This window comes from Harpia harpyja, chromosome 1 (genome assembly GCF_026419915.1).
Source record: "Harpia harpyja isolate bHarHar1 chromosome 1, bHarHar1 primary haplotype, whole genome shotgun sequence".
In the NCBI taxonomy this organism is placed as follows: domain Eukaryota; kingdom Metazoa; phylum Chordata; class Aves; order Accipitriformes; family Accipitridae; genus Harpia; species Harpia harpyja.
Window position 1 is genome coordinate 41,698,884 of NC_068940.1, and position 72,089 is coordinate 41,770,972.

A 72,089-nucleotide genomic window follows, 5' to 3' on the forward strand; every position below is an offset into this window, starting at 1 on the left:
GCTTTCTCATCTCAGGAAGTGAATAAATTTCACTCCTTTCCTCGCTGTCACTAAGCCAGGGGCATGGAAGCACTCTGTGGACAAAAAGCATCTTTGTTAGCTTAGTTCACATGTCTCCAGAAAACAGTGCAACAATATTGACAAAAGAAATTCCCTTAAAACATGATGTATCTGTTCTCACTGGCAGAGTCATAATGGTAGAGAATCTGTAGAGAGAACAACTAAGGAGGACACACAACTTTCCTGCAGTGACAATTAGCAGTATCAAGATGAATTTACCAGGGCGTGACAGAGAGGAATATCATGATTTCCCCTTGACCTCGATCTTTTTGATGGGAAATACTTCCCCACACTTTGCTAAGTATTAGGCAAACCTCAGTTGAAGTTGTAGGGAGACCCAAGGGAGACAGAGCATGGAGTGCAGTGGGCAACACTGAGCTTCCCCTGTGTTGCGTGGCACCAAATGAGATCACAGAAACTACTGCTGGGATTCCTCACCATTGATAATGGTGTTCCCAGAGCACGTATTAACCCCTCTCAGAACAGACTATTGAACCAAATTTTATGGCGGGCTGCTATAATAAATGCAACCATTTTAATGCAGTGATTGGGAATGTTTAAAGGGTGTAATTCTTGGCTAAACAAAGAAGGCGTTTTTGGGAGGCCATGTGGCATGGGTCATTGCTTTGCTGAAAGATATAACGAGATAAGAGCTCTCACACTTCACCACAGACTTACTCTTTTCACTTTACATGACTGGAAGGGTCCAGGCTGACAGTACAAGGCAGCATTATTCCAAGTTCCCCCATATAATGCCATTACCTCCTCATTGTCTTCTCGGCTCCTGAATCATCTTCACTGACTTTGTCTTACAGCAGCACATAACTGCCTCATCCACAGGCCAAGGCTGCTGTGTGCTGTGCAGTTCCATGGTGCCTTAAAGACTGTCCTTCCAGCAGAGATGTGTATAGTGGTATCTGTATACACTGATAGTCTGATATCTCTAAAATTACATTTCCCAAGGCAAATATCTAAGTGCATTGTTTGTGCATTGACTGACAGAATATTTCCAAATACAGAGTCTTGACAGTATCTGTGTAGAAGTTCCTGGATTTATCTATCTCCAAGCTTAGATATTAGGAGGTCTTATTACCCGAAGTCAGATGTGAAGCTGCCTGGTCTCTAGGTTTGATATGTGCACAAACAGACTGTCCTTTTTAATCAAGCAATTAATATATGCTTTTGTATAAATGTGTATAATAATGTACATGGAAGTATGCATGCAAATAAATACAAACATGTACACACACATATGTGTAATGCATACTACCAGTTAAAGAGGAGAGGAAAAAACACATCAGGGCACTATTTTACATTACAAATTCACAGTATCTTGAAATGGACAGACAATATATTCTTTCTCTAGAATTATTCAATCTGTGTACCAAGTCAGTGGCTTTAAAAAGACCACCGGTTTGCTCAACAGAACTTACTAGTACCGCTTGGCACCTTTCCACTCTAGTTCTGTACTGGCCAAATAATCTGCCTAATGCATTTTAAGTCTTAATTAGATTTTTCTTACAAATTTTTTTGTTCTGTCTAAAGAGAAGATTAGTTCAAGGACCATGTATTTATAGCCCGCTTGGTGGTGTTCTGACACTGAAATGCCAATATTCCCACTACCAGGCTTAAAGATATACACATGTACACGTACGCACAAACAGGCACACACACGCCATATCCTTGAATGCTCTGTAATGCCAAGAGAGACTTGATGATTTGCCCTTATTTTAGCAGCAGCAAAGTGAAAGGAAAACGTGGCGTGGGACATTTTAATACCTTAAACATTTCTATTTACTTAAGTAATGTTGCTGGTTTATGAATTAGGATCTTTTAATACTCTTTTTTCGTCATCTATTTAATTTAACCACAACATATGTCTTCAAATTCTCACTAAAAATCCTTATCATCTGCTTTTATTTTATAGTTGATGGGGTCTGAGATCTCTACAGGATGGTGACATTTCTGATAAGAGTATCTGCAATTTTTTCTCCTTTAGAACAGGTGAACAAAAGGAGCACCAAAGCATTGCTTAAACTTTTTGCAAAGTTATAGACCTTTCTTTACATGGAGAAATTTGGATCAAGTCTCCATCTAATACAATAAATAATAGTGAATGACACTTGTAGAATCTTACAGGTAAAAAAAACCTACGTTTTTTTTTTTACCAAAGTTGTGAAGGACAGCAAACTGCAAATCACCCACTGGCTTCAGTGGAGTTGGGGTTTTACACTGTGTTTTCTGAAGGGCAATATATCCTTTGATTAGCTCAGTGATAGCAATATAGGTCTTGCTTGCACTTGATCTTCCCTAATTTCATTCATTACCTGCCAGCTGTTGGGGTACCTCTAAACTCAGTGTAGACACTGTCCTGTCAGCTAATCACCATCTTCATTGCCATCAGTGCTATTCACACAGCCAATATGAATTATGGCTCATGTTATGTAGCTTACCTCTACTGTAAGTAAAGAGAAGCTGCACCAGTATTAAATAATTTCAAATTTGTCCGCCCACGTTATGTAGATGTTGGTGTAAATGAGCATGTCAGGATCTGGTCCTCGCAAAACAAAAATAAAGTTCATTCAGCATCAGTTTGAGTTTTGAACCATGGCTCATCAGAATCTAGATGCAAACTGATTACTACCACTTTGCTTATTCCTTCATGCTAATAAAATCCCACTACACCAACACAAAGTCCTCAGAGTAGTCTTTAAAAGAAAAAGAAAAAAAAAAGCTAAATCAACTCTAATTCCCATGTAAACTGGGTTTAAGAGTGGAAAATTTCTTTTACCTATTCTTTGGGTGGTACAAAAATCTAAAATTCCTATAGCCCTGCTTCCCTGGGCCAAGTCAAACAAGGATATTGTCCTTTTAATGTCTTAAAGGCTCTGTTTTCTTGTAATGCCAAATGCAATATTTTTTTGAAAACACTACACCAGAAGTTTCCCAGCTGAGAAAACAGGCTGGTGAAAAATGGTTTCAGAAAATGAAATAAACCATGCAAAAGCTGTTCAGGGTGTGTGTATGAAATGAACATCTGGATTTGGCTTGTTAAACTGCCTCCTTTTTTCTCTCTCCCCCCCTTTTTCTTTTTCTCACAGCTGTTCGAAAGAGTCCTAAGGGTAAAGAGACAGGTCAATGGACTGGGTTACACCTTTTTTTCTTTTTCTTTTTTTCAAACCTCTTTGCACCTATGCAAGGAATCCAGGCCACATGTGTGTTTAATAAGTAGGCACAAACACAAGAGAGAAAAAAAAATATCTTAATTCCTGTTGGTTCTTAGGAGAGACACTGAAGGAAAAATAAACTCCGGATTTCAAATTTTCTCTTTCTCAAAAAAAAGAAACCTTATGGTTCCAATAAAATATTTCTGTAAAAACCCAATGGAATTTTTTTTTTTTTTTAATCAGGTTCTTTACAGAGTATATCTTTTTCTCTGTTCCTTTAGAGAGGAATAACAATGGGTTAATCCTTTACCTGCTGGAGCAAGAGGAAATTATAAAATGCCAATGGCCTGGGTTCACTGAACTCAGTTTTCCTATACCACAAAATAGATACACAGATTTATATTGAATAGGTTCATATTTAATTTCAGGCTGTAACTTCCCCAGTTTGAGCAGTCCAGAAACGGAACAGAGAACAAAAAGAACTGAGAAATTATTTTGGGACAATGTTTTCTGAGAAACAGATGATTTGTCTTTTCCTGCTGATGTTACATCCCCTGGCATTGCTAAAGTGATGGCCAACAGCAGAGCATCTTTCAGCTGCGACAGGCTTCAGCAACGTGCTCCTGGAAGAGCTGTAGGAAGTTCTCTCACCTGGCTCTTCTAGACGAGGTGTGAGGGCTGCGTTAGGTCTGACCCTAGTCTTGGATCATAGGTCAAAGGACCATGCTACATATTTCAGCCAGCAGTCAGGGCTGCTAAGATAGCTCTAGTCCGCTGACAGCTCGCTGCATGAAAATACTCCATTCCCTTTGAAATACACCCATGTGGCACTGTACCCTCGTATACAAACATGGAGACAACCAAGGACCAAGGCCACCAAACTTGAGCAGACACAGACAGTTACTATAAGCAAAACCATGCTCTTTATTTAAAGCTCTATTTTCTGCCCAGCTATTAACAATTTCTGTGCTCCCTGTGCTCATCTACACTTGATGCACAGATTTTCAGCTTAGACAGAAGTATTGCACTTGTGTTTACATCTATATAAATACACACCTGCTGCTGCTTAGAGGTTTTGCACACACAGGTGGAAGAGTTTGTGACCCTGGTAGTAGCAAACCTGAACCATGACTATTTACTCCACCTCCTTTTACTGTTGCTCTTCTAAGTTCTGCTTGGGGTTGGTCGCAATATTGCAGTCCAATAAGTAAAAAAATAAGTCCCCAAATCTTTGAGTTTATTTGGGCAATCTTACTTTGGCTAGAAAATTGATGTTGAAAATCAAATACCTGAGTAGAAGCCCTTTGCAAAACACAAGTCCTAGTGCCAGGAAAGAAGCTGTATTGCTTAACATTAATACTATAACTCAGGCAACACAGTGATATTTTCTGGGAAAAAGCCTTTGCACAGTAGCTTCCATCAAAAAGCCAGCTTTTGTCAATAGGTGCTGCACATACAGACCAGATGAAACACACAGCGACAGTGTTGAGTTTTGGGAAGGTCTTTCCATAGAGGAGAAGGCAGTGGTGTTTGTTGATGTGATGACCCTGGATTTGACCTACGTAAATACTACCAAGAAAAGAAAAGTTAACAACAAACAAAGGATACATAGAAAAAAATCCCATTCCAATCCCAGCATTTGCTTGCCTGTCTATCCTAGGTCTGTAATGGATCCAAGACAAGCAGACAAATCTAAATCTGAAATAGAAACTTACCTTGTGTTAAGTTGGCCCAATGATGGTTTTAGGGAACAACGTTTGGCCAGCGAGGAACTAATTTGCCCATATTTTCCAAGCTCATATCTGCTTCAATAGGACTGAAAGACAGAATCACCTCAAAATCAAGCTGAAGGTAAAGAAAATTCTCCTTCTCTTCTCTCCTCCCTCTCTTTTTATAAAAGACCATGAGAAGAGCACGGCAGTGAATATTATTTATGGAGCACCTAATAAAAATGCTATGGGGAAATAATTACTGGAAACATCTGACTGTGTGACTGTAAATGCCTAGGCCCCAGTGTGCTGATTTAATGGACCGCTGCTTTAGTCTGTTATGCCTTGTGCTACTGACTTCAAGTCCCCCTGCCCTCCTATTAAACCACTCGCATCTCTGTTAGATCAGGACTTTATTCTGCAAGCTTTGTGGCAACTTTCCAGAGAGGGATAATGTCAGCAGGGGTGACTCTGTGTTCACAGGGAGGCCTGGAGCCAGCCCTGGGGGAGACAGAGGGGTTCGTGAAGAAATCACAGTGAAAACCTGAAGGTTCTGTGGTTCTGGGACTGAGCAATGTTTCATAATCCAGAAGCCAGGTGCTTCAGGTATTTCTGAATGACATTGGTTAGATGTGAATTCTTCCCTCTATTTTTCTACTCGTTTATCATTCACAAACCACCAAGCTGTTCCTTATTTTTGGCTGGTTTTTTTCTATTTTAAATATCCCTCTATGATCTCCTGAACCCAGTGGTACAAACCCATGCAGCCTCCCTGCACAAAGGGCACTTCTCACCGAGGATTACTCACAGGCCCTCCACCTTTTCGCAGATAGATGCAAAATGTTAAAATTCACAAAACACCTTGTAAGTGATATGAAAAACACAAGGATTCGAAGTTCCTGCTTTCATTTGCAAAAACAGTCCTGAAGAAAGACCGGAGGGCTATCATTTAAGTACGGCTGCTGACTTGCTAAATGAAGAGCAGAAAGTAAAAGGCAGCTCACTGCTACGCTGACAGCAAGAACAAAATCATATCCACTCTTTCTGAACCCAGCAGTTAGCATGCTTTTTCTTTTTTTTTTTTTTTTATTGCTGGTTTTAATGTAATATTTAAGTTGGAACTAAAACAGACCATGGAACATTAAATCACTACCAAATGCAAATTTACCTATATATCTGAACTACATTTTCTCCTACATTTACAAAGCAAAATTCTACCATTTGAACTGTGAGCTCCTATTGCATTTAATGGGAGGCAGCAAACTCCAGACATTACTTGGAATATACATGCACTTATCTTGTTGTTACAGGTCTCCCTTGCAGAACTAAAAGAGAGCTTTAGTACCAGACAGTATCTCTCCGGGGTCATACCCAATGAATAGTGTTTTTTGAAAGGATTATTTCAAAGGAACTCTGAAAAAGAATCTAATGACTTGCAAGCTACTGGATTGCAGCATGGGAGGAAGTAGATAATGGAATATGACAGCAATGCATTTTTCATAAACCCAGTGATTTCTATCATAACGAGAAACCCATCTATAATTCGGAGAACTCCCCCCCAGAAGGAAACCTATGCCAGTGCAGAAAGTGCACTGAAGTACGAAATGAAACAATAATGATGATGATGTTACTGATGAGTCCCACAGCTCTGTCTTCCCTTCTGTCTCACTGAGGTTTCAGGCACGATTCAAGAGGAGCAGTTCCAATTCTTCTCTGCCTCGGCATCATTAACCAGGGAAGCTTGCAAGCATACATCAGAGACCTCATGATAGATGCGAAACCCTAGAGAAGAGGCTGCTCTTTATCTGCCGAAAGTTGAGGCCTGCATCTGCTCTCAATTAGCAGGCAATTAGGGGAGTTGAAAACAAACCTGTTTACATTGGCTATGAAGTCTAAAATAATTTGTGAGATGTCAGGACAGGATATTAAGATGTTAATGATGTTGTTTCTTTACTTTTTTGTGTGCAGTGTAGTATCGCATCTTCCTTTTGCAGCTCCATGTACGGTAACAGATTGATTGACTTCTGGCAGGGTAAGAAACCACTGGAGGCTGGTTTGGATGGGAGGAGAAGTCGTGTCTTACAAATAGTACGTATGGGAGACCTGAGGATGAAGACTTCTTTGCAAAAAAAGAAGGTCGTTGTTCATTTTTAATTGTGAAATAATGTCATGTTATGGATTATAGCATTCAGAGGTTTCAACCACAGTTCCCATAGTAAAGGCCCATCTGGAATGTCCTGTGAAAGTCAGAAACAGTGACCGAACAAATCCAAAAAAGACTGTCTGCAGCTCTTCGCTGAACTTGCTCTGGTAGAATGGTTCTGACCCCAGTTCTCCCTCCGCAAAAGCCAACACAGGCAAGTGACCATGGTACAGGGATGCTGTTTGCTCCCCGAGCAGGCACCCTGCATGAGACATCTAAGGAAAACTGTGATCTCTGAACTTCAGATTAACATCTGGGATAGGATCCTGCTTATTTCTGTGTTGCTTCCTTCCAAATAGCTATTCATAACACTAACTCTTTCAGAAGAAAATTTTCAGCAGTGACCTCTCAATTCAGCAGCATCTACCAGGGTGAGGTTGCTCAAGGTTCAGCTATCGCTTCTTGGTTTTGCTTGGGTCATTTCTGATCAGTCCCATGAAAAAGGCTTTGCAGAAACCCATGTCCTCCTTGAACAGAAAATGAAAAGCAGCATTAGTATCCTTTGCTTCTGAAATCACAGAACTAGTTTTCATTAGCACAATGTGGTACAAGAATAGTGCAATAGATGAGGAGAGCTGCAGAAAACACCTGCCTGGAACGTGAGTTTTGTACCTTATTTAATACAATAGGTACCTTTCCTACTGACTGCCCAGGTTAATTCTGTCAAACTTACAGTAGGGCTTATTGCCATATTAACCTTATATAATACAGTCATCACATCTTATCTTTGATCCTCAAAACTAACCAAAAAATAATTCTAGTAAACAATCCACTTCAAGTTGACAAAATTACATTTTTACAGTTCCAACTAATCAACCATGTTACCGTAATTATTTATGTCATGCAAACACCCTGCCCTCAACATTTCAAAAAGCCAGCAAACAAAAAGTGCACCACAGGTGCCACTGTGCCCTCTTGTGTTCTCCTTCGGGCCATCTCCTCTCTTGTCTTTTTTTTTTTTTTCCACCACACGATATGGATCCAGCTCTAATAAAAGCCAGGTGTTCGAGCCCCCAGGCTACAAAACTGCTTTAATTATAATATTAATAGCATTCTGCTAAATCAGAAAAAACCCAAATAGGTCAGTATTTGTGGTTATATTTTTCAATGTCCTGGTGTTTGTTTTCTTTCCAATTTTATATTTCTTACTGGCATTTATAATGCCTAAGAGACATTCCAGAGGCCAAAATACAGGCGATCTGATCTTTGCATGATACTCCTAACCTTCCACAAAAAGAAATACCAGGAGAAGATCAGATCTACATTATACCAGCCCCAGAGGTATACCCTTGAGTCTTGACCTCCTTTGATGAAAAGCAGAAGAGCTCAGTATTATTAGTATTTATTGTTATTATCTTAATTGCTACTATTATTAAGCAGGCCATGAAATATATTAATATAAATAACACAAACATAGACATTTGGAACACAAATTCCAGCACAAAGAAAAGACACCTCCTATTTACCAAATATTAAACCAAATTTATTTAATACTTTCCATTAATAACTCTTGCAGATGCATGCTGTATGAGTCAGTCAATAGTAAAGGTTAGGACGAACATGTACAGTATGGGAATGCCAGCTGGTCTCCTTGGTGGATACTTATTATTTAAAAGATTAAAAAAAGGGGGGGCTCTGTTAAAAGAAAAACATTATATTAATTTAGTTTCTGTCAATAACATTCAGATCAAGTCAGTTCAATTAAAAAGTTGAAAAAAATTAAGCTTTTGACAGTTCATTTGCTGGTGGAAGGAGCCTATCCTGAGGCAGGGGGACAGGGAGCTGCAGGGCGACAATTCTGTTTCACAACATCCAGGCTTAGAAAGACACTTCTGTTCTGCATGGTGCTGGAAACAAAACTTTTCATATACTTTCACAGAAGTGCAGTCGGTTCATTTCCATGGGCATCACGCAGCTCTCCTGACTACAGTCCCCCCAGTGCAGCCCCCTCCCCATGGGGTGCCAGGCAGGAATCCCCACTCACTGGCATCTTCGTCTGGCACAAACAAACCATTCCCTTTTGCTTAAATGACACTTGGCTCAACATCTGCTTGCCAAATCATGCCCCTTCTGCTGCTTACATCCCTCTTACCAAAAGTAAAACCAGGGTATGCACTAAGCCCGGTCATTCGGTTGGTAACACTCGATGCAGCGAGCCCAATTCATTCACTCCCAACTCTATTGACTCCTTGCAGCTGAGAGTAGTAAAACATGTTTTTGTCAGTAAACTACACTACTGTGACTCAGACATTGACACACAGGGTGCAGTTACCGTGTGTACAGTAACACAGTGCCATATTTAGAGTTTCTAACCATAACCACACTTGCAAAAACGGCATTCGATCAGCAGCCAGTTTCCCGGACTCTCACTCCTTGTTTCTGACTTCAGGAATTCAGATTATTTGTCTTGTACCAAATAAAGTTGCTTAGGAGATAAAACAGTAAGAAGGAAAAACAGAGGGGCCTAACAATTAGCTTTAATCTGTTCTGGCTTGAATAGATAATGCTTACAGTGGAAAACAGCAGATAGTAAAAAAAAAAAAAAAAGCAGCAAATTGAAACCTAACATGAAAATAAATCTTTTTCCTTTTTTTAAATTTTTTTTTAACTTTTCGTGTTATCCTTAGCGGCACATATATAATTTGCAGAAGCATTGGCCAATCTTCATTAACTACATTTGTCCTCATTAAGGCTGCTCGTGAATATCAGCATAGACAAAGCAAGAAGACGCACAGAGGAAGGTGTTTGAGTTCAGCACTGTGTGACTACTGCTGCTTGCTGCAGTTAGCCATCAGGAGGGAACATTTCAGCTGTCTTAGCTGAAGATTTTTTTTTCCATAAAGAGCAGGTCTGGTGCAGTGTAAAGGCTCTCTCACTTTCTTTTCTTTTTTTTTTAAAATAACAAGCCAGGTATTGCTGGTAGGATGAAGAAAGTTGAGAGATTCACACAATCATACAGGATATTTTGGGATTAGTGAGGATCAGAAGCTCACGCTTTCATTGCAAGAGAGACTGTTTAACAGTGAGGCCAGCCGAGATCAAAGATACCTGTCCTGGGAAAGGAAAGGCAGATAGACATCATGAGTTAGAGAAGGTGACGAGCGCAGGAAGAGGGGATCCGGGATATATCGGATAACTCTGACCCAAAACATCTACTGCCTGGTAAGGAAAAGGAGTCCTATACAGGTGTATTTATTATTTTGTCTATGCTGGTTTCTTTCCCATGCTATTTCAGAGAGAATCACTTTAGTACCGTAGGCAACACCTGCACACAGCTGCTCCCAGGGAATTACATGGGTAACGCCTGTGGGGTCGGGAGTCTAAGAAAACAGCATGGACTTCAAGTCCAAAAGGTCACGGCTGGTCCTGTGGTTTTAGGGCAGCTGCACCACAGAGCTTTGCTGCCTTGAGTATGCTACCAGGCACCGAAGGACAAAGCCTCCCAGCAGATGACACTTGGCACAGTGACTGGGGGATGTCCATTGTCTGGGAGAGCTGCTCCGGAGAGCAGGAACTGAAGCCCTTCCGGTGTCCACTCACTCGTCCACCTTTGTGGCCAGCTGGTACAGTACTAGCGCATCCCACTCAGTGTGGTACTAGGTGGCTTCTGCATAGCAGAAATTAATTTACTCCACTCTGAAGGCAAAATTGGGTTGGAAAACTGTTCAGCATATTTTATTCTTTATTTTTAGTCATTCTTTTAATGAGCATACATCGTTTGGGCAATGGGTGTTCTGGCTTTTTTTTTCTTTTTTCATTTTAATAGAAAGAAAACAAAGGACAACAGTAAAAATGATCATAAAAGGGAATCAGCTATTGCCCTGTTCAGATTACTTTAAGTGTTGAGCTCCGAAGAGCCCTCTTCTATCAATAGCACTTATATGTGCTACTGACCTGGTTCTTTTTGATCCATTATCAAGGCAGGGAAACAGTTGTGTCCAGTTATCCAGGATACAACTGAAACTAAAAAAAGAAATCAGAACTGTGAAAATTAAGGCACTTAGCAATATTGCTATTTTACAGTGGACCCCGGGAAGTCCCTTAGCTGGGATTCCTGTCCTTGGCACCCTCTTCTCCATTGCAAAAGGCTCAGAATTGCTCTGGGTCCATCCATCGCCTCTCTGGAGGCTGGCAGCTCCAGGAGAGGGGGCTGGCTGGCTCTGCACTTGCTGTTTATTTTCTGGGAAGTCAGGCTTGGTCAAGTGGAATGAATCTTGTGTTCATTTTAAGAAAGTTTATATTTGACTCTGGTAGGGCTGGGGAGGAGGTGAATGATAGGAAGAGGAGGGAAGGATCAGAGATCTTGTGGGGCTGCCCCCACAACACCACAAGCAGCCCCATTACCAAGGCAGCAAGAAGATGAAGCAAAGCACCAAAATCAAACACTCCTGTTGGTTTTGGTTTTTTTTTTCAAAGCTCAGAGATGACTCTAAATCTAAATCCATCTCTTACTCCATAGCTGACCTTGTGGCTCATGAAAAAATGTAAACTAAATCACCTACTTTTAAAAACTATCTTCTAAACTATGGAAAAACACTTCCTAACTTTGCAGCACAACCTGACTCATTCTGCAGCAACCATCTCTATTTGCTCTCCACATCTTGGGGGTTCAAAGTCTCATCAGCCACTGCTACCCTGCAAGGGAAAGTAAGGGGATGCTTTTTTGGTGCAGTTATTGGAGCCATTCTGCTGGGACAAGGCAGAGAAGTGGAAGTGGAGAAAGGATCTGAACCAGCCTGGAGTTTTGCACCAGCTTTGCACAGTTACATGAAGCACTTCTAATCTTTTGGGGCCATATCCTACCAGCAGGATAATGGGAACAGTTGATGCAAAGCAGTGGCTTTGCATCTTTTGCAGGGTAGGCATGACATTATTCCCTCCCCAGTAACTGTGCAGAGGGAGTGTAAGCAATCCTGCCTTGGCTGCATGCAGAGGAAGCAGTAAATGGAGATGCTCTGTGCAGACTTTGCATTCCCCCATGCGGTATAAACCAAAACCAGTTCCTGCAATTCTGTGCAATAATATAGAAAGCTTGCTGGATACTTCTCCCATCTGTCTCCTGTGGGTATAGACTCCTGGCCTCTGAGGAAACCAAGAATGCCATCCTTCTAGATTTATAATCACAGGGATTTATAAAATACAGTGTTGTTGTTAGGTGCCTTGAAGTGAAAGGGGGAAATAAATAAATAAACTACATGGGCGTTGCCACTGGAAAAAATAAAAAAATCTGATCTCAACCAACCAACCACATTTACTACTCTGCATCCATGGCCAGGCTTGCTACATAAACCACCACTGTCATCCCTTCATTCTTTTCAATATGTCTTAGGGGCATCCATCTTCCTTAACACAGCGTCCCTGATTTCAAAAGCCAGACAAATTAATTCTGGGAATCCTACGGTGGGGAGACATTAAAAACCATTTAGAGGTTTCTGTGGAAGCCTCTCTCCATGCTTATTTCAGTCAGCTCAGACTCACAGTGGAGCATGCTGGAGCCAGCCTAAAGGAGCAGGAGGTTATAGGTCTGCGGCAGACTGCAGGGACACGCTGGGTTGGGCTTATGCAATAACCCAGGGGTTTGTTTTCTGTGGTAGGGTGTCGATGGTGCGTACGTGGCAGGAGGGGACTGGGCAGAGCTCTGTTTTAGAGAACTAAATTAAATATTTCTTTTATTTTCTTTTTAACTCCTTCATTCTTAGTTAAGGCATTAAATCTCTTAAGTTTCATTTCCAGAGACCAGCTGCCTTCAAGATTTCCTCTACAGCTCTCCAAGACTAGGAAAAATAAGGGTGGAAAAAAAGGAGGGGGAGCTGAGCCACAGTATTCAGAAGAAATGTGTCTGACACATCTCTCGGGGTCTGAAGAAAGAAGGAGGCTTCCTACGGGTTTGGGTGTTTAAATTACCCCTCTGGGTCAGGTGTTAAGTAGTATCTCTCCTTCCAACATGTAATCATTTATATAGCTAAGTATCTTACTTGTTCTGTTTTCTAATGGCTGTTTTAAGACGTGCAAAGAGCTGAGAGGATGGGGACAGGGAACTGCCTCCTGACTCACCTGGCCCATGGACGGCAGGGTCCGCAGGTCACACGTCAGCTGCACCACGGTCGCCCGGTTGCACTCTTAGCTGCTGGCATAGAGCATTACAGCACATTTTCCTTTCTCTAGCTCATAAAAATCATGTGTTTTGTCAATAACCCCTCCTATTTTTATATTAATTTTGTGGAGAATTTTTTTTCCGGGTATTGTCAAACCTTGCTTCAGACAATCCACGGGTAAAATAAACATTTCCTGAAGATACATTTCCTTCCTTTGTGCTTCAGAAGAGGAAGAACACCTTGTCCTAAGCGGATATGCTGAAAGGCTTGGGTTGTTTCAGAGAATTGACCATCGTTTGGAGCTAAGCTCACACCTTAGTTTGTGACCTACCTGCTATTTTTAAGAGCAGAGAAGAGCACTCAGGGCCGCATCCCCCCTGCAAGGACTGGAGCAGTCCACACCCAATGTCTGTCTCCAAACTGCCTGCATGTGCAGCCTGCTCTGCCTGGATTCACACCCCCTTCTGCAACTGAAGTTAGTGAACATCTCCCACCTTCAGCAAAGGCCAAACCAAAAACTCAGCCCTGCTTAGTCCCCTAGTCATTGGGATATGTTTGATCTAGCCACTAATACTATGATTATATTGGTTTCTTTCCCTTTGAGAACTGCAAGCAGAAGCCAAAGTGGTCAACTGGCACTCAGGGAAAATAACTGGTGATAAGAAGATAAGAATATGAGTTGTTGTATTACAGCTGACATCCTCCTCACACTGACAGCCACGATTTTGGACGAAGGTGGCAAAACTCCCCAGCTATTCAGGCGTTACGAGAAACAACGAACAGAGCCTTTTCCAATCATCTGGGCCAGCCAGACCAACCACGAAGACACTGAGGAAAAAATGGAAAAGGACCAGTTATGTTCTGGGGGAGCCTGTTGTTGCCAGCATTTATATGGTATTTCTGCATTGCATGAGTTTGCAAAGTAAGATTGCAAAGCCAGTGCAGTTTCCAGACTGCAGCATGAGAGCAAAGAGAGGTATCTATCTTGTTATGCACTTGGGACTAAATGCTTTTTGGCTGTAACGGACATAAGCTACTATTAGAAAACTGCCTTACAGACAATGTCTATGAACACTTGAGAAGACAGGTTCAAAAGCAGCATTTCAGGGAACAGAAACTAAATGCAAAGGAACAGAAACTAAATTCCTTGAAAGATCTATAAGAAAAAAATACAACAGACACATTAATTATTTAGCAAAACTCAGATGTCCATTAATGGCTACTTAGACAGCATTTTTGGCAGGATATCCTATCTACTGTATCACTATTGTATCCCTGTAACTGCACATTTTGCTTTGGTATGTTCATGAGCCATTTCTCTTGGTCCTGACAATGAGGGTGAGGCTCTGAGGTTCCCCAGACCATTACGAGAGGTCTCTATTACCATACCCACTCCTAAAGCTAGCACCCAAAAAGCCTTCCATGGGCCGCTGAACAGCAAAATTAAGTCATCAACCCTAGGGAGAAAGAAGCTGTGACAGATTTTTTTTTTTTTTTAGCTGTAAATCAGTGAAGCCTCATTTTACTAACACATCGGATCAGATCCTCATCTCCATCAGCCATCAAAGTTTCATAATGTGACTGAGATCAGAACCTGGCCAATAAAAATAGAAAGCTTGGAGAAGTCATATTCAGTGCTCTTGGGTGCCGCCTGCAGGCTTTGAAACTGCAGTTTACTAATAACCACTCCAAAACAGCATTGAACATAGTCATTTGTGGAATAAAAAGGGGACTTATGACACTAAAATTCCTAGAGAAATCAAGGACTGAAAATAGGAGCTTTTTTTTTGATTAAGTTTTGAGTAAGCAGAAGCTGAAATGTGCAATTTTTTCTCACAATGAGTTTTTGTCATGATTTAAATCTAAAAGGTAAAATTTAATAAACAAGCCAGAGGGCCATAAACTCACACAGATCAACCTGGGAGGAAACATGCACAGGAATTTTCCCAGATGTTGCTCGCTCTAACACAACATCGTGCTTTGACAAGGCCTCACAGACTTTTAGCCACATAAATGCCTTTGAGGATCCTCATTCCAGCCCCAAAAGGTAGACCACGTATGGAGATTTACAAAGTTGCTGCTACTTTCAAGCTCTTTTTTTTCCACTCATTTTTGTAATGCTTCATATTTCTAGACTGTAAAAGTCCAGAGGCTCTGGCCTTGGTGTCCACAGACAACCTCATCAAAGGTGTGATAACAGAGCAAGACGGCAACGTGCCATCTGGAAGCATGGGCAAACCCCTGTTGGAGCTACCTGCCCATGGTGAGCAGCTCTCCTGGAGGTCTGACATTATATGTGCCTTCCTTAACCTCTTTGTTCTCTGACTTTTTCACGAGGCCTCAAAATGGTTTCCCAAAAGGCGCTGCATTTGTTCTGGCAGCCATCCATATTTTGCTTCCTTGCAGTCCTCTGGGTCTGAGGCTGCTGCTGTCTCCCCTTCTGCTCCTAGTCCCACCACTTCCTCCCCACGTCCCGTGCTTGAAGTACAACTCAACTCAAAATGACCCAGTTAAAAAAACACAGGTTATTTGTTGACGGAGCACATTACACACTCAAAGACACAGTCAAAAACAGCTTAAAGGGGATGTGGGGGCCTCCTAGGTTAAGTAAAAGTAACTTCTGATACGCAGCTCGCTTGGACAGCCTAAGCCTAGCTGCGGACATGGGATTTGCCCTGTGCATGTCCGTGCACGGGGCTGGAGGGAACGGCAGCACCTCCCATGCCCCAGCTATGCCTTGGCACAGGGGGACCCACTGGGGATGGAGGAGGGTGGTGGGGAGGGCAACTGAGTCCTTTGCAACAGTGTATGGTCCATTTTCAGTTCTGAAGGAGGTAATAAGTGGAAGGTAAATTGAAGAGGGAAGGAGTTAAAACAATTCCAACAATGGAAAAATTAACTTACCTTTTCTGATGATCTCAGACCTGGCATTGGATCTTGGCTGTATTGACCTGTGACATCAATGGCCATTAAAATTTAGCTTTCAAAATCCTATTTTCTTCATAGACAAAGAAGCAGCTTGCTCTACCCCCCTCCTCAGGAAATGCATACTCGTTTCTATAAAGAATAGTAGGCATTTTTTCAAAATATTTCCAAAATGTTTTTCATATTTTTACCAACTTGATTCAAACTGAAAACACTGATTTGGTTTTAAAATCAATAGAATCATAATGAAGTCTAAAAGTTACTGGTTTACTAGCATTTATTTATTTATTTATTGTATAAATATAGAAGAAAAAGGAAAAGAACAAAAGGAGGGAATGAGAGGAAAATTCAACCAGAAATACAGACCTGATAAATCTATAAAAAGACTGTATTCATTTGCAGACTTTTTCTCCCCCAAAAAAGTGAAGCATTTTACCCCTCTAAGAATTTTTCATGGAAACTGCTGTATTGTCCACATGACTATATTCAACTTTAAAAAAACAGTACTTTGAGAATACATTTTAACCATCACTCATAAAATATAGTCTTTTCTTCTTTTCAATGCTTTCTCTCATATGTCAAGTCTCTACCAGAAGTTCAAGGCCCTTCTCATTGAAAAAGAAAGAGGGGAAGGAGACAGAAGTGAGAGCCAGTGCTAGAGGGGGGGGGTGGGGGGGATGCAGAAGGAGGAGACGGGAACAGCCCTGACACAGCAGAATTGGTAACAGTTCAGTGTCTTGTTGAAAATCTCCAGTGGGAGCCACAGAAATCCATCAGTGTCCTGGATGACTGGTCACTTGAGGTTTATACAGCACCACACGAAACATCAATTAGAAAGGGAACCAGCTGGCAGGACAGCTAATATCACAGGGCTGCAGAGCCCAGCACCACAAATGTGCATGAAGCAAACACGGCACCACGCACTTCACATGTCCATGGCTTGCAAGGGGACGGCTGCATATATGGATTGCCGGGGCGGGGGGCGGGGAAGGGGTAAGATATGTCCGTCTGACTACTGTCAATTAGCTTTTAAATTTTAATAGGGGCCTGAGTGGTATTTTGTTTCTGGTTTAGGCTGAAGCCTCTCTCTGAGGCTGGCTGCTTCTTCCCCTAGAAAGCAAAACACCAGCCAAACCTTTCTAAAATATTACCACTCTTCTTATTAGGAGATTTTTCTTCTGAAGGAGGAAGAACTAGATCTAAAAGGGATGCAGGGAAAGCACTGTGAATGCTTTTTTCCTCTTATAGATAACCTGAAACCTGAGTGTTAACACCCATGTAAGAATGTGTGGGAGCAAGGAACAAGGATTAAAAGTCTATCGTTATGGAGTGCTTTTTCATGCAGAGGATCCCAGTGTCCTCCACACCACCAGCAACACTAATTTCACTGGAGAGCTATGAGCACATAGCGAGTAAAGGATAGCCAAGACACCAAGGAAACAAGGTCCAAGAGACCCAGCAGTGTCAAGAACTCCACCAACTTCACCAGTGAAGCTGACAAAAAATACACTAGAAATTAGGAAATAAATACTCCTGTGCTGCTGCTATCCTGAATAATGTAACAACAGCCAACAGAAAATAAGAATAAGGCAATTAACAGACATAACACCCACTTATGAAATGCAGGCATCGATTGAGTGTTGCCCAGAAGGCAGTCGGATAGCATCACTGTGTGACAGACTTCAGGAAATGAAGTGCCGTATCTATGTGAAACTAAAGGCGATATTTTGAACAGGAAGTTGGTTAGAAATGGGAACAGCAGAATAAATACAACAGCAACGAGAAGGAAAACAAAACCATAGTGTGCTTTTCAACTATCTAAAAAAAATTGGCATTTAGAGCAAAACTGGGAAGTATGGGCTTTCTTATGTATACAGCTTATTTACGAATGCTTCTGCACTATATACTTACTTAAGTACAATAAAAGCCCAACAAAGTGGAGTAAATAGTCAAGCATGGGCTCATTGGAGCCATTCTCACGCTGCACTTGAATAGAGCGTATCTCTGTGGTTAAGTGCAGACTGCCCTGTGCTTGAGTCCACCTGCACTCCAACCAGTTTCAAGCCCTGTTGCTATATTAGCATGGCATCTTCCCTGAACTCTTAAGCTTAGATCCCTCAGAAAGGCCTATTAGCCCAGATGCAGTGCCATGGTACAGACTATACGGCACCTAGACTATAGCTAGCCTGCATCAAAACCAACTGAGCCCACCAGCAGAGCAGACATGGCTGTACCCAGCCAGACACACCTGTAGCTTCAAACAAAGGTGGCATCTTTCCAGGCTGCCCATAAAGGACACATTGCTTTCCAAAGTGGTTTCTTTCCATAGGTCTGACAGAATGGCATATGGCCTGGGTCTCACAGAAGTGCAGCCCCCAACCTTCTGCAGACTCCAGCTATAGTCTAGTCTCTCTCTATGTGCCCAGACATGTTCCTTTAATGTCAGTGGCAATTCTCCCTTTTGCCTCAGCTTGTTATGGATTTGGTCAAGCCTGGTCTTGTGTCTTTTGAAGTCAGCAGGAAAAATCTAGTGGGGGAGAGGATAAAATCTATTTCCCAGTCTCTAGCTTCTTTTAATTGCCAGATTATCCTCGTGCAATGCAACCTGAAGTCCTCCACTCTGACTGGTCCCATTCCTTCAGCCACTTGGTTTTATTCTCTGGAGTTTGTATCCTGGAGTCCCAGCAGCAGCAGCAAAAACAGCTGCCAACATCCTGGGAATATCTGCCTTGAAATCTCAACTACTGTGTGAAGTTGCTGCTCTTCAGTTTGAGATATGTGTTTGCAAAGGAAATCTGTCCAACAACAACATTGAGAGAGGAAAAAAAAGGAGGAAAAAGGGCTTTATATAACAGAATTAACAGAGCTGTTGCAATAGTAACGTGAAGTTAACAGGCAACTTTTCCTCCTCCTTCTCTGCCCCCACCCCAACCTCCTCCTCTAACAGCAGTTTCATTTGTTTTTGTTTCCAAGCTTCTTTTACTGGCCACTCACATAGCCCCGCTCCCTTTGTCTAATTTGGATCTCGAACTTCCATGCAACCGACTCTTGCTGTAACTGTAAATCTTTTTATGGCCCTTCTGCCTCTGAACTGTAAAAGCAATGCCACTGTAAGCTGCCTAAATGGATCGTAAATCCACTTAGTGCACTGAATGAGGAAAAAAGTTTTTAAGGGAAAGAAGGAAAAAAAAGGCAAACTAAGGTGGCTGGAGGGACACATGGGAAAAAAACCCCAAGAATGTATTTGCTAAATGGAACCAAAATAACAGGAGTCAAAGGGAAAATATGAATGCTGGGGGGGAAAGGATGAAATAATACATCTTGGTGGTAAAAACAAACTGCTTCTGAAGGGCTGCTCAGTTTATTAACGCTCAACGATTTATGGGAGGATGTTGGGTGCCCTCCACTCCTGTTGGCATCAGTAGGACCTGGTAGCACCAGGAGAGTCTACAAGACTGCTAGAAGCTAATAGACTCTCTTTTTCCACTGGGTGGTCCAGGGACTGATATCTGGGTCTAATTCTAGCTCTTTTGCACTGCCTGACTCACAGGTTTAATCGTGGCTCCATGCCTCAGTTTATTCATCTGTAAATGGGAGATAAAGATATTCCCCTTATTTGTAAAATGTTTTGAGAGCTGCTTAAATGCCACCAGGGAAGGGGCAGAACTGATTCCTGTGGCAGTCAGTAGCAACAGTTTAATTTGTTTCTGTAGAAGTGGAGCTAGCCCAAAATGGGCAACCTTTGTCTATGTAATTTATTGCATTTATCACCATGGTATCTGAGCTCTAAGAGTATTATCCAAATTCCACTGAATTCACTGAGTGTCTTTCCACTGCTTTCAATAAGTTTTGGATTTGACCCCAAAGTCACAAAAAACCTGAGGAATATGTCAAAAGAATGTAAGTGGGTGTGAGTTGAAATTGAGGAGTTTGGAGACTGGAGTATGCAGAACAGTAGCTATTTAAAGACCGAGTTTGCTACTGAGTGTTCCCTTTTAATAGGGTTATATAAATACATTCCCGTCTCAATATATGTGGAAAAACAGGCAGTGAGGTGAGACTCTATTGCTTTATTTCTTATGGGAAATATTGTGCATAGCTAAACCACCTCTTCCCCTTTCCTCACCCACCACCCACAGTCCCTTGAAGCCTTCAGCAGCTGTGTACAGCGTGAAGAGGCACATCCGGGAGCACTGCGAGAGTTAAAAAGTTCACAGGCCTGCCTTTATAATAAAGCCCCTGTTTTCATTGCTTCTTATTTAGCCTTAAAGACTTGATCTGAGTTTTGGCACTCAACATGTCAGAATGGGAGGGAGACTGGTTATGCCTTTTTATTATTATTATTATTTTATTGCTCTGCTCCCTTGCAAGGAAAAGAAGAGGAAAAAAAAAATAAAATAAATGTTCTTGCTTGGCTCTCTGCAAAGACCAAATGAATTTCAGTACAGGTCTCTCGGGCCAGGTGTGTCCCCCGCAGAAAGTCACTGCCAGAGTGGGCGCCAATTGGCATCTCAATTACCATTCTCAGGAAAAAAAGTCAGTGGCCAAAGAGGACTGAGATGTGAACGCCTCTCTTTTCTCACCGCTACCATATGTGCAGTGCACTGACCGATAGTTCAGGTCAGGAGACACTGATACTGTAACTTAAAAGAATCCTATTAAAATGATGGAAAACTTTGACTATGAAAAGTGGGGTCTGCACCTGGATAGTAATTATGTTTCAAAGGAAATCCATCTGGTATTTTATTGCTTATTCTGTCCATGCACTTTGTGTACAAGAACAATACAAAGGCTGGAATATTTCATATTGGGAGGCTCCTAAAAAGCTGTTTACACTCTGTCAGGTCAATAAGCTACACAGATTTTTGCAATATTCTCTCAATTATGGGTAACAATTGGAATACACATTTTTTTAAAAACCTTCCTAAAAACACTAGCATGGATCCTTGGAACAGGCGAACTCCTGCAGACTCCACCAAACTCCAAGAAGCTCATATACCCAAAAAGCAGCTAAGTCTTCAGTATCTGGAAAGTTTTATATCTACAGCTGAAGTGAAGCTTATTTTTGCCATAAACAGAGCTAGAGCAATCTGCAGGCTGCACTGAGGATTGAACCCTGTCTGCATGTATGTGCTGGAGAGTAGGACACAAATGTCATGGGTGCAGGACAGTGCAACGATGGGGGAATCCTCTGGCCAAGTGAGAACCAGCTCCAAGATGAAGACTGTGTCCATGTATTAATAACACCAGGTTTGAGCTGCATTGGGCTTGTCTGTGTGCAAACCACCATGCAAGTATATTATAAAGAGCACATTTTGAAATGAAAACTATATAAAGTCTATCAGAATTAGGTACCAGTCTTTAAAGACCTTGGGAACCCAACAACAGTCTTACAATAAAGTCACATACAGCCAGAGCAACTTGATTACAAGGCAACCTCTCCTTTGTTGCCAGTTCTAGTGATTTTATTAATTCTAGTGAGTATATCACAGGTCTCGAGATGACTGATGCTTTCATTACAGCCTTGGCCACAGCCATTAGGTGATTGTTAAGAATCTCAACTTTCATTTTTTGAAGTTTTAGCTGTCACCATTCAAAGAAACGGTATTAAAAATAAACTATGAAAACATAAAAGTAAGAAAGAGGAAAAAAAGTAAGGTAAACCCTATAGAGATGCAGAAGACAAGTTAAAAAAGATTATTATAGTAATTATTTCTTAGCTATCTTGAATTTTTAGTGATCACATTTGACGGCTAGAGTAGATATTACCGGCTAGCTGAGAGCAGCAAAGTTACTTTGAATGAAACCCATGTAACAGAATTTGGCTATAATCTACATTTGCTTTAAAATTTGTGCAACCTCAAGTACAGAACTAGGAAACAGTCACAGATTTAATTTACTTTTCACTTCTGATGCTCCTTGCATATTGTGGGAGATATGACTTTGGCAAGGAGTTTGCATTTATTAGCACATATAAATTTACGAGGAATGTTTGGTCTTACTGTTAAAGCCCAGATCTAGAACACAAGAATATGTCAGAAGCTGAATGTCATTTTTAAAAGCAAGCTTAGAAACCATGTATTTCTGTTGAAATACTTCACAAGTAAACCAATTGCACCCAAAAAGTTGAGAAAGCAGAAACAAGACATACCCTGAAATATTCTTTTTTAAAAACCTATTTCATTAATTTCTAAGATTTGGAAAACCTGACTCATGATTTCTAAATACTTGTAATTAGGAATAATGCTGTTAACTGCTCATCATTGTTTCACACAGCATCACCCAGCTCCAAGGACAGACTTCTGTCTCCCTAACTAAATATAAGAGAGTAGACTTATTGAAATAACTTGCAGAGTCATACTTTAGCAACTTAGATTCAATAGTAGATGTGGGCACTTGGTCTCCTACCCACTGCTTCTGTGTAAATATCACTGCAGGCATTGAAAGGCCAAGCACCCCAGGGCACTGTGGTGCATTTTGGAAGATTCAGGTATGAGATTTTGCTGTGAACCATCCTGTGTGACCCTGGCTGACGCAGATAAGCCCAGGCCCCTTAGGAGAATTACATGCTGGGGATCTGGACCTTGACCTCTTCTGCTTGAATTCCCCAACTGTGAAGTGGAGGAAGTAGCATTGCTAACTGAGCATCACGACACCACACTGGGGAAGCTGGTATGGATTCACCTTAGGACAGCTTGTGTGTAGGAAGAGCAAAATGTGGTGCAGAGATACTGGCTCAGGAACTTGGGCCAAAATAGGGTGAAGAAGTGCTACGTGGATGCTTACACTTGTGAGCTGGCTCCACTGCAGATCGTTTGGGTAAGTCACTGCTGCGTGTCGCAGCCCGGTGGGGGAATAGCACTGTGGTAGCATCACACTGGAGAGAACAAAATTGCGAGACATTGAAAATATTACAATTTCTGAAAATATTACAATTTCTGAAGTTTTCAAAAGGGTATTCAGAAGTGTTACAGTTCAGAAAAGCCCTTTTTTTCTTTCCTTAAGCAGGTGTAGAAAACAAAAGACATGTGGATGGAAATTTGTGCCTAGCTCTGAACTGCTGCTTTATTTCTGTTTGCTTTGCTTTACTCCTCTTGCCAATGTTTATGATGAGAACAACTTATTTTGGGGTCAGTCTCAATTTTCTTGTTCATGTCAGTTTATTTTGGATCAGATTCCTAAATTCACATACGCAAACTCAAACAACTATTTACATCCATGCATAACCTCCCCATGCTATTAAAGAGAAAAAGCCTCCTCTCAGCTTGAGGAGAACCTGCTGTTGACAAACTCCTCCTCCTCTGAACCATAACCTTTGACTTATCCTGGGGGGGGAGAATGGAGAAATGCAATCAGGTGCAGAATGCCAATACGTCCTTCTGGGGTGAGACATCCAATTTCCAAGCAACCATTAAAAGGTCCGTATGGAATTTCATGTTTAATATGAAGCAATAAGAAACAGGAAAACCCAACGGTGAACACATGCCGTGTGTTACTTCTGCCTGTGAGCTTGGGCCAGTATCTGAGCCTTTCCAGGTGCTGTCTTCTGCACTGAGAGCGAGCTGCAGGGATGTTCAGCATGCTTAGGGTGCTCTTACACTTTATTATTTTAACTAAGAAACTAGCTGCTTGGTCCATTTGAGGAGGGTACAGCTTTGTGACAGATGTGCAAATAATCTGAAAACATGAGGGTCGGGCAGTGGAACATTTCCAAGATTGTACGAAACATTAAGCAAGTGAACAGAAAATGTTTATTTTTCCACCTCGTATTCTACAGCAAACTTGGATTTCTCAAGCTTATCTTCATATCCACATAATAACTGAAGACTAATTATGTTTTCCTCTATATTTTTCTGCAGATCAAACCAGTTCAAATCTAGAGTCTTGCCATTCGTACCAAAAAGTTGTTTCCCCAACTCTGGCATCAGCTCAGCAGCTGGGAAGCCAGCGTGCAATGCTGGACTATGGGGAACTGTTGCAGCCCATGGACCTCTGGAAATGAAGATGAAATGAGGCTCAGTTGTGTGCAGCACATTGATAAGATTTTGGCCCCCATTTCAGCATGACCCAATAGGTTTAAATTGCTCCATTTCTCAGCCAGCCAAGAGCAAATGGGTGCTAGATGTGATATGGCTGTTCACTGGAAATCACTCTTGATTGATTTAGCTTCTCCTCCTCGGTAGTGTATGGGCTTAGTATATGGCACAGGCACATAAATTACATAGAAGACATCTTTCACAGTTGTATATAGTATATATATATGTTGTCACCCCATCAGAGGAGAAGCTTTTATGAAGTATTAGCTTTAAGTGTACACAGAATAGAAATGATCATTTTTAGTTACTTGACAAAAGTAAAATCACATTTCAAAATAATAATTTTGAGGTAGAATAAAGTAGAACCAAGTAGCCTTGATAATTTTTTTAGTGAAACAAACAGAAAATGATGCTGCCGGCTATGAAAGCAAGTGAATTTTTAGTAGTTTTTTGATTGTTTTTTGAAAACTAATAAGAGCTGTGAAATTCAAAAAAGTTTTCATTTCTCATTAACAAGATTTCAACAGTTTGGGTCTTTTTTTTGCCTTTTTGGAAGAAGATACAAAGATGCTTCTCTTTCATTTTATCATGTTTACAGAAAAAAACTTCTATTAACACTGCTACATTGTTATTTCTGGGGGATGAGTAACAAGATATTGGAGAATTATTCATAAGAATCATTTGGGTGATTTATATACTTTCTTGTGATTGGAACAAGGACCTCATTTCGGGCTGTAACACTCTCAGTTTCTACCACAGGCAGATGTAGTATTGAGAACAGTCACTTGAACCTAGATAAAAGACAACAGAGATTAAAATCAGGGAAGAATGGTTCAAGACAAGGGGTGCTTTTGTCTCGGGTTTGTGCAGCACATGACAGCGGGGTCCTGACTCCAGACTGCGTTTCTCAAGGGACACAGCGCTGACAATCATACGGATACACAACAGCAGAAACTGGTCAAGGACCAGGGTCTCCTCTCCAGGCTGGCTGGAATGCATGGGAAAGCCTGGCCTTTATTGGAAGAGGAAAGCTGCGAGAAGAAAAGGGAGGAAGGGATTTTGCAGGCCTATGCTTAATATTCGTTAAGATTAGGTTTTAGATCAGGTAAATTTGGACAACCATGCGAAGTGAGATTTTTAGATTCTTTACCTGGGTATCCCAGTTTTTAAGACATCCATAGTCCACCTAGCTCTAAGTAATATGTCTCAAAATCATTTTCCATCCTTAACCTCAAAACTACCCCAAGTGGGAAGACTTCTCTTTCTCCTTACCCAAGCCAGCTCCCACTGAAGGCAATGGAGATATTTCCGCCCCCCCTCCAAGGTCAGGATAGGTTTACAAGATTCATATCTATTTTGATATTTTAATGTTCCTTCAGATCTGAAATCTGCTGTGCTTGTCCGGTTACAGTAAGGTAAATAGTGCATAACTGCTGACTGCAGAAACCCTGGAGAAAGTTACCATCACAATAAACATCTGATAATTAATAGTTACTAGCAAAATTCCACTGTTCATATCAGTTTGGTAAAAGAAGAAGGGAAATTTATATATTTTAACTATAATATATTACTTGTTCAATGCAATATGAACTCCTGCAGCATAAAGACCATCCCTGTAAACCACTGCCAGAAATCCCTACCAGTCTTGCAGGATCCTGATAAACGCCTCCCCAGTTTTCCCAACCAAAGCTATGCACTCAGCAAAGCACACCTGCCATAAATCTCAAAGCATTACCAGCTTTCAGCAAAAACTGGTAACATTACGGCTAGGGGATGACGTATGGGGATGTCACCAACTCCCTCTTCGCATGCACATATCCCTTTCCCCTATTGCAGGCATTTTTTATCAGCTTCAGTGACTCAGCCGTTAAACATCTCCCAGCCATCAAGCTGAATGACAGCAGGCCAGCGGCGGCTTTCTCTCTTGGTTGGCAGCGAGTGGTCAGCAGCCGATGTTTATGGGAGGGTGGAGGAGGGAGACGGGAGCTGGGCGTAATTAACGGGACAATTGAATGGGTTATGCCTCTCTGATTTCAATTAACCTCTGAACTTTGCAGTGACAAGATCTCATGGTTACCAACTAACTTCAGCAAAAACCCAGATGTTATAACTGGTTAATCCAAGACCTCAAGTAGCGTATAGCTGGGATTTGATGATAGTCTCTTTTCAGATCACTTAATGCTCACCGAAAGAAAAAGGAATAACATTTCAGACTTCTTTAATACCATTATTGTGTTGGAACTCTGGTCTGATTATTGTATCGGAGCTGGGGTCTGATTCTGTTCCCATTTCAAATCAACTGCAGAATTCATTAATGGGAGGAAGATGAAGTCAAAGACTGAGAGAAATATATTAATGACATTAAGGACACAGACATTCAAAGCTTGCAAAAAAGATTAGTGTATACAGACAGATAAATAAAAAAAGAAAAAAAATCTTTGTTCAAGAAAGACTGAGATAAGCACGGGGCTGACATCAGAGAATAAACCAATCTAGCTATGTTAAGAATAGAGTTTTCCATGATTTACTCATTTATTTTAAACAGAGCATTTTTTAGTTTTAAAGTCAGCACAGAGTTTCAGAGACTCAGTACAAGAGGCTCTTTTAAAATCCTGTATGAACTACAAAGATTTCTAGCTTGCAATAAAGCTACACAACTGAAAATTAAAATCGATCAAAAGAATGCAAATTTTTTAAATGAAAACATCTTTTGATTTCTTCTACCTTTTTAATTCAGAAACTAGAGAGAGAAATCCTGGTTTTCTTGGTCTTTGTTTTCAATACAATTCTGTCACTTAAAACGTTGACCATCTCTGGTTAGTGGAAATAGATTTAATTCTGTTATCATTTATAGGGCTGCAATGACTAAAGACGATAAACTGTTATGACTTTGTGTATTGGCTTAAATTAATTTGTTCCTAATCTTTAAGCAGCTGTAAATGAGAGCCAAATCTGAATTTATGATAGCAGACCGTGCATTTTCATATAGCTGCACTTACGGCAACAGGTATGAGAGACACCGAAGGGTGCTGAAGAAAAACCAAAGGTTATGGCACAAAAAGGATTGTAAACATCAGAAAATGTGACCAGACTCGTAACATTTTAAACAGATGCGCTATCCTATAAGCAATTTCAAGACAATTTGAAGACAAAATTAGTGTTGATGATATAGATAATAAACCTCTTTTTACAACTGCATTAATAAAAGTATCAGTTTAAAAAGAAAAAATATGAAGAAAGATTATAAATTCATTAAACAAAATCTCCTGAAAGTGTAGACTATTGTCAACCACTTCTAGGACTTTGATATGCAATTCTTCATAGTTTAAATATTACAATTAGTCAAATTAATCACAAGCCTGCAAATTCTTTATTCATAACAGTAAATAATTATATCTATTAAGTGATGACTTCTAAAGTAAATCTAAAAATCTAGGCTGATATTATCAAGTGTTTTTCTCATACTCAACATTTAAAGCATCTACAGTAAATAAGAGCCAAAAGTCAAAGCTGCTTTAAAGCACGATATCCCACTTTTCAATATTTAAGAAATTTCAGTGGATGCGTTTAAGAAATTCCTTTTAGACACCTGAAGATGCCCACGTTACAGCAGGCTGCAGGAATGCCCTTCAATTTCTTACACCTTACTAGCCCTGTCTAATAAAGCCTAATGTCCCAATGATAGAAGCATCTGGCTCTTCTCCCCTAATCAATAATATTCAGCAAAAGTCCCTTCTTCCAGCAGCAGCATAAATTATCAGATATATGCAAATAGACTTGCTAATGTTAATTGCCAGGGCTGATTGGTGATTAATTTTTTGATTATGATCAATCATTCCGCAGGAATCTTAATAAGACATTCAAGGCAATCTGCAAATTGATAATAATTAGGGATCCCAACTGGTAACGCATCCACAGCCAACTATAAAACATCCCTGTGATTGAGCATGTTCCTGTGAACAAAGTTCCCCCCTTTTGAAGACGAGAAAAGGGAACGATCAAAGCCTCCGGAGCCTGATGGGACTATGCTATCACAAATAACAGGAAGTTCCTTTTTTGCCATTTTTATGGTAGGATGCATTATGGCATGCTCTAAACACAACTGGCCACCTTCTTTGTCCCTCATATGGTAGGAAATGAAATGAGAGTTTCATTTACATGACAATGCTTTGGAAATATTACCCCAATTCACAGCCTTCCAGCCCGGGAAAATAAGCAATTCGCAGGAGCCCAGGATACCAAAGAAACCAGCCTCCGCCGACATCTCTCAGAGCAGTCCTGCCAGACCTGCAGGGAACATGGTCAACAGTGTCATACAGTAAGAATTTCAGGCCATGCAAATTTAAAAAGGGCCAAACAGGAGGTTCACATGATGTCTTTTTTTCTAGCGCAGACCAGGCAATAGCATTAAATTTCTAGCAGTAAGTTAGAAGAGAAATGCTTTCCCTGTGTGACACTTGTTGTATACTTCAGGGTGGAAGTTCAGACATTGTTGCAAATACAGCAGCTCAAAATGTAACATGATTTATAAAATTTTTTTAAAAAATTAATTCTCTTGAAAACATAAATATCCTCATGCAACTTTTTAAACCCAAATGCTAACTGTTGCTGTGTACAAACCAGAAAGCGCATGTGACTGGAAAAGGACATGAAGTTTTCCAAACAAGCCCTACAGACAGAACCGTGGCTCCCCAAACACTGCTGCCCACTTGGGTTGTGCAAGGGAGTTTGTCAAGCTGCATGCAACTTCTGGGCTCAGGCAGCTCTGCTTGCGCACCCCAGCGTGGCATTTCATGCACGTACTCAAGCCCTGGGCCTTGCAGAGCAAGCGTTCGACTTTGCTCTACTCTCAAAACGGACAGACAGATCTTGACACCTGCTAAGAAGAGCTAAACAGTCATTGCCTGCTGTCAAAAATGAGTGACATGCAGAAAGTGAGGAATAGAGAGGAAAGTAAATTAAGAGCACATTGTATCTCAGTACCAGCCTGTCATGTTCGACTCATATCCAAGCTTTTGAAATTCCTGTCTTCATGGCCTAATTCTGATTTGCACAAAATATTCCTTTTTACATGTCAAGATTGGCGTAAAGGAGTTTGAATATAAATGAAAATAAATTCCTGAAGGTCTACAATTCTTTCAGTTCTTTCAGTGCTGCCAAATGTACCATTTTATGATGAGGTCCAAGGTATTTGCTCTTATTTGAAGAGCTTGCAGTTAGTACAGTGTCAGTAGCTCAGCTTTTGTTTTTATTAAAAGGACAGAGTAGGATTAGCCCCTACTTTTATGTTAAATTTGCTGAAGAGAATTTAGATTTCAGTTGAATGTTATTTTGCACAGAAAATATCTTCTTCCTGAACATGTCATCTTTTCAACAAAAAATTGAAACATGTTTTTTACAAAAAGTCCAGCTTTAAGTGCAAGCTTTTACACAAATAGGAAAATATTTTCTTTTTCTCTCAACAGTTTCAATAAGGAAAAAAAAAAAATCCTAAAGGAGTGCAAGCTTGCTTTCCTTCCTATATAGTAAATAAGAAATGCTTTAAAATGACACATGTATACGTGAGGTTTTTAACTATAAAATGGCTTTTAACTAGGCATTTTTAAAAGCCTAGCTCCATTCTTTGCTTAATCTCATTATTTCTCAGCCAGTTTCAAGAATTTTAAACACTTATAGAGGGAATTTAGTGGCCACAGCAAGCACAGAGAGTCACAAGGAGTAAACATGAGTATGTACCAAACACAATTACCTTAGACAAAACCAGCCCAATTCTTTTCTAGTTGTCCCAGATCAAGACCAACTCCTCTATTGTCAGGGGAGCAATTCTATTGTTAAACTGATGTCTTTGATAAACAAATTAGGTCCATACTTTTAAAGTTAACATTCCATTATTATTTTTTTTTAATTCTGCATATTTTCTTAAACCAAATAAATTAACAAATGTTTAAGTTATCTTTGCAGCTGAGATTCCTCACTGCTCCCTTTATAAATCTTGCTCAGGAAAACTGAAATGCTAACACGTTTCTTGGATTTGGTCTGTCATTCCTCTCTAGCTCCTCGCACTTTTACAATTCACAAGGTCACGAGTACAAAATGTGCTTGTTAACTCACACAAGAATAAAGCTGTCAGATGGGCTGAGGCCTCCTTGTGTACCAGTTTAGTGAAATATGATTATCCAAGCTGTAAAATGGATAAACCTATTAAATTAATAAATCTGCTGCCCTGTAGCCTACCACTGATGTCATTGCCTTACCTATAAGGCACCCCTTCTTAAATTAATACTTGATAAAGGAATAAATCTCTTAAGGACATACACTAAAGCTTTGCATTGAAGAGTTATCTTTTGTGTTACAAACAGTAAGTATTTTTTACTGCAATGGATGTAAGTGAGAGAAAATGAATTCCAGGGAAAAAAAAATAAATCTTAGAAAAATGTTATTACCCAGCTAACACTGTGGGCTGCTTCTTATCTGTACACAACTAATCACTTCCCTGTTTCTTTTTTTATTCTAATGTGTGAGTGGATTTTAGTGCTCATGAAAGTGAAGGATAATTAGTAGGGTAGTGGATAAAGTGGAAGGGCACTGCCTTATCAAAGACAGATTGGGTCAGCTACACATGGGCAAAAGAAATCATGATTCACTTCTTTCAGCTGCTTTGATTTATTACTCTAAAGGTCCAACAATGAAGTTTCACATCAGGGGAGAGAGAAGGAAAAAGAGTTTCAAAGGGTTCATCCTTCCTGACTTCTTAGAAAGCCCTTAGCATATTGTGTTTGTTAGAGTATGATATCACTGTTCCATATTATTATTAATAATCTATTACACAGACACTCTCACAGAAACAAAAATGCACTCTGGAAGGCACTGACCAAATATATGGCAAGACAAAATCCCTGCCCCTAAGATCTTACAGTCTAAAACATAAAAATCAAAAAGTGGAAGGGAAACGAGCATAGACATATGAAAAGAGTTGCTTTAAGATCACATGGCAAAAAACCAGCTAAAAAATGAAACAGAAGACAGATTCCCTAGATCCACACCAGTACCCCCAATAAACTTATACTTCAATAATGTTAAAAATGAGACAAAAATAAAATCCCAGCTCATCCAAAGGCACCCAACAATGTGCTCAAAACTCAAAAGTGAATTTGTAAAAGGAAACAGGAAATGAAAACCAAAGAGGGTTGACATGATTACGGGGTGTTAATAAGAAAAGACATAAGCCAGGGGCCTTGATGTACAACTAGACAACAAGAGGTTACGTTCGGAGTCAGGGCTATGCTAATTTGCAAACTTGGGTCCATTTCATTAAGTGAGCTGAGAGACAGGCTGTCTCAGTCCAGCAGAGAGGGATCTCATTATCCATGTAGGGAGCAAGAGATAAGAATCTTTTAATAATTGCTGGGAATTTTTTTTATGATTATATGGAATGCCAATTTATGCCTCTCCACTCAATGTGGATAAAAACCAGCCTCCTTCACAGTTCAAACCAGCCCCCCTCCTGGCTGTGGCCATTAGGACAGGGAGGGAAAACAGAGACTAATATGCTTGCCCGGGAGACCAATGCTGCAAAACTCCATTAAATGCACTTCATAGTGGAAACATGTTTGTTTACAGTGGATGAAAAACTTTGCCAACCCTTTTTACTCAATTATTAATAAGCACAGCTGTAGGATTTAGGGCCCAATCCAAACCCCAGTACGGTCAATGGGCAAGACTCCTACTAACAAGTAGCCTTTGGATCAAATCCTTTACTAATTTCTTGTTAAGGAATGGTTCTGAATTGACACCTTTGAAAAAAGTTAAAGAACATACGTTGCCTTGGCAAAAGCATTGTTCATACTCCCTTCCCCTTGTCCCTCACACCAAAACACATCCACTGCAGCCATGAGAAAGGAGCTTTCTAGAAGCCAGAGGTCTGTACAGTTATTCCCTTCCCTGCAATAAGTATCCCACCTACTCTGGGCTAAGTATATCATAGATTTTGTGATAGGGACAAGCTTAGTCTATAACAGACTAATTTTGAAAGACTTGCATCTTTCACATGACTGTACCAAACACAACTCTGACTACTTCTAAAAGCATTGGCATAAAAAAGCAGGGGTAAACGTGGATGAGGTCTCATGCTCGTGTTTTACTGCATAATATTTGCTAAAGGCTGAGATAGACACAATAACTTACAAAAATCACACTAATAGCATTAAACTTTTAAGAGTAAAGTTTTCCCTCTGCCCAAACTTCCGTTGCAAGGAAAGGAGGAAGCAAAACTGTTTCCACAGCCAAATCTGCTCATTTGCTTGAAGTCACTGGGTTGAACTGTACATTAGTGTCGGAAAACACTGTCCAGGGAACTCTGAAGCTGTGTTTATCTCTAAAGCTGACTGCAGGATTTGTTTTTATGCATTGGGTCAACCTAAGGACTATGTACAACTTATCTATCTCTTCAGCAGGAACAAAATTATATGGCTTGCTTCAGCTGACCTTGCCTCTTTTCCCAGTTTCTAGTTGTTCATGAATGACCTTTAATTTTCCAGATGCCCATTTGCTATTTGAAATGATTTAGCAAATGTCTTTTGTGAAAGGCACTCCCAGTCTTCAATTTGCAGGCAAGATTGGAGAAAGGAGGATTGCCAAAATGGAAGCTGGCTTTTCTGGATAAAAAGCTCATGTTCTGGCTCCTTAATTAGATGGGAACAACTTGAGAATCAGCTATATGGGCACAGATGCTCCCCCAGGATTACAAAAGTGCCTTCTGTGAGCATTTTCTGATATTTATATTTAAGGAAAAAACTCTGTCTACACGGATATTCCTGCCTGTAAATCCATTCCTTGGTGCAATCCTGGGAAGCAAAGTCTGTGTGCCCTTTGGCAGCAGAGCTGTGAGTGGTGCAGTGATGTTTGCCGCGGTGCAGTGATGTTTGCCGAGGTGCAGACACAGCCCGAAACTTAGGGTACAGCCCACTGGATCAGGAATAGGAACAACTGGAGGGAAGGAAAAGCAGAGTAAGTATGCTCACAAGGACAAGGCTAGTGGAGGAAAACCCAAAAGACTGGGAAGGAAGACAAGCAGAGGGCAGGAGGGGCTCAAAAGGGCACACATTTCCCCCTGTGCGACTGCACTGGGACAGCTCTCAACAAATGCTGAGCTAACTGAAGGTGTCCGGTCTCGGGTCAGGGATCGGTGCTGCTGCAGTACAGCCCCTCCTCTTCCTCACAGCTGGAAGAAAAGAGCACGAGGTTTATACATAACACCTTCTCACATCCCTACTGAAGCAGGGGCCAGAAACACACTGTTTCTAAGCAGCTGCTGCTCAGTCCTCCTCTAAATTAACAGTGCGCACATCGAGGGGTGAGAGAGACTCATAGGAATGAATGTCACTTCTTGGGCTGCTGCAGAACAGGTTTCTTTTCAGGAGCAGTTGATTCTATGAAGATGAGAGAGGCAAAATGAAGTGGATGGCAGAAGGAAGGCTCAGATGAGCCAGGTCCCAGGAGGAACCTCGAGATGCGCTAGCTGGGAGCACGGCACAGGCTGCTGCTATTCAGGAGCCAGGAGGGAGCGTAGCGGGATTAGCCATGTGCTTGTTCTTAACCTTGCAAGGACAGTGCTTCAAATTGTCCTCATAAAGCTCTGATAGAAGTTACAGTCTCAATTCTCCACTCTTCCCTCCCCCTTCACCACCACCACCACTATCCCACCCCTCAGAGACATGACAAAATATGAGCAAAGGCTGCAGTAGATCAAGTCAAGCCAATATTAAATGCCTCTAATGGAGCTTAGATTAGACCAGCCTTCTTAAATGTCTGGATGTTGCCTGCAAGCACCCAGGGACTCAGCAACTGAAAGTCTTGATTACTGGGGAGGGAAGGGTCAAATACCAGACTTGTGCTTATGTGCAACTCAAAATGTCTTGAGTTCTTGATGTCTGAAGACTTATCCTATAAAATTATGTTTGCAGTCCTCTCTTGTTAATGTTTTTTAACTAAATGGAAAAGTGTCTGTATTAATAATGTCATGTGAGTTTCTCTTACTGTACACTTCAAATCGGAGTTGAAGTACCAAAATAACATAGCTTCAGGCTTTGAGCACATTTCAGTCAATGCTCATCAAGTCAATAGGCAAATTCTATCACTTTCATAGCTTTGAGCTCCTCACATCTATGCAATTGCTGTATTGCATCACATTTTATCCCAGATAGCTGTGGGATGATGTATATCAGCCTCTACTTTTAAAAGTTTCCCTGTCTCCCTGTCCTCCTAACTAAGGATATTCCAAGCTTTACTTTCTAATCAAAGACGTCATCATATTAAAACATATGGTGATCTTTTCAACTGATTAAATGATGTCCACTAGGGGCTTGTATGAGACCACTAAATTTACTTTTGTATTTGAATTAAGTCACGAAAATTTAGCCTAGGTTAAAACTAAAATTCAAAATCTGACACTCCCAAGGCTTCATGCTGGTTGCTCTGCTCTCTTCTCTCTCCTGTCCACAGGTTCCTGTTGTCAAATTGGGAAACATACATCCAAGCTACCTCGGTCTGAATTTATTTGCAGTGTACCGAGATAAAAGTCCAGCTGTAATATAATTAGAATCTGGCAAGGTAATAGGCTCCAGATTTCTTTAAAACTATTTTCTATTAAAAGGAGATCTTTCTCTCTCTCTGCTTATTTCTCATAATTACAATATGAATTTAAGGTACTGTAAAATTAATAGAACACTGACTCTAGAGACTGAAGTCTCCTACACAGGCAGGCAGACAGACAGCCTGTCCCTGCCAGTGCCCTCCAGCTGTGACCGTAACCCTACACATGATAACAACTGGTTTACCTCTAGGCAAACTCATTTATTGACCCTTTAAGATGGATGTTAAAAGACCAATCGAAGCTAATAATGTGTAATGCTTTTTGTGAGCTGGATCCTTGACCATACAGAACAGATTTTAAATTACCCACCTCATTACGTGCCACAAAAAAGCTGTGGAAAATTCACCCTCTGCTACTGATTATATATATACACACACATACACACACACACAGAGGGAGATTTGCAAGCTGGAAAGTGCAGATATGGTAAAGCCACCTTTAGCCCATAATGGGTCTGGTTTGACTTCATGTTTTAGAAGGTTTTGGTAAACATGAGTAGTAAAACCAATCTTCATTTTCCCCTTTACTTGCAAGGTACCAAGGGACAAGGCACATCGGTCCTGGCCTTTTGGCCTGATGCTGGTGTCCAAGCAGGGCAGAGCAGACTGGACCATGGTCTGGAGACCTCGCAGCCCACTGCCCCATGGCCTTGAGATGTTGCAAAGGATTTTAGAGCTATTCCATTTGCAAGTTCTCACTCCAGCTGTTAATTTGGCAAAGACAGCGCTGAAAGGCCAGGCCAGGAAAGCCACCGCCACAGCTCGGTGTCCATCAGGGAGGATTTCTGCCCTCTGGCTTGCCTGTATTGTGCATCCAGATCCACTTAGGAAGAAATCTTCTGTTTTCTCTGCCCTTGTTTCACAAATAGGTGTGGTCGTAGCTGGAAGACAGTGGCTGTGTGCTATAAATACAACAGAAAGAGGAGATGGAAAAGGAGGCTCCTGTTATGTCCAGCCACATACCTGTGATATGCACAAGTAAAGCAGAGATTTAAGTACACACGCTATTTGCTCAAGTGTGGGATACGATATAATTATAGCCAATTAAATAATTTTTCCTAAGATGCTTTTTAGAAATCAAGTTGTTATCTATTCATCAGACTGTCAGTAAACACATCTCTCATGCGACATGTTTAACTTCTGCTCAGGTTACATTACTCATGCACAATCCTTGTGGTAATTAATGACACCTCTATCAGTTCATAGCTTTTCAAAACCCCTGCAAACAAACAAAAATATGAATAATTGAGGGAATTATCCTTTACTTATTTGAGGCTAAGTCATAAGAGTTCATTTGTTTCTTTTTTACTTACTGCTTCTATATTCACATACATATTCTAGAGCTGGGTATGGAGTTACTATACTACTACGTCAGTCCTGGTAATGCTCATTCATGCCGGCACCTTCAGGCAAGGGGACAGATCACATCCAGGAACTGAGAGTTCAACTCTACAAAGCACAAATTTTGCTTTGCTAGGTGTGCATTCAAACCCGATTACTTACACTTCACAGATGCAAATATATATACATGCTCATTTTGGTTCATAAACATACTTACTTTTGCTGATACATACATACTCACATGTCCTGTAAGTGCATACAAGCAAGCCTGGGACCTGTGGCTCAGCTGATTACAATTCTGTGGGTTATGTTAGTTCTGGCTCAGTATTCAGAAGTTATGTCTACATTTTTTCCTTGCATCAGGCAGTTCTTTCAAAGGCAGCTAGTGTTGCAGTCATAGATGAATAATGATGTATTGCCTGGGTCCAGAAATGTCAAGTGGCCTAGTGGTAAGTGCATTTTGTGATTTTCATGGCAATGGCATCACTAAAATCCAGTGTGCAAAGCTGGAAGGCTGTCTTAGCCCCTCTACAACCTGGGCTTTTCCTCAACATCTACCAGCTAGACCCATTTTAATGTTTCACAAAGAGCTTCTGTCTTTATCCTAAATAAGTCATGAAGCTTAAACAATGTTATTTAACCTCCAGTTCCCTCTCCCCGTATTTCTGCCAGTGCCAAACACCCGTAAGCTCATTCCAAAAAGCCACACATTACCCAACCAATGCTGCCTAAGGAAAGCATTCAGGAGTGTTTATGGGGCAGCTGAAGTGTAATGATTTAGTAGATGTTTATAAATGTTTATACTGTACAGATTAACATTCCCCAGGGGGCCTGTAATGAAGAGAGTGCTCCAACTGGAATCAAACCAGCCAGCCTGGGCTGAATGAGCGTGAATGAATCCTGCTGGCCTACCCTCACGAGCTGTTTACTCAGTTTGAACGGATTTCCTCTATCTCTGTTCCTTCAGCATTTTGTTTTGGGAGAGGCAGAAGAGGCGTCTGGTCTCAGAAGGCGCACAATTTGGAAACAAGCTAGAAAATCCAGCTGCCCATCACTTGGATCGTAGCAATTACTCACAAATTGCACCAGACAAAAGAACAAAGAGCCCAACCCTTCTGCTGGGGAAGTCGAGGCTGAAACTCCCATCGACTTCAAAGGAAGTTGGGTCTCAGTCTTAGAACACAGTTTTCAAACATCACGCCCAGGTGTAAACACTGAAAATCATGTTGAAGCAACTAAGTCCTGCTATTGGACTAGGATCAGGGTCTCAGTATTTACAACTCGGAAGTTTCATGTTAGGTCACTATATTTGACAAACATGACTTCAGCTATACTCTGACGCTGCACTGGAGGTTCACAGCAATGACTGGTGAGCATCTGTTTCTAGAAGAAACACTGGACAGCCGTGGTGGACAGCCTCACTGAATATCTGTCTAGCTGAAGGTGATGGACATCTTTCATTCAGAGTAAATGAGGGAACAATTTCAATTTGTTCAGTGATGGCTCAATGAGTAAAAAAATTTGCTACTGTTACTGGGATGCATGCAATAGTTTTCAAATTGCCATGGGTTTAACAACATGAATACCAAGCCCCCAAAAGTAAGGCTAGGAACTGGTGTATGAAGCTGTGCCTGCCTTGATGCTTCAGAAGCAACGAGCAAGCAGGTTTTAAAAGATGCTAAAAGCAATGATGACCCTGGGAAGTATGAGAGAGAGATCATTTCTTTTGGGTGTGGTGCCAGGTGAAAAAAATCAGCCTGTGAAATCACAAGTAAGGAATCAAACCCCTCTGGATTTTTGCTGTGGTCAGGAGAGTAAGACTTTTTATAAATGACACATGCATATATTCAGAAAATGAATCATCTCAAAGGGGCCAGGAAAGGGTGGGAAGAAAATAGAAAGGATCATGGCATGGCCACAGCCAGCATGGGCCAATAAAGGTGGCCAGAAACACCAAGCAGAGTGAACTATATCTTCAAGAGGGGGATACTGCTGCCAGTGGATATCTGCAGACTGAGGGCCCCCAGTCTTCTTCGAGCTGTGCTTTTTTGCTGATGTGATAAGATTTCTCACTTCTCCCAAAATTATTCTACCTCTGGCTCTGATAGCTACATGTCTGCATAGGACAGACAGTAGCATCACACACTACAGGTGTTCTCAAAATAAAATACAAAATGTTCCTTGCAAACCCTTAAACCACAGCAATGAAGGCGGTCCCATTGAAAACATCTGCTGTGATTCTGAAGTGTCTCTAATGGATCAGGCAGATTAAGAGGGTTCAATACATAAAAGCATTTCTTTCAATAGGTTTCTGTGATATTTTTAAAGGCTCAAAAATAAGTTTGCTTTGAATCTTGGATGGAGACACTGGACAAAGGTAATTTTGTCTGCAGGGTTTATTTGCCCATCTCATGAAGCTGACTGAGCTAGTTACAGTGTTTGGCAAACACTCCTGGTACAGGTTCTACACTGCAACCCCACTTGGGTCTTTAGACCAGTGGAAAAGACAGATATTTGAAATCTTCTAGAGCACTGTAACCATCAGGTAATTAGCTGTAGCAGACTTACAAAGTAGGAAAGGCTCATGAGAGCTCTGAAATGAAAGCACAAAATGCCTCCTGGAACTAATTTTAGAGTGGCTTGAAGTATTTAATCCTGCAAATTATTGCCAGTGAGGAAACATCAAGGTACTGCTAGATCTTAATAGTGGCAAACCAGCAGGAATGGTTCACCTTAAGCTGCCTCCTGCTGATGGCTAAGCAATCAGACACACTTTACACCACTCACAAGGTGCAGGGGCAGCTATGTTTTGTTCCCAGTGACTTGCAAAGTGGCCTGGAATTGTTCCTCTCTTCTTTGTGTCTGCAAAGGATCTTTTACCAGCAAAGCCAATGCAGCCCTACTTTGCAAACAGCAGAGAATAAGGAAGAGGAGAATAAACACTGGGGGTACCGACAGCACCCCACCACTGCATGATGCTAGACCCCAGTTCCATGTATGTTCTCCACCCTTCAGAGGGCAGGGAAGGGTTGGTAGAGGGGCACAAGCAGGCAGAGTGCTTCACTTCTTCATAACTAGGGTCTGTCTCATTTGGAAAGCTGCCTTTGATTCCTTGCTCTGCTAATGAGTCCTCATTAATGAATTTGAGGAGATTGGATTTATCCTTTCATCCCTCTAGGAGTCAGCTTCTCCATGTGTGAAATGGGGAAGGTGAATGTTAGCCTTGTGAGGGCTGTTTTTAGGAATAGGAAATGGCAGATATGGGACTTGAAACCAACTTCCTAGGTTCTTAAGCCCAGTCTGCTCTCATACAGATCTTCAGATCTGCAAGCCCCTTCTTTATTTTCATCAGACATCATGTGAGGGAACTAGGAAACTCCACATTTCTTCCTACTAGGAAGCCACTCAAAAGTTGTTGCTGTGGTAGCTAAAAAACTTCATTTATTTTCCAGACTGAATTTATTCATAGCCAGTTAATAGACATTTGTTCTTGTGCCAAAATATTCTTATATCTTTAATAAGTAGTCTGTCTAGGTCTGTGAAAGCTATATACTTGGTTGCTACAGAACCTAGGAGTTTACTCTTCCACAAGCTGTAGGAAGAAGTGTTAACAGAAAGTACTGTAATACCCCATGCAAATTTTGCAGGAGCCCATCCAGGTGTGTGCATGAAACTATGTACTAATTTCAAAACTATTTCCACTACCAGTTTTCCCAGCTGGAAAGCTTTTCCCATCTCTTAAAAACAAAGAAGAGGCAACAAGCTACAGTTTAACATTTTCTTGAAAACTGTTTCCCAAATAGAGTAAGCTGCGATGTCTCTTCCTTTCCAAAACCCACCAGGCACCAAGCATCTCATCTACAGAGATAAGAATTAAGATCCTGCATATTTGTTTGAACAGCAAGCATTTTGGAACTTGGATTTTGTTTCTTTTTAGGCACAGGTATCTTTTTGCACGTGCACCATTTATATCTGCAAAACCAAGTGATCAAAATGTCAGAACTAAAGTTAACCATAAAACCTTATTCATCTGCATTATGATTCACCCTTTAAATACAGGATTATGTCTTGTTTTCCACCAGATTCTACCTCAGGATGGACAACGCTCACTTAATAAGCAGATATTCAATATTTTGCTACAGTGTCGTTATTCAGCATGTGGCTTGAGGCCTTTTTTACCACATACTATCCAAAACCTGCTTGGAAGACACAGTTGCTAATTTTCTTCTTTTTCTAGGACTCTTATCAGTATGGCATATGAGTGCTTCACAATGTTAATTCCTTTTAACAACACCCCGTAAGATGAGAGGATATTATTATTCCTGTTTAACAGATGGGAAACTGAAACACAAAGAGATTCAGGTCAAAACATTCTGCTAACGTTGGGTACCCAAACTGAGATGTCTGGGAATTGATTTCTCAGAATGTTTAACATTGTACAGCATCATATGTCAGGAGAAATACCACTGACAATGTATTCTGCAAATGGAAACACAGAAAACAAAATAAAATTAATAGCCAGTTGGGAAGAATTTAGTTTAAATCGTCTTCTCTAAGACTGGGTGAGAGTTTTGCAGTATTCAGATACCTTAGCCATGAGATCCCCCATTTTCTTTTCAGTCCTCTGCCTCTTATTATACTTCTCCCAGCTTCCATACCGAATACAGGCAAAGTCCATCAGACACCAGCCGCCTCCTCTACCCAGCCGTGACTCACCTTCTGAGCTGAATGAGACCAGGGTCCTCTACTAAATATAGTACATGGTCATGTAATTAAAGACTGTACCAAACACATGTACAAAAGGAAGCCAAATAAACACTGTGCAGGAAACCTTAATTTAATGATTTCCCGACAGCCTTTTCTAAATAATAAGCTTTTCAAGGAGAACACTTTCTCCATTATATATATATAAAATTATAAATTTTTATCTATAACCCATATATATATTTATATATACATACATAAGTGCAATATATAGGATAGAAATGTTATGAGTGTAGTAATATAAATTTATATATATTTATATTCTTGTTCCCGAGTCATAATCTGCTGAAATTTTCCAAAAACTGGAAAAGGTACCTGGCATGGAATACTAAGCCCAAATGATTAAAGTTTTCAAGTTGAAATTAGAGGTGATCAAAATCTGCCTCTAGGTTTCAGTTCAGCATTTTGCCTATGTCTTTCCGTTTCAGGGAATCAGGATATATGTGCTTGGGTGAATCGGGACCACTTCTATTTTGTAACATTCACTGCTGAAGGAATACATAGAGGCAGCATGCCAAATTTCAAGTATGCAGGAAATTCAGTTATTTCATAATTTCATTTCATTCTGAATCGGGAGAACACCTATGCCTCCGTTGTCTCAAACTTTCAAATTCCCCTTGAAATTTTATTTGTGTTGGGTTTAAATTGTTTTAAATAAATCAACCAGAGCTGATACCAGCATGGGAAATTTCAATGTGAATGTTCAGTTTGACAGAGCTACAAGGAAATAAAGAAGCCTCGAAAGTTTCAAGCAATCCTAGTGATAGGTACATCACCAGCTATTTCTAAAATACCACTGTAGTAGCATATAAATTTTGTAATAAAAAACTTATTAAACGTGCTATGTATTATTTTCTATACAGTGATACCAAGGAAGGTAGCCTCATTTTCCAGATACTTTTACTGCTTCTCCCACTCAGACATAGCAGAGCGAGGAGTGGAGCCCTGTTCCTCCCTCATCCGCAGCCCTGCCTCATTTCATACATTTGTGAAAAAAGACCCAAATCCAAACTTTTTTAATCTAAAGGAACCACCACTGACCTGTGAAACAAGGAGCGGCAGTTCTGAGTTTCCCATATCGATGCAGCTACTTAGAGGCAGAGCTGTGCCAAGCCGGCACTCCTGCAGCTCCCTGCACGGGTAACAGCACTTGTGGGCAGGTACAGGGTACTTTTCAGAGGTGAAACCAGGGTTTGGGCTAACCAGGCATTAAATGCCATGGAAAGATGGACAGTTTGGCTGTTTCACTGATTAATATTTTGTTCTTTTGTGTTTTCTTATCAAGGGGATGAGTAGAGTGCAAAATGTAACTCGACTCAGATGCCTTTGAAGGGTACCCTGGGGTTTGCTGTGAACCTGGGCTTCTCCTAGTTCACAAAGGATCAGTGAGAAGTACTGCATGAGAACTGTTCGATCAAAAAAAAACCTGTGTCAGGATCTTCTATTTTGAAGGGAGGTGAGAAATCGGAATTAAATACTCAGTTGAGAACAGCTCTTTCCGTAATGCTCAGGCAGTGGAAACCGCTCAGCCCCGCAGCTGCCAGCAGCCAGCAAGGAATTCCCCTGTCATGAGGGCCATGACTCACGCATGCCCCTGCTGCTTCTCTCCCTCAGATGTAGGGGCCATACTTGTGGTCTGGGATGTGTCAGGAGAAAGGACCTGGCAGAGCTTGCCTCTGTTACACAACCTCTCCGTTCCTGCCCAGAGGCACGGTCCACCCGGGGCAGGGAGCTGCTGCAGGTGACGCGACCTAGAAGATCCTTTTGCAGCTGATATTTCTTCTCTCCCCTCATTTTCCTTATTCCTTTGCTCCTCTGGAATAATCAGAGTAACTCGGTCAGCTTTGGAGCAATCACGATACTGTTATAAAAAGTCAATGGGATTTTTAACATCAGTTTCAGCAGTGTAAAATGAGGCTCCACACACAGCAGTGCTGAAACAGGTATTGAGGTCCCTCTTCAGTTTTGCTCAATAAATTAACAACAGAGCTGCTGTCACAGCAGTGTGAGCAGCCTGCAACATTTGTATTTGTGCTTTGGGTATTTATTACTGTGTTTTTCACAAGCCTTTTTAATGCCTCCAGGAGTAATTTATGGGGACAGAATGGCATGAAAAGAGCAGATCCCACTTATTTAAATCTCTCAATGATGAAAATCGTGTGAGAAGAGCAGGTTTCATGTTGCTTCCTCTCCATAAATGGCTTTCTGAGGCAGCAAAAGCCATGCAAAAGCAAACATAAACACTGTACAAACACCAAGATATTCAGGTTTGTTTGGGCTTACCCAAACGCTGCATGGAGATTTTCAGGTTTATTCAGGTTTGGGCTCTGTTTTGCTAACTCATTCCATAAAACCATTGCAGGTTTTAGTTATTATTAACATAACTAACTAGATACATGTACTATAATTTCTTTTAACTAATTTTACTATTATGAGGATTACTTTATAAAAACAGTTCTTAGTATTAATCTTGTTACTTTTCAGATTGATGAGTAATGTGTGTGACTGTGGTGGTGGTGGTTTGTTTTTTTTTTTTGGCAGCTCTTACTGCTCCTGCTCCAGAGCATGAAGCAGACTGATCTGGACACCCAGGATGGTCCAAGTTTCCAGCAACTGACATGCTGGTTATTTATTTTATAAAATAAGCAAATTAGAGAAGCATGACTCACAAACTTTTTGATCCCGTGAACACTCATCTGTGCAGTCACATCAAGGATTGTAACCTTTTGGTGCTAAGAGTAATACCAGTGACCAGGGATGTTTCACCAAATTTCCTTCCTAGGGTGGGCAGTGTAGTTTTGGAGGTATCGGTCATGCACGAAAGCTTTACATTGTTTGAAGTGCGAGATGACATTTCTGAAATAAGTAGCATTTGCCTATAAAAGGCAAATTAAAGAGGTTTCTTTGCCCTATCTTTTCTTATTAATTGATACTCTGACTCCCTAATTTCCAGATAAAGTCATAGACCATAAGATATAATGTTTGTCTACTTCAGTTCTACTATATTTCATGCTTTGCCTCATGAGACCCAATTTATTACAGTGATCGATGTAATATAAGAGTATATTTTAAACAACCACGAGTGTACCTGCTTGGCTGCTCATTTTTCACAAAGTCATTCCAGGAAGCATTTAAAGTCAGAAGACTGCCCCAGAATTTGTCTGAATATTCCAGGCTTCATGATTCTGCAAGACAGGATAGGAAGTTAACTTGAGAAGTTTCCTCTGCTGCTAATCATACCGAAATACCATAAAGGTAGCCAGATCCTTTAACAAACTACTTTCACAGTGTCGTGGAGAAAAATCTCAATCTAGACCTTCATTCAGGAAAAAAAAACACACACAAGCTCAGCTTTCTTTACTGTTACCTCTATGTAATCAGAGGAAATAATCCACAGCATATAAAGCTGCAAACATGTTCAAGCCTCTGCAAAATCACAGCTACCAGAGCTGTGAGCTTTGGAAAGTTGCAGGATTATTCATAATTTCGCCAGCCTGATTCAGCAGAAGCAACGTGGAACCATTTCGAGTCACATTTAAAGCTTTCATGGGTACTGGGAAGAGTTGTGTCCCCTGAACAAAATGTAGCTTTCTCTCAGCTTCTCTTTCCCAGGTTTAAAGAGAATTAAACCTTTCTGAAGCTTGCTGGGAAAAGCAGGGGCAGGGGGATAGAGAAGGACAATTTATCTCTAAATTACATTGCTCTTCAGAGTAAACCACAGAGAGCTGTAATGGGACAAGTCATTTTTTTACATGGTATAATTAATTAGAACCCATAAAACCCAATTAAACAGCACTTTTGAGACTATCAAGTGGTGCATGTTTGAAACTGCAAATATGACAGTGTAAGTACATTTTTATAGCTGGGCACACTCCTCAGGATTATTTTCAGTGCTCTACTAAAATGGGAAATGGCACCAGTTTGGCCCCTGCTAATAAATCGTTGGGAAACAGGCTATATTAATAATCTTTATGGGGGTAGGATGGAAGCCAGATGGGGCAGGGAGGGGAGCGTGAAGGTGGCATAATGTATTGGCCTGGAAAACATAATCCAGGCCAAAGCAGAAATTTAATCTTGGTGTGCATTGGAGAGGGCTGGGAATATATAAAAGGAGGGGTGGTGGGCTGAAAGGGAACTCACCCTGAGAGATCAGGGAGAGTATTTCCAAGGTAAGGAAGGTAACATCCTACAAGGTAAGCACTGGTCCATCTGCATGAGAAAGGAAGCAAAGAAAAGAGCAATGCTCAAGTAGATTTAGCAGCCTCTAGCAAGGCAGGGGCCTTGTCTCTTTGCCCTGTAAATGAGAAATGGTGCTCAGGAGCTCCCTCACCCCCGCCTTTCACAGCTGTAACATCCAGTCTTGCCTTACTGCCCTGGGAGGGAGGCATTGCGTGTGCATGCATGCGATGGGCTCGACACGTGTGTACGAGCTTGATATACAATCTAGTGTAAGTAAAAGCTCACTTTGCCCTTGTTTATTTACACGAGGCCCCATTTATGTTTAACTTGGCAGCCAAGAGGTCTGCGCCTAGTGCCAAGCACTAATTCCTTGACTGCCCTGACAGGCCCTGGCGTGCACACCTGAAAGTCATTAGCGCTCGGACCCATTTTGTTCTCACATTTCGAGGCAGTGACCCGCAGCCATGTACAGCTTCAGCAGACACTTTATCATCTCCGCTGTCATCAGCTTCGAGCTCAGCAGCCCGGGCACTGCCAGACCACAATAAGCAAGGAACTAATGAGGGCTCAGGAGAAGCCTCTATCTTAGCAAGTGGCTCCCCTCTTCCACATGGAGGGCAACTGATACTCGGCGGAGGTCGTCTTTCTTCTTGAATTATGAGTTTGTTTGGGTTTGGAATATTTTATCCTTCAGAAAATAGCACTGCAGTGTGATAAGTAAACAACCCATGACAGCTGATCTTCAGTGACAGAATCAGACAGATTAAATTCTAACAGCCCTGTTCAACTGTACAATGCTCCTCGTGCAAGCTGTTCCCAAAAAGGGTAGCTTTATCTTATCAGTCACTCAGAAAATTCCTCCAGAGTCACCTATCAACACAGGAAGAATATTTAATCTAGAAATGCAGAAAACTATACTTTCAGATGAGATTTGGAAGGAGAAATGTAGTGAACAGCTGGTCTGGATAGAAAGCGTTGCAGTGAAGACTCGCTCCATCTACGGGAAGAATATAGGGAGGACTTAAGAGTACAAAAGAGATAAGAGCTTTCTGCAGAAATGCTATTGTACTATATATTATGCTCTCTGAATGTTTGCAGAGTGCTGTCACATTCTTTACGTGGGGAGCCTATTCACCTCTTAGTTTTTAAGAATCCATTTACTAAATTACAGAATCTTATAAATATTTGTATTTCATAAGTCTTATGCCATTTCCCCTGCACTGAGACCCTTAAACTTTCTCCTCTACATATGTTAAGATCTCAGTCTCCTCAGAAGCTTCAAATACTGCCCTTTTAGTTTGCTAGAGACATTTCTTTTCCTTCTATTCTCTCCGTGTGTAATTTTCTCTATTTAAAATCAATAGGGACTGAGAGTCTGACAACCTAACAGTCAGTCCTAGACCACAAACAGGAACTAAGTTCTCATGACCTTGAAAAGGAAGGAATGGGGGACTTAAACCACTGGAGAGCTCCAGATTTCCATGAGGGGGAACAGCATTACATTTTTTTCTATGGCAGTTTCAAGGCTATGCACTTTGCAGTCATCACTTACTAAAATTTATTTAAAAAACAAAACAAAACAAAAAGTCCAAACAAACAAAAACTCATTTTGGATTCTTCTTGGAGGCTTTTTTTCATGGCTTTTCTGAGCCCTGCACTGTTGAACATGTGGTAATTTAACACAAGACCCTACAGTCAGAATACAACCATGGACTTAATAAAATGCTTATAACATGCTTTCAGACATTACAAAACCAGTATTTTCTCTGAAATATATTAGGTAGATGCTGATATTGACATTTTTTCCTAGAGTCTATATAGTTGACACGTGGCTTTTCTACAAGCCTTGTACTTCAGGTCCCTCAATTCTTTGCTCTTTAAACTGTTGGGCTTCTGAACATTCTTCATTTTTGCAGCATCCCATTTGAAAGATGAGGCACCGGTACACAAGATCTTAATGGTTAAAAGTGAAAATGGACCTGAACATGTAAAAGCTGGGATGATTTAATGTAAAATATGTGAAGCGCTTGCTCTGAGAGCCCATAATACAGGTTTTTCTCCCAAGAGATTTTCTTTTTTTAATCCAAAAAAGAAAATGGTGCTCTGTATTGTACAAGGCATACTGAGATGAAGAACCTTCCTCCCCAATTTAAGCAATGTACATGGTAAGAATAATCTGACTGGGCATTGCAGAACTGGGCATTTAGTAGAGATTCACACAGACACATACAGGGTCATTGCATGGTGAACGAAGGACAGAAAAATTATTTTAACCTTAAATCCAGGTTTAGATGTTTCAAGAAAACAGCGCATTTTAAGGATATTGGAAAGCTGGAACTGCAGCAGACTTGTGGTTTAGTTAGTTAGGTGGCAGAGGCACGAAGAATATCAGCAGCCACCAACAGGATGGCAAATGCCATTTGTATAGACATGTGTCATTCCAGTACTGCAGCCAAGTGAAACTACAAACACTATTAAAAGTATAAAGAGGCTTTAATTTACATTCCTGCTAAGGCATCTTTATGTTGCCAGAATATTGCAAGTGGGCTTAGTATAAATGAGAATCTGGCCTTAATATTCTCAGACAGAAAAGTGAAATACACAGACATATTGACTTGGATTTGTATTCTCTCTTCTGTTAACCCAAGGTATCTGCATGGACCAAAACTGGGAGGAAGAATATGAATCTTCATTAACCTACATTGCATAGCAGCTTCAGAGAGCACAAATGATCAAAAGAGTCATTTCATGTGACAGCGAAAACGGCCCTATACAGCATCATATCCCCCAACACCATGGCAACATACAGCTAGAAGCACTGCCTGGATCATCTCACCCCTGCCATCACAGCAATCATCATGCTAAACTCAGAACTTCAACATCCAGGTAAACACAAGCCATCCAGGAATCTCCAATACCCTATAATAAACTTCAGACTTTTAGCACAAAAGACAAAAGCCTTGAATACCACCAGTGCCTTGGGAGAAAGCTGTGTCCTTCACTAGAAAGAGGCACAACAGTAAAACAAATTGCAGTAATTCCTGCCAATGTTACCTGGGGCAATACACGCCAGCCAGGAGCTTGAGGAGCTTCTCACTACCACCAGAAGCACTTATGCACCCTGCCCATTAGCCCATTTCTAGCTGTGGCCAATTCCAGATGCTTCAGAAGAAGATGGAAGAACAAACAAACCCAGCTGCCAAGTCCTGCATGAAAGGGAGGCGGGTGGGAACCCCCCAAAATACCCGCCTCATGCCCGTGAGGAAGCCCTTGAGCAAAGGGATGAGATGTGGCTTTCAGAGCAGGCTGTGAAGAGAGCTTTCCATCAAAAAGAAAAAATCATCATATAAAAGACACATGAGAGAAAAGGTAACTCCAAAGACATATAAGAAAAATGTGTAAAATTCTGAGGCCTCTGAAATCAATAACAAAACTCTCAAACTTTATTTGGGCCAAGATTTTGAGTTCAACATATTTAACTAGTTTCCTACATTTATTTCTAAATGAAGGATCTGTAGCTCTTGAAATGTCTTCTTGGGATGTGTTAATTTTGATAGGAAAATGAAAGGTGCTAATTTGTCCCTGTCGCCGTATAATATTAAACAGTTAAATGTGGTCTGAGTTTGGAAACTGTACATGGCAGACATCCTTAAAAAATTCATTCAAAACGTATTGAAAGAATAATCTTTTCCAAATCTGTCAACAAGATCCTAGCCACTGTTCCTGGCAAGAAAACTAGCTTAATTTGGTAAAACAATCACTTTTGCTCCCACAAACATTGTAAAACATGTGGGGTCATGGAAAGAAAAATGGGAACATTAAAAAGACCCTTGATAGATCCTCAGCAGCATGCTGCTATGTTACCGTGGGGTATTTCCAAGGAACCACACAGGTTTTAAAAGTACAAATAAATGCAGAAGGTGGGAGGGAGATCAGACTGCAAGCAAGGGCCGAGGCACTGCAAATTCAATTCACAGCGTGGTTTTGCTGTGAATGCATTTCCAGGTCTCACACCATTACATAGGATGTAACATCATAATGATGTCAACTCTTGGACCAAGGAATGAGCTGATTTAAGTTTTACGAGGGGAAGGATGAATACTTTCAAAGGAATGGTGAGTCGAATAATACAGAACTGGTAGGATCACAGTTCGGAGAACTCATGGTTACGCTTTGAACTATTTTTAGCAAGGTACTGCAAGTTCAGGGATAGTTAGTATAGAAAGGGCCTGCACAGCTCAAGTGAAGCAGAGCCACTCAACGCATTGACAATTTTCTATCAATTTTGCAGAGAGGGAATCAAACTCTCTCTTCCCTTTCACTGAAGGTGACTGCTGTAGCAAGGCTGCTGCTTGCAAATAGCTTTGTGTGTGTGTGAGTGTGTGTGAATGAGCATCAGAGCCTGTGCAAGAAACCTTCCCTCCGTGTGCTCCACCCTGGGATGAAGGACAAACACCCACCTTATATTTGAAGCAGCACAAGCCCCTCTCTGCTTTCTTCGGGATGCAACAAGCCACAGCGTAGCAGGGAGGGTGCTGCAGCAGGACCCAGGCTTCCTCCATCCCTGTTCTGTCTACAGCACGAAGCAGTCCCTCCTTGTCACGCGCCATCTCTCTCTTGAGGGTGCTGTGGCTTTGTTCTGCCCACCAGAGGAGGTACTTCATTGACTCAATTTTAGTCCTAGCACTTTCAATCTGTAGGAAAACACAAAAAAACCCTGAAATTCAGATATAAAAGAAAACACAGGTAGGTAGGTTTTCTATCAAAGCTGTGGCTGTTCCTGCAGTAAGAGCATATTAATAAAGACGTTCTCCCCAAATCCCTTTCGAAAGTCACTGCAGATGCTAGTTTCTGCCTGTTTACGTTATGTTTTTACTTCTTTAAATGCATACTTAAGAATATCCAGTTATTGCAGATCACCACGAATACACAAGGAATGGGTTGCTTCATAAGCTTTACTACAATAATGGATAATGTTGGAAATATATACTGTATATTTCCTGTATTGTGGGACTGCTACAAGCACAGAAAATCCACATTGAAGGGGATTTCTATGCAAGCTATGCAGCAGATGAAGATTGTATTGCAAGCTTGAATTACTGATTCAAGCTGCTGCTTCTCGTCTCCCCACCCACTTCTCTAATAGCTTTTAAACTTAAATAGCCATATAAGTTAAAATGTTCTTTTATAGGGTAAAATAAACAGATTTTATGGTTCAGAAACTGCAAGTTTAGAGATCAACACTTTACCACTAATTCATGCAGGTTCAAGCTAAGGAAATGGCTTGTTTTCCTCTCTACAGTTGTTGAGATTTTTTTTCCCAAAAAAGTTCAAGATGCATTTTACATTAGATTTTATGAAAATTCTGGATGCAGATAATGCTTTCTCTTGACAAAGTGCATCTAGCTTGCTGCCTTCCAGGTCCCAGTTCCCATGAAATCAGAGGGAAATTACTGCTGAAAACCTCAAAGAGGCTGGAAGCTGGTACAAAACATTAGAACTTACTATTCATATTATTGACAGGTCCTTTAAAAAACAAAACAAAACAACAACAAAAACAACAACAACAACAACAAAACCCACCAAGAAAACAAAACCCCCAAAACTCACAGGAAAGCTTTCATATGCCACTCTGGAAATTTAAAAAAGTCCTATGAGTGCAAATGTAATTTATACTTAAACTTCTTCTTAACTGTTAAAGTACTGTGAAGAGCATTTAGCCCCAGCCCATACAGTACAATCCTTTCTAGTGGGATAGTAGCAGATACCCATCCCAGCTGTCACAGGGAACCTGAGGAGAAGCAGTATTGTCAAGCCCCATATCTTACACAACACATTTCGATTACAAGAAGAATCCATCAGACTTCATGTGTAGCCCTGGCATTTCAGTGAGCCAGGGGAAAAAACATGAGCCAGAGATGTGAATTCCAGATTCATACAGAAATAATTGGAGGGTATAAAACCCAAAGAAGATACAGCTTGGAAAGCTTGGTATGATCTGAATGCACAGAAAGTTATTTTCAAACCAAAGAAGAGCAAGAGCTGTATTCTGCTGTGCAGTGGGGATACTCTGCCCTAAATGCTCTAAAGAAAAAATGCAGTGACCTGATAGTTTTATCGTAAAACTTACAGTGAGTATGTTTCATTTATGCATGTATCTCTTTATTCAACCCTCATCCCTATGATTTTTGAGCATCTGATAGATCCAGTAACAGCAGGGGAGTATTTTTCCTTCCATTTATCAGCTACATTAACCAGCATTTAAGTGGTTAAAACAGAGGCTTTGTTTCCAAGCAAAGATAATCCTGTTCCTGAGGACACCAGTAATGGTGGTATATGACAACATAATCAGCAGCACAAGGATATAAACAACTCCCAATTATCCCAAACCAAAATTTTTGAACATCTTGTTACATTTTTTTCCTTAGGCCTTAAAACTACTGAGTTGTTATGGTTGGATGCTTTGTGGTGAATAAATCTAGAATAATTCCCTGGAAAGAGTGAATTGCCACCGAAGTGCTGTTAGTGCAAAAGACCACAGTACCAAGCTTGTCCTGGGTTTCCCATCCCTGGCGAAAAAACAGACAATGTTCTCATCATGTGGAGACAGGAGAGAAATGGGGAGGAGTGGTGGTGATTTGATTTCTAGGAAGTGGGAAGCAGTTGCACACCCCACATGGAAAACAGGCAAGAGGGAGAGCACAATGAGAGCAACAGGCAACATTGGGATTTCTTGCACACTTACTTCTGTCAAAATGCCAAATTCTCTAGGCCTCCAGGTAAGAAATAAATAACTAACCATTAAAAAAAAAAACATTGCACACGAACACCATCTGAATGAAGTTTGAGAGGATCAGTAGGTGTCATTTCCCACACAAGGTGCACTGAGGCACTCATCAAGGCTAAGAGCTCTCACAGAGATAGGAACACGAGATTTTGTGCTAGAAACAGAGATGTCACAGGACACGGCATTCAGATCTGAAGCCAGATCAAGGTAACCACGTTGAGAGCCAAATCTAGGCTTGGGCTTTGAATATACCTCCAAAACATGGATGGTTTTGGATCTACAATTTGGGTTCTGTCATCCATCTAATCTTGAAATGGGTGGATCAAAGATGTTCAGTCTGAGGCTTAGCAAAGTGCTAACAGATACTTTTGAATAGAAATGATTCAGCGAAGTGCTCCAAGCAAGGAATAAATTTGTTGGTGGACAAGTTGTGAACTGAAAGAGAAGTGAAACTGGCCGAGGAAATTACTATGTACCTATTGATTGCTTTGCTATATTACCTTGCAAGGTTGGTTTTATATACAAAAGAAGGGAAAAAGAGGTACAATGTGGTTGAGAAATTGGATCAGAAAGTTGGCAGCAGTGCCAGAAAAGACTGGAAATTAAGAAGGATGTCCAGTGGTTTGAGAGCTGGCTTGGAAACCAGTAGCACTCATATGTTTGGTGCTCCATCCCAAATTTCCTGTATGACCTTGGCCAAGTCATTTAGTGTCGCAACTTCCAACCTGTCAAATAGAGGTAATAAACCTTGTTAAAAAAAAAAAGAAAAATCTTGGGGGTGGGGGGAGGTGAAGAACTCTCGCTCACCCTTTGCAGCCTCATGACTTAAAGGTGGCCTGATATACTCATTGAACAAAGGAGACTGGATGACTTCCTGAATTATTCAAAATAGAAATACAATTATAGGAGAGAACTGACTGCAAAACACTTAAAGCTATAGGGACAAGCCTGGTGATAGATTTTCTGACATTTCTGTGCTTTAAGGAAGCCATGCTCCTGTTAAAGCTATAGGAAAAACACAGGCACGCAAAAATAGCACAACTCAGGCTGGCACTGGTATTTGCTCTGTAGGTGGCACAGATGCTAACCTTATTTTCTACACTGTTTATGCCAGTGTAAAGTGGAAATAACTGTAGGCCACCAAGGAATTAATCCTGACATACATGTGTGTGAGATCTGGCCACATCAACCATATAACTTATTCCGGAGCATGCATTTTCTTGGCCACTGTTTTTCAGACTACCCTAGTCAACTGCAATAACATTTTTGGCCAGTACAAAACTTTGACCTGATGGCTGTGCAGATCTGAAAGGAACTTCCCCTTCAATATACATGATCTTCCATTAAACAAAGCCAGTTCCATGATTCCTGGAAGAATTAGGAGGTACAAATATCCTGTAACTCTGGATCCCTGCAATTAATGTTGTGGTCTCCTTTTAGAGTTCAAGAAGATAATTCTTTCACACCTAGTGCAGGCGGGTCATTTAGGGATAGCCCTATAAACTCAGTGCGTAAAGGTAGATTCCTAAATAATTCAAAATGGAAATCTCAGATGTTCATTCTTCTGCTCTAAGTGACCAAGGGTTACACAAATTTTGGAGTGGAAAAATATGCACTCAGCCTTGCAAATGGACTTACACCATAGATGGGTTGCTGTGTTCTGGAGTAAACAAAGGATAAGAGTATAAGGCCTCATGTACAGACCTTTCAGGTTTACTAATCATAGAGAACTGCAATATTTCTCCTACTGTTACACACATTCATTTCATCAGTGGTGATAATTAGAGAGGGCCAAGCACTTCTACCACTGTGTCATCCTAACTTGGCTCACAGCACTTGCTGATAAAGGCTTTTTCTTGAGGCATTGCTGTCTTTAATGGAACAACACTTATGGGCAACTGTTCTAGTATAGAAAGGAAGCATCTTTTTAAATACCTACAAAATTAGAAGCTGAATTTCTATTGAAAGCTAAGTGAAGTTTGCATTAAAGGTCAAGCCTGATAAAGATATTTAGGCAATAAAAACAATTAAAATAATTACATCAATCAGTAAAATCAGAACAATGAAATTAATCAGCAATAGAGACATAAAAAATTAAAACCATGACATTACAACAAAGTACGGCTTTGAAAAAACTTAGAAGTTGAAACTCTTCCTCCTCCTAACTAGTCCTTCAAGTTGTGATTTTCAAACTTCTATTCAGCTGCTGCTTAAGCCTGATAGCTCTGAAAAATCGTGGCTACCTAGTACGCCTATGTTAAAATTCCCCCAGAAGCCTACATGGTCTTTCACTTATTGTACACAATTGCTCTGCTTGGAGGGGGTAAAACTGTTGCATTCCTGCTGGAAATGTTAAGACAAACTGTGATAAACAAGGGTTATATCCTGAATCTCACTTGCTCATGGATTTACACTTCCCCACCTTGGGAATGTAGCTCCCCTTTAAACACATGAACTCTCTCCCCAGAAAGCCCCACCACAGAGTGTCCTGACAAGCTGTAGGGGAGCAAAGGTGGCCCTTAAATTTCCTACAGTGAAGCTGGGAGGTTTCCATTGTAGAAGGTAAATAATTCTCCCTTTGCTGGAGTTAACTCTCCTCCCTGTCCAGCGTTACCTCTGGTCTGCCCAAGTGTTCAGGTTAGGTGATTTCTCAGAACAGTTAATTCTGCTAAGGAGATGGTGAGCCTTTGAGGTCTGCTACAGTAGGGCACATACATCCTTTGACGTCCTAGCCCTACCTGCCTATATTGTGTGTTGGGGGCATTAGTCCTCCTGGAATCCATCATTGTAGCTTCCTCAAAGCATGCTTTGTGTCTCCTTGAAATTGATACATATATCTGGGGAGAAAATGCTCAGGTCTAAAACTTGCTGTTTCCTGCCTCCTGCAAGAAGGTTACTTGGCAAAGACGTGCAATGCCATGCATATATCACATCAGGTGTGGACATGGTATTTTCATTTTCCAAGCAATGTCCAGTTGGAAACCACTGAAACCTCTTTAGCCACAGAGACATAAAGATACACCAGAGAACATTCTCACAAATTACATGCATCTTTATGCAAAAGCAAGCAAAGCCAGTTAGCTGTTTCCCCCTGTAGTGTAGAAATCCCTGTACAGATCATACACCTTATTAATTCTAGACCAGTGAACTTTCCTCCTAGTTTATAACAAAGTGTCACATTATTAGTCAGGCTTTCCAGCATCTTTTGATAAAAATGGTGGGTTTATTGCTGTATAAAAAATACAAGGCAAGTTAAATGTTCAGTATTTTCTTATAAAATATTTAGGTTTATAAACTGTTGCAAACAGGCTAGTGTTTATATAATATTCACAGACATCTGTAATGCCTCTCATGAAAGCTAATGTATAAGCTCTTAGCTACTGCAAAAGGGTTTTAAAGATGCTCTGCCCATCTTAAAGTGCAATTCTACATAGTCTCAAGAGCTACTTTGATAAGTTTGTTTTGAGCTTGATGTTTATTCCTCTCACTGCTGTCGAGGTTGAAATTTGCTTACTTTATGAGTGAAGGCCCCAATGCATTTAAAATTTAAATATCTGACTAGGACACCCTTACTCAGCAAATCACACACACATGCCTAATTTCAGGTACATGCTTACATCCTTTAAGTCTCAGGGCTCAAATCATGTGCCCACATTATTTGTCTTAACAGACAGAAAAGCAGTTGGGAATACAGGCATTTCTGAGGCAGAAGACTGTAATTCACAAAGGTAAGAAGCTCTAATGACTTGTTTTCTAGGTATTGCCCAAGTATCTACCACTACTAAGAAACAACTGCTGTTTCAGTTTCTGAGTTGCTGTAAATGTTTTTTGTTGTTTGTTTCTGCAACAGTGAAGTTATTATGTAGACGTTTTACTTTTGTTCCTAAAATAAAATAAATAGTAAAGCTACTCAGACTACAAGTACACAATTGCTCCCACATCCAACAAAATGCCAAGCAGAGGTGGGATTCTTCTCCCACCATCAAAATAGACTGCAAGGTGTCACATTTGCACCTTGTCTAATTTTCATGTCAAACAAAAGGAATAGTCAAGAATATTTATAATTTTGAGTGCATTATTTAAAACAGAACAATGTCAGAGAGATTCTCCTTGGATTTCTCCTTCAGCTAATTTAGAGGCAGCATAGCCGATGCAAGAAGACTGTAAGTCTCAACCACACAACCTAATGCCAATAGCTGAACAGCACAGTCTGAAGAGAGTTATAGCATTCCCCTCAAACCTATTTCCACCACACATCAAGTGTAAACATCGATCAAATGTGGTTCTGAATCAAAAGGCTTACAGTGAGGATCTCAGGTTACCTTCATCTGGCTCCATTCAATGTCTTCAGAACAGCCCTGCCAATCAATCACATTATGATTTCTACAGATGGAGCATTTGCAGCTTTTCATATTTTAAGAGGCTAAGTGGTTGGTGATGCGTACCAAACCACCAGCTCCACAGAATGACAAGCTTTCTGCTTCCTCACACAAGTCTAACAGACTGGAAAACAGCAATGCAAGATGCCACAGCAGTGTTTCTCTACCTTTAAGGAGCAATTTCCATATCTACCTCTATCTTCCCATATCTATCTTTTTTAAGTTCCAACATAGTAGATTCCCATGCAATAGGTGATGGCCATAGCTGTGATCTCAGATCAGGGGCAAGCACTTATCACGCTGCAAATGTATACATATGCATTGGATGAGGTGAAGACAACCACAGGCTGGATGGCAATTCCAGATCCGAGGACCAAGCACAATCTTCTTCCTGGGACCCTCAAGCAGGAACGAAGCAGAAGAACTATGAGCAGGTACAAGAACCTGAAATGAGGACCAGATGAGTGCAACCCAAGTAGACCCCATGAAAGAAACAGCTCTGAAATCCTGTGAGATCCAGAAGTCCCAGGCTTAGCTGTGAGGACATGACTTGCAGCATACACAGTAAGCTACTGGCAACCTTTCTCCATTAAGTAGACTTTTAGTTACTACTTGCCTCTGCTCTGTTCAAACTCTACTCACAGCCAATACTGTGGTGACATTTTAAAAAATGTAATTGCTCGGGGAGCCTCTGCAATGCTCATACTGAGTTGCTATACTTCAGTATACCATAGTGGTACCTCAGACTGGTGCACCTGTGCTTTCAATGGGTATATTCCCATTTTATAACAATAATCTGTACACCAGATAAATAAGGTGCATACTAACCATCTCCCCTATTTCTTTCCTCATTCTTACCCTGGTAGTGCTGGGTCTTTGATCATCCAAATGTAATCACAGATCAATATTGTAAGAGTCAGTAAAGTGCTACAAGAAAGTTTTGTAACTCAACTCTCCCAGCCAAAAGACTGAGTAAACCAATACAAAGCATGGCACCAGACTATTCTTCTGGGCAGCCATAATCATAAATAAAAACAGATTGTGAAAGTAAAGCGGCATAGGCAAATGCAGGATACGTTGGGAGAACTTCTTTCCCCTCTAAAGAACACAGATGGTTCCAGTCTTGGAGCTTCCCCTATTTATTTATGGTGACCGATAACATAGTTTGTGCTTGCTTTTAAGGGAAGTTACAAGGAGTAGTAACTTAATGAGCTGTTTCCCATGAAACGTGTGGCAGAACCAGTATTTGTTAGTGTGGAACACACATAATGGTGTTTGTCTGACGGGAGAGGAAAACCTGCACTCAACACAAAATGAAGTCAGAGCAGACTTAAAAAAAGAACTAGATGATCTTATATCACACTTTCTTACTCAACAGTGCACAAATGTAACTCTAGACTCACAGTTGTAGCCTGTTTTTTCTTTTTTACATCACCTTTTTTTCAAGGATGTGAGGAAGTATTTGGCACCTTCTGTTGCCTACATCACATGCTTATAGATAATCTGGAAATTTTCTGGTTTAACCATGTCACGTACAATAGCTAAAAGTGTAGGGGACTGGAACTGACCTCAGTGTCTCCCCCACAGCTTTTCTCCTGTGAAGAAAAACAGACTTTTGCATTGTTCCCCTGTGCAATTTATAGGAACTATGGTCATGGAGGGGAAGTTAGATAGTACTAAAAGACCTACAGGAATCCCAGGACAAGAGCTATTATCCTGAGAGAAACCTTTCAGAGTCCTTAAGTATTTTTTTGCATAGTTTCTACTCCTGTGTTATGTGGAAGCAAACAATTTTTCCCCATCACTGGACAGATCTGCCACCTTACAGGTCTGTGTCATCAAGAAAACTCATCCTCTATAGCAAATGCAGAAACTTGTCACCTAATTTCTCACTAGACTTTTGCAGTATGAAAGACAAAACAAGCCCAGCAGATCATATTTCTACTAAATTCACCAAAGCAATATTTTCTTCAAAGATCCAGCCCTTCTGGAGCTCATTCTCCACCCACATCTAATTGGCCTTCTTTATAGATTTGCAAGCCAGGACTGAGGAAAGTGACAGATCCCTTCCAATATCTTTGTATTTTGATATACGGTGATTTCATGTCTAGTATCTAGGCACAGTGGTCAGAAAGGTGCCTACTGTCTTGGTAGATAAATGTCATCTGGTACATAGAGCAAGACGGCACCACAGAAATACCTGCACAGGCAAACAGCTATTCTCAAAGGTCCTCTGTACAATGTTAATGGCACTGAAAATGACCTTCAAAAATTCTTTGCATAGTAAATTACTCTCCTCAAAGCATGAATTTATAGAAGGAGGAAAAAAAAAAAACCAACACCAAAACTGAAGAACTTTTATTTTCAGGACAAGGACGTTCTGATAAATTAAAATAAATTTATCCTTTAAAATAAATTTAAATAATTATATTATAAGCTGAGGAACACCTTGAAAAGATTCCCTTCCCTGCCCCTTTTAGTTTAATTTAATGAGGGACACTAGTTAACAATGCCAATAATAGACTGTTGTCGTAACTCATCATGGCCACTACAACCCAGCTCTAATCAGATAGAAAAGTATCAAGGGTTGGCCAGTGCAATCATTATAAGATTGAGATTATCTAAAAAAAAAAAAAAAGGCAAGAAATTTAAAAAAAGGATTTCTGTTTATTTGATTAACTCCTTGACATCTATTTTAATTCTTTCCTCTTCTTCACATAGTCATTTTCCACTCATCTCTCCTAGCTTCCCTGCTTGCTTTGCTTAGCAATGCACTTCCTGCAAGCACATGAAAACTATTCCTATGGTACCAATCATGCATATTCTTGAAAGGCAGGCTTACCCTAAAAAGCACTCAGAGTCAGAACAAGATGCAAAACAAGTGGATCTAGCAAATGAATAGGAGGCATCACAGTGAGACAATCATGATGAATATAAATAAGCTGGCGGGAAGAAACGTCATTTCACTGAAACATGCAATTTTACTGAACCCAAAATCATTCTTGGAGACAAATCCATCTTCAGAGAGCTTTCAGGATGAGGATTTTTGAGGTTGGGTCAGCTGTGATCAAAGACAGCAACATCCCAGATATTTTGACTGACTCTCTCTGCATTTTGCAAAAGCAAATTTTGAATGTGAGAATTGCCATTATCTGACCATCTCATGGTGCAAAGTTAGTAAGAGCCATCTTTGGTGAGGAGAATGTTCTTAAAGCCAGTTAGTCCATACCCTCTCTTGGTTTTACTAGAAGCCACTGTGCAATACTATGCAGAAATACCTAAGCTAATTCAGAATGAACTAGCTTGAGTACCAAGAGCAGTATAGACATGCTAACCTAGCAAGCTGCGCGAATTAATCAGGTGGAGTTCCACACCGCATAACTACAGATACTGCAGCAGGAGCATTTCGGTCAGATACCTCCATACAGTACTTACTGCACAGCCTCCTCTAGACACTGCACACCTGTCTGCTTTATCCTGAACAATCAAAGATACAAAAGATTATGCAACACTGCACATTTCTGACATGATGCAATCAAGTCAGACAAGCCTGGTCACCCAAATACTGCCGGTAACTCTCGTTAGCAATGATTTACAGCATGAAAAACATCCAGCAAACTACAGCAGTTTTGTTTTGAGGTTTTTATTGTGGGTTATTTCTTTTTTTTCTTTTTTTTTCTTCTTCCCTCCACCCCCTCCATTAGGGAATTACTAATTGTTCCAAACTGCTGTTAATTGGCTTACAGTTCCACATGCATTGTCAAACTGCTGGTCAGCTGGCGGGCACACTATGCTTTCCCAACAGATTTATTTCACAGCTGGATTTGCAGTCTGAAAGGTCCTTCCCATTTCTAGCTCTGCAGTCCTTCCAGGCAGAAGGGAGGAGAGGAACAGACAGATGCCTTTCCACAGAGATGTAACAACCCTAGCAGGTTCTCAGCATGTCAATAACAATCTAATCAGGCTGCATTACATTGACAGGAAAATGAGATTTCTGACTTTGCCAGAACACTTCACACATCCGCTTGCTCTTACAAACACATACAACACACTCCAGTTTCCAGATGCAGATAAGGATAACCACAGTGTGGAAAACAATCCAAGAACTAGTCTAGCCAATTCCTAGCTGGACTTCAGCCTCTTTCCATCTCCTGTCCTTGCTCTGGAATAACAATCGCTGCCTGTAAATTTAATGAAATTTCATAGACAACTCCTTTCTGTTTATGTCGCAGACAGTGCCCTGCTGCTCTAAGGATACGTAGGAAAGATGACTCAACAAGCTGTCCCACCTTGCCTCTCCCCCAGCCTTGGTGTAATCACAGGGAAACCTGCAAACCTAGCAATGCCCAGGGAGCAGGAATTCATCCTGGAAGAGTCCTGGTGGCACCTCTTGAGAAAGAAGAGCTGCAAGGACCTCTCCTCCCCACATGGCCGACCAACTGTACAGAAACGTCATGCAGCTCGCCCAAAAAGTAATGCACCAGGCTTTTCTTCTGCTCAGTGTAATTCCTGCCAGAGCTCCCTCCTTGGGCAGGGCTGATTAAAGCTGACCTAACCCAGACTGTAAAACTGGGGGATCATCCCCAGATCACCATAGTTAACCGAATTAACAACTGGCTTGTGAATCAGGGAGTGATGAACCACCCCAGACAGCAGAGCTGCATGCTGGCTCCTTCTCCAGCATGCTCTGAGGCAAGGACTCATACCCAGTAGCAATCTGTCCTTAGCAAAGAAAATAAAATTATAAAATAACGCAATAGGATTCTGATTCCAGATTCACTGCCTGGAGGAAGGAGGAGGATATTTTATTTCTTTCCTGGCTGATTACCTAAAGAAAAAAAAAAGAAAAAAATTACTAGCTCCAGTGAATGAAAAAGAACCTTTTAGTCCAAACGCCTCAGTCAGGTCATCCAAATTCCCGGTTGCCTTGATCTCTTTTCCAGCCAATGAGCTTCTCTTAAGCTCTGACTGATGGTGTCATATATTTAAAAATGTGTTTATTCTGACATTTGCTATGCTTTTATGTAAGAGGACAGGCAAGCAACTCATCCCCAAAACCTCAAGGAAGCAGCACAAGCCTTGGCTGCTAGACTAGTTGGCTCCCTGTGGACTGTTGATTCTTGGACAAACTGTTATTCCATCCTTAAAATATGTACTTACCCTGAAAAAGAAAATGCACACACAAACATACAACTAGGTATTAAGAGCTTTGGTAGATCTGTGACTCTGATCTTGTGACTAAGGTGTCAGCTGCTTCTGCAGAAATGGACATGGTAGTGGAAAAAAAACCAACTAAAAAACAAACAAAAAACCCAAAGGAAGAGTGAACACTGAACTGCCCACAGCTGGACTGAGCTGAACTTCCACTGCTAAGCCACTAACGCTAGGTTTTCCTCATTACTTCAGTGTCAGTGAGGTTATGGAAACCAGAGAGGCAAACAAATGGGGATTTCTAAACAGATCAAGGGCTAAAGGAAGGGAAAAAAAAGGGTGTGGGGGAGAATATTCAGAGAACATCCGTTCTGCAGAGGGTTGTGTGTTTCTCAGGGTACCCAAGAGAAGGGGAGATATGCCTATACAAGAGAGGTCAGCGGGTATCAGATCACATCACCCCTTTCCTCTTTCCCTTGGCTGCCTTTTAACACTCGCTTTTGAGTATATTTCCCTTTGGTTGTGGGAAACGCATATCTACCAGCCCTCTTAAAAAGCATGTTGCAGTGGCACTGCCTGAAATAGAAACCAGATTTCTGCCTTAAAGTCCCCTGCTCTACCCTCTACTGATCAGACCTAGCCTTAATGTGAACAGAAGAGAGAGGATCTGGGAGTCAGGCACAACCCCACCGTACACCAGGAGAGCACATGAATTATTCCAAACACAGCTGGTGGGACTCCTTGGTCCCCTTCACTCCCTTCCCCTAGGGAGTTCACCCCAGTTTTAACACAAATACCTGCAGAGACATGGTGGAAATGCAGTCCCAGCTCTGCATATGCATCTACATGCTCAGGGGTCAGCAGCGACAGAAACGATGCCCAGACAGCAACATGATGAATGGAGCACAGGGACTAGATTAAAATAGGATTTCAAATGCAGTTCAATTTAAATAAATCCCCGTATTTTTGTTGCCATTGACTAGCTTAAACTACATTTAGTCTCTACCATTTGTCGTCTTTTTTTACAACCTATTTGTGGTTAGCAGACATTGCCTTTAAGAGACTAACAGCAGAGAGAGGCACATGAGCTCATCGTCTCCTAGGCTACACCCCCACACCGCGTGCTGTCTCAGTCCCATGGGTTGCCCTAGTGAAGGTCCCTGCTTATAACCAGACCCCAGAGCTCCTGGGATGTCCACCTACCACCCAACGCTGCACACTGATGCTATCCTGCAGCCCTTTCACACCCACCCTCATCTCACACCCGAGAGTCCTGGGACACAGCCTTGTAGTGGGACCTTCTTCCCACAGCTACATCCAGCACCCAGATCAGGCTGGCTGCATCAGCACCTTACCACAGCCTGACACCCAGCTGATGTACCAGGGGAGAGAAAGCACTGAAGACTTCACAGAGGGCTGGCCAGGGAAGGGGACACAACATACATCAAGGTGGCACACAGCCATGCTCATCTCCAGGGCCATGGGATGCACCAGCCAGGCTCGAGCAAGTCCCTGCCCAGCACAGCCAAGCTGCTAGAGGACCCCTCAGCCAAGTTCACATCCAGTACACTGCTCACAGTTCATAGCACCCACTAGCAGGACCCAACTGACCTCCTCCATACCCAATACCAGGCTGTTAATAAGAGAATGGGAAAGGATAAGAAGTTCATGCCTGGTATCTTCAGATGGCATCATCTCTGGAGAGCAGCCAGACAGCTATACCAGACCAGAAGCAACTGAGTATCACCAACTGGCTGCTGGTCAAATCAGAGCATTTTTAGCTGTAAGGCACAGCAATTTGACATCAAATTCACCATTGCCAGAACTATGCCAACGTGAAGCATCACTGTCACTTTCAAAGATGTCCAGAACAAGAAGAATGCATTTAGGAAATATGACAGCCCTATACATGGCACTGCCATAGATAGGACATGCTTTTCTATGCAACATGACTGCAATTAGCCCTCGATTATCACCAGTCTACAGGGTGCCCTGCAGTAACACTCCATGATCCAGCTGATCACTTGAGACGACGTGCAGACACTCACATTAGCAATACAGCCACATCTACTGCATGTCTCTGGGCTCTCTGGGACAAGCAGACATCTCCTTTCCACCACATGACAAAATACATAGCATCTATCTATAATGCCAATGAAGTCGTTTCTCAAGCATCCGCAGCCCCATGGGGCTAACCTGCATGGCTTGCAGGTAACCCTGCATTTCTGATGTTCTCAGAAATGTTATCAGTGAACAGACACATATTGTGAAGTGCAAAAAGACCCTGATGTCAACATATAAAACCTTTTCCTGCTATCAAATAAAAGCAGAATAAATTTGCCACACAAAGAAACTACTGGCAAAGAGGAAACCCCAGAAATCCAGCCCCCACTTAACATGTCAAGGGGACTGCCTGTTCCATTATGAGTCTAAGAACCAAAGAAAACCATTTACTTACAAAGACTGGCAAACAATAGTCAAAATTCACTGCTGTGAAGTATTTTCATCCTTTTCTCATTTATTTTGTTTTGGTTGTGGTTTGTTTTTTTTTTTTTAACTAGGACCTCTGTGACAGTCCGATACCTAATTGAATAAAGAGAGATTAGCCTTCTCTAGATTTGGTAAGTCAAGAAAAATATATGAATTCTCCAGTCTCAGGATCCTGGGTGCATGCAAAATCCTGCTTGTGCAGCCAGCTCCTGGGCACTTGGAGGCAATGCAGGGAGACACGTGGCCACCATGGGACAGCAATGTCAGAGAAGCACTTCTGCAGATGGTGGTCGATGACACCATCAGCTCCTCTCATGTTCTTCTAATGCTAGTGTCTGCCTTCACAGCACTTCACCTACCAAGCCACAGCTGCCGATTAGGGTAACATTTTGCCCACTTCATTTCTTTCTGATTGCTTCATCATGGTTTGGTGTAAGTCATTATGGTCTCACTTTGCAGCAGCCAAATAGCCATATAAATCCCAGGGGTGCTAGGGCTGTGATGATCACAGGCTACCTAGCAGCTTCCTTGCCAAAAATTTCCTGCAAAACCTCCTATCTGAGGCAGTCCTGCATTTCCCAACCCCATGGTTCTGCCTGAACCTTTCCAGATGGGACACATTCAGAGAGAGCTGGAAGGGCTCAGCAGCCTGGATGCTATCAGCAGGCTGGGAACATAACCTCCAGGGCACTGTATCAGGACTGCACAGATCCCATTGATCTCCTCCCTTTTAACTTGGCGGACAGCTAAAGTTTTCAAAAACTATTCTCTTTAACCTCTGTGAAGAAGGAGAGATCTCAGGGATTTGAGCGCTGATCATCTTAACACTGCATTAGCGGGTGAAGGAACTTGTTTGAGATTCTGATCAGCGAAGCACAGCTCAGAGGAGTGGGTCAGAAAATGTTAAAGACAGATCAACACTGAAGAAGATGGTTGTGCTTCTCAACGAGCTTCACTGCTAAAAATTCTAGGGAGCAGTGTCTAGGAGGGAGGGAAAGGGTGTATGGTGACATGGAGGAAAGGAGAGAAAGCCTTAGCCAGCAAGACAAGCATCCTGAGTCACTCTGCTGGGGAGGTGAAGCCACTTTGCCAAGGAAAGGCTGACAGAGCAAGTCAGATGCCTGGAGTAATTCCACAGTGTGTTAAAAAGAAGAAGAAAAAAAAAAAGTAGTAGGTTGGTTGTTGTTTTTTTTTTTTAACAAAGGAGTGGTGCAATTCTAGCCACAACCAGAATACAAAATCCCACTGATGTGAGCCACGGTCACCCACTGCTCTGACCGCCACGGCTGCCCCCGTTCGTGCATATGAGCGAGGGGGTAAGCGCAGTCCGTGCCAGGCATCTGAACAAGCTGCAACCCTGGGCTCGTGCAGAACAGCTCCTGATGAATCACCAGAGCATGCGAGGCAGAGCACTCCATCCACAGCTCCTGCGGCCACGATGAGCATCGCTCTGCCGCAAGCGTCAAAAGGAGCCGTGTGCTTGGTCCCAGCCCCACCGCTGCAGCTGCCGGGAGAGAGCTGCATCCCATCCCTGTGCCAGCCACGCCTTACTTGGGCTTGGAAATGCCGCAGCTGTGAACGTCTCCAAGATGAACATTTTTAGATGACAGAGGAGCTTGTTCTGCTGACTCATAGATGTGATTTTCATAAAGAAGCAATGAATTTGTTGAATTCTGATTTCACTTTGCTTAGGTCTCCACAGCTACTTTCTGCGGCTATAAGCCATCCAGGTTATTAATCTTTTTTCTTTTTTTTTTTTTTTTTTTTTTTCTGCTAGAAACCTCCTACATTTCACTGAACTTTTAATTAGAAATGCAACAATGAAAATCTGGAGGTTTTTTTAATATATAGCAAAAGCGCTATGCTACACATCAAGGCCTTTGAAAACATGTCATAGTTTGCCTACCAGCAAACCTCAGCCTTTTTTTTTTTTAACTGACAAAGTGAAAAGTGAATACAAAAACCTGAAAAAGAAAATAATGTTTTTTCCATCATTACCCGAGCACTAATAAAGCACAACATTTCACAGACCTCTGAGAACTGGGGTAAAGTTGGGACTGGCATCAGGAGGAAACCATATTTCCATTTTGTCTCGTAAATATTTTTCTTGCAGTGCTTTGCTTCAGCACTGAGGGTCTAAGGACCTAGGCACAACAGTGTTTGGAGGCAGAAATAAGATCTTTCATTAGATGAACCGGAATAGCTGGAAAAATTAGATAAGTTTCCAGGTGCTTCCTAACCAGTTTCTCTTACACAGTCACTAAGACAAATCTATTGAAACCCCTTGAGCTGAAGTACTCTGTGGGCTCTGCTTAGGTTTGCTTTCAGTCCTTGTTTCTAGAAGCGAAGTGCTTTTTACAGCTTACTTGACCGAAGGGCAAGGATTAGATCTCTCCAGTTTCAGAGAAGTATCTGCCCACCCCTTAAACCACCCAGAATCACTCCAATTACTTTAGTAGCTTTGCTTTCTCCCAGGTTCTTTTCTTTTCATTTGTGAAAAGAAATAGGCAGAAGAGTGATTTAGAAAATAAACACACACACACACACACAAAACTGATAAAAAAGCACAAGTAAAACCAATCCCCTTTTATGATATATCGTATCTATTATCCTTAGTCCCTTCCCGAGTCGAACTCTCACCAAAATCCACATCAGATAAAGTTTGATTGCTCCCAGTGCAGTGACCCTGGGGTGTAGCTGCTGGAGAGCAAAGGAGATGCCTCAGTATTTCATACAGCAGCGACCAAGTCACCAGCTCTGTCCTAACTCCATAAACTTCACAGAGAGAGAGGGACAAGGAGGGTAAGGTGCCCAACAGCTTGCTTTTCCCAGGTACCACAGACCTTCCATTCTGTGAACTCAGCAGATATGAATGGGAATCACTGAGGGAAAAATGGGACACCAGAGAACACAGAGCCCTCTTTGTGGTCTTAATCGCAGCTTAGTGGTGTGGGGGGCTTCTACACAGATGCACTGCAAGCATGGCTAAAGAAAGATAGCACTCAGTGTTGTTAAAAATGATCTTATTTAACCTTTGAATATAAAAGCAATGATTATGAAAGAGGTGACAAGGTTGTTCGGGATATTCTAATTGAAAATTGCTGCCATTTTCCTAGCTCTTCTGGATATGGGGCTTCAGTTAATCAGAATTCAATGATAAACAGTGCTTGGAATGAAAATGGGTTTTGGATTACTTGCTCTAAGCAGAAGACAGCAAAAAATCAATGAGGGGCTGTGAGGCAGAGATCAGCCTACCTTGGTGCATGGACACCTCACAGGATTTGAGTATCATTGGAAGGATGAGCAACCACCACATTCAGAGCTGCTAAAGCTGTGCTCACAGTTCAGCAGCCTGCAGAGCTCTTTCACACACCACCAGTAGACCTCAGCAATGGGGTCAGACTCAGATGCTTTAGCAACAAGCAGTGCAGAAAGCCCAGAAGACGACTGAATCTGGAGTCTTTTCTTTGGAAGAACAATGCCAAAATCATCCAGCCAGGATTTGAATCAGTAGCTGTAGCTGGTCCTGATACCTGAACTACTAGCAACCCCGAGGGCTGCTTTAAAAAGAGGAACAAAATCACAAGATTTGTCAGCAGATTTTCATTAGGAGGAAGCTGAGGTCAACCATATTTCTAAATTAATTTTCTAGTACATATTGGGTAGACTTTAGGTAATTGTCCCTCCTCCACCCCACCCCCCTTTTTTAATAAGTACAATTTACTAGAGTTGCATAAAAATGAGTAATACATTAGTTTCACTTAGACCCAATATGAAATGAGTCATTTCTTTCCAGCACATGACCAGGCTATTATGTCTCTCCTAAGTATACTGCAGAAAGATAGAGAAAGATGTTACTTTTTGCCCATAAACAGACACTGTAAATCATCTGATTCTTTGAAGTGACAATGAGTTCACCTCCTGAAAAGGTCCATTTGAAATGCACCTTTCCCTGTCATACCCACATCCCCACAGCTATGACAAGCCCTGGGAAAGGGGCACATGCTTTGTTCTCACCCAGACAAACCATGTCTATCTCTCTCTGGCTGACAAGGGGGAAAAAAGCCTTTTTGACAATGGGGCCCCGGAGGGCATAAACATGGTACCTTTATTTATAGATCCAAGGCTTGGTAGTCTGATCACTAGATGCTCCCTTCCCTTCAGGCTTTGAGTAACCTGTATTTATTCTTGCCCTGGTTTTGGCTTTTCTGCCCCTCTCATCTTTCCAGCTCTCTATATCTCAGACACACTCTCCTTAGAAGGGTGGCGGGTTCTGGCTGGGACTATGAAGTGCAGTGTTTGTGTAGATAACACAATTACATTGAAATCGCTGTTCTCTCTTCCCCAAGCTCAGCTTTGCCCTTTGGTTTTATCCCTTATGTTTGAACTAGAGGAAACATAGCATAGGCCAGGGCTTCCTGATCTTCTCTTAAATTAGGCTCAATTTAAGAAAACCTGGCCAACTTAACCAAGAAAGTTATTTTCTCATAAAACAGAAAAATTTATACTTAAAATGAAAAATGCAGCAGAAACGAACCCTCCAGAGTAGGGTAGAGCCCTTTGACCTTTGTGCCTCACACCCCAAAGCAAAAGAGGGTATTTTGCCATCTGTGAGACAGCATGTACTCTGCAGCGCTCGCAGGAACTCAGCAGGGTTTGGGAGTTACTGCCAGCACAGGAACACAACACCCGGCTGCTTCCATGCCCCAAATCATCATCTTACACATGGGCGAGGCAGGAGAGATCAGCGCTATCTTGCTCTGTAGTGGCAGCAACATTTTTGCATAATCTGTCAGGTTACACAGAAATTAGGGTGGATTCACTGCATTTTTTTTTTTTTCTTTGCTAAGTTCATTTCCGACCAGTGCTTCTGGAAGTATATGGCAAACTTATAAATATACCTAAATGGAAATCAGAGGCAGGATTAATGGTAAAAACAAAACCAGTTATTAACCTATTTACTTTAACAGAGCCTGACAGAAACAGGTTATCTCACTTTAGGGAGAAGCTCCCAAACTCCTTTCACGTCTTTTATATCTTCTCTGGCCTGCTTCACACCCAAATTCACAAAGCATGTTTTAAACATACAGGTGGAAGCTCCCCAGTGTCACTCTCATTGACAGCTCCAATCACTGTCAGCAAATGTACCCTGGCAAATATCCCGCTATAGTCTAACCTAACCTTGCCCTTCATTGCCATCCAGAAACTAGCCCATAACTTACTGACTACAGAATACATCTTCTTTTCCTTTCTAAGGAAATCTCTTTACTAGACCAACTGATATGGCAGGAAGAGACAAAAAACCTTTCATGCTCCCAAGCCTGTTCTTAAGGTCAGGAATGGGAGTAGGAGATTTTTCATTCACGTTGGAGTGTTAGTTTGTTCATTGGCATCATATGACTGACTGTATTTGCCATACTTCCAAATTCATATGCAACTTTCAGCTCTCTTAAAGTAGTAACTGGTGTATTGATTAATGCATATTCTATGTGGGGATATTCACCCTGCACATGAATATCCAACAGCATTGATAGTAATCAAAGAAAGTATTCACCACACGTATGCATACGCCATACTTTGATCCCAGTAAGGATAATTCAGCGTCCCACTATGAACAGAGATTTAAACTTCCCCCCCTCGCGCCCCTTAATCAAACCTTAGTTTTAAGAAAAGTGGGGAAAAAAGAGGAAAAAAAACAAAAACCCTTATTGTCACTTTGAGTCAGAGGCAGGCACAAGAGGATCTCTGTCGTGGTTTAACCCCAGCCAGCAACTAAACACCACGCAGCCGCTCACTCACTCCCCCCCACCCAGTGGGATGGGGGAGAAAATCGGGAAAAGAAGCAAAACCCGTGGGTTGAGATAAGAACGGTTTAATAGAACAGAAAAGAAGAAACTAATAATGATAATGATAACACTAATAAAATGACAACAGCAATAATGAAAGGATTGGAATGTACAAATGATGCGCAGTGCAATTGCTCACCACCCACCGACCGACACCCAGCCAGTCCCCCAGTGGCGAATCCCTGCCCCCCACTTCCCTGTTCCTATACTGGATGGGACGTCACATGGTATGGAATACACCGTTGGCCAGTTTGGGTCAGGTGCCCTGGCTGTGTCCTGTGCCAACTTCTTGTGCCCCTCCAGCTTTCTCACTGGCTGGGCATGAGAAGCTGAAAAATCCTTGACATTAGTCTAAACACTACTGAGCAACAACTGAAAACATCAGTGTTATCAACATTCTTCGCTCTGAACTCAAAACATAGCACTGTACCAGCTACTAGGAAGACAGTTAACTCTATCCCAGCTGAAACCAGGACAATCTCTTTTCAAATTTTTTTGTTTGGTCCACAATATAGGAAGAAAATACCAGTTTACGCAGGACAACCATATTACTCTGGATTTACACAAATGTGACCAAGACCACAGTGCTGATAAAAATTCACAAAAGCTGCTCTCCTGCCTTCACATCTGCAGTGCAGATCTCCACAACACTTCTGCACACTCAACTCCCACCCACTTAGCTCAATCCATGGAGCTACAAATAGGTGACTTGAAGCTCCTTTTCAGATCCCAAATCCTGGAACTTCTCTGTGTTGTTCAAAGTTTGAGCTAGCAATCCTGAGACCCCATTTCTTCTTTATCTTTTTATATGAACTGTGTATCACCATCTTCTCACTTCACAACCTGAGCCAGTTTTTAATCCATTGCCTTCCACTACCTCAGTCCTGAGGGTACACTGAGGTCACGTTTCCTATATTTTCTTTGAAATCATGAAACCTACAGAGGAAGGCGGGGGGGTGGGTAGAATATATTTTAAGACCTTCCATAACTCCAGACCTGGAGCTATAAGAAAGGACTATGCATTGCGGCACTGATGATCAAATCATGAGTTGGCAAGACTGGGCTTTCATTCAATTGAACCACAATGCACTTGAAACAGTGACTTGCTTTTCTCCTTTTGTTTCAGATCAGACCAGCATCTTTTCTCACATAAAATGACCCAGGTCATTTCTGCTCTGAATCATCAGAAAAGAAGGGAAAGGAAGAAGAGTGAAGATATCACTCTCCACATCTTCATCCCGCAGCGTATTCCAGCGGGTACAACTTGATCATAACTTCTCTCACTCTCCCATGACCTCTTGCAAAATAATCCCTCTTCACATCCAAGTTATAAAGCAAAGCAGTGCCTTTCACACTTAAAGAGCACACTGCCTGTGATAGCAAGATAAAAGTCATCCAACAATGCACAGAATTTCAGCTTATCCTGAGAAAAATGATACCTCAGCCACAAATGGCAAGGGCCATGAAGTGAATGCAACTTGCCCAAGGTTATGGTGGCATCCACATTAAGGAGAACTCAGACTCTCCACCCCTACACTGTTTCAGCATACAAGTGAGGCAAACCGACCATTGCCCTTAAATTGTAGATACCAAGGTTCCACCACAACCAAACCACACAATAGCACTCATCCAGGGGAGCTGTCTTCCCCTTCCCAAACCTCAGGAAGCACTTGTAGGACATGACTTGCACAGGTTTGAGGCTACTTTTTACTGAAGCCTGTGCAGGAGGGAAGCCTACCTGTTGGGACCATGCTTCCTCCTCTGTTTTCAGTCATATGGACACAGCACATGGATGTAGGAGCTACAGCATCCAGGACCGTAGCCTCACTGGGAAGAGTGGAAACCACCAGCCCTAGGAAGTGCAGGTGCAGCATCATTTCCAGCCATGCTCCTATTCATGCCCAGGCTCTGCTCCTGGGGAAGCAGCTTTCATTGCCCACCTTTCCCTCAAAAGGTTCACACCTATTTCACAGCACAGCAGAGAGGCAAACACCAAGCTGCAGATCACTAGCAGCATTTGAGGTTCCTTTACGCACCAATAGCAACACCTGAGCCAAGTCTGGATGCAGGTTTAGGCTCTGTTTCGTTGCAGTGTGTATCCAGGGGAGAAAGTACATCTTGAACCTCTAACAAGGACCTCTGCTAGCTGTCCAACTCGCACTGATTACAGCTAAGGAATGAGAGGAGGAGTATGTTACATTTCTTTCCTTTAGACAACGCTTCAAAATTCCTGTGTTCGACTACGGAAAAACACAAATAACGTGGTGGTTTAAACTGATCGCCCTGGCAGTGATTTAAAAAGAAGCA

At 41.4% G+C, this 72,089-nt stretch overlaps 1 long non-coding RNA gene across 1 annotated transcript; it reads right to left on the minus strand.

The window, feature by feature from the left end:
- Positions 1-6,038: 6,038 nt before the first annotated feature.
- On the minus strand, positions 6,039-49,782 carry LOC128142865 (uncharacterized). Its single transcript, XR_008235533.1, has 3 exons — positions 49,590-49,782; positions 16,139-16,291; positions 6,039-7,606 (listed from the first exon to the last, which is right to left on the minus strand). It is a non-coding gene; the product is annotated as an uncharacterized LOC128142865 (long non-coding RNA).
- Positions 49,783-72,089: the final 22,307 nt, after the last annotated feature.